The sequence below is a fragment of the Lolium perenne genome, chromosome 3 (genome assembly GCF_019359855.2).
Source record: "Lolium perenne isolate Kyuss_39 chromosome 3, Kyuss_2.0, whole genome shotgun sequence".
Lineage (NCBI taxonomy): Eukaryota > Viridiplantae > Streptophyta > Magnoliopsida > Poales > Poaceae > Lolium > Lolium perenne.
Window position 1 is genome coordinate 287817291 of NC_067246.2, and position 72089 is coordinate 287889379.

Sequence of the window (72089 nt, forward strand, 5' to 3'; positions counted from 1 at the left end):
CTTTGAAACGTTGACGACGCTGCTGGCTCATGGGTCCCTGATGTCAGCCTCCCCGTACAAGAAACATGTGATATCTTGATTATTTTGCAGACAATAAACAGTGTATTTCGCTCTGAGCTATTGCAAACGGATAAATTAAATCTTTATTTTTACAACTTATATCTTGAATCTCCTTGTTTTTTGTTTTGGCGAAGCATAGGACTTTCCTGTTTTTTTTTGAGAAAAATCCGAACTTTCATGTTCTGGAGTGGGCTGAAATTGTACGAGTCAAAAGGCCCAGAAGGATAGTTCGAAGGCCCAGATGTCCAGATGCAGCCCAATTGAAATCTTTCTTTTCTTGGATTTTTTTCACCCCCTGATTTCTGGCTACTTCATTTTTCTTTTGGTCCTGTGCCGCCTTGGAAACGTTGAGACCGCTGCTGCAAAATGGGACCCGCATATCATCCTCTATGTACAATAAAGTTTCTTTTCTTCGATTATTTTTGGCTCCTGATATTTGGTCACTTGCCTTTTTCTTTCGATCTCATGCCACGTTTGAAACGTTGAGGAATCTGCTGACTCATGGGACCCGCATGTCATCCTCTATGTACAATAAAAGTTTGATTTCTTGGATTTTTTCACCCTCTGATTTTTGGCTATTTCCTTTTTCTTTTGATCCCCTGCCGCCTTTGAAACGTTTAGTAAGCTGCTGGCTCATATGTCCCACATGTCAGCCTGTATGAACGATAAAGCTTTCCTTTCTTGGAGTTTTTTTTGACCCCCTAATTTCTGGCTACTTTCATTTTCTTTTGATCTCAAGCCGCATTTGAAATGTTGGGACCACTGCCGCACAATGGGACCCGCATGTCATCCTCTATGTACAATCAAGTTTCTTTTCTTGGATTATTTTTGGCTCCTGATATTTGGTCACTTGCCTTTTTCTTTCGATCTCATGCCTCCATTGAAACTTTTAGGAACCTGATGGCTCATGGGACCCGCATGTCATCCTCTATGTACTACAAAAGTTTATTTTCTAGGGTTTTTTTGTCTCTCTGTTTTTTGGCTATTTCCTTTTTCTTTTGATCCCCTGCCGCCTTGGAAACGTTGAGTAAGCTGCTAACTCGTGGGACCCGCATGTCATCCTCTATGTACAATCAATTTTCTTTTCTTGGAGTTTTTTTTACCCCCTAATTTCTGGCTACTTTCTTTTTCTTTTGATCTCAAGCCGCATTTGAAACGTTGGGACAGCATGTCATCCTCTATGTACAATAAAAGTTTCTTTTCTTGGATTATTTTTCACCCTCTGATTTTTGGTCACTTGCCTTTTTCTTTCGATCTCATGCCGCCCTTGAAAACGTTGAGGAACCTTCTGGCCCATGGGACCCGCATCTCATCCTCTATGTACTACAAAAGTTTCTTTTCTTGGATTTTTTTCACCCTTTGATCTTTGGCTATTTCCATTTTCTTTTGATCCCCTGCCGCCTTGGAAACGTTGAGTAAGCTGCTGACTGATGGGACCCGCATGTCATCCTCTATGTACAATAAAGTTTCTTTTCTTAGATTTTTTTACCCCCTGATTTTTGCTAACTTGCCTTTTTCTTTCGATCTCATGCAGCCTCTGAAACGTTGAGGAAGCTGCTGGCTCATGGGACCCACATGTCATCCTCTATACTATAAAAGTTTCTTTTCTTGGATTTTTTTTCACCCTCTTATTTTTGGCTATTTCCTTTTTCTTTTGATCCCCTGCCGCCTTGGAAACGTTGATTAAGCTGCTGACACAAGGGCCCCGCATTTCATCCTCTATGTACAATCAACTTGCAAGATCTTGGAGCGAAAGAGCTTGTATAAGTGGGACCCATATGTCATCCTCTATGTACAATAAAAGTTTCTTTTCTTGGATTATTTTTTGCTCCTGATATTTGGTCAGTTTCCTTTTTCTTTTGATCTCATGCCGCCTCTGAAACGTTGAGTAAGGTGCTGGCTCATGGGACCCGCATGTCATCCTGTATGTACAATAAAGTTTCTTTTCTTAGATTTTTTTTTACCCCCTGATTTTTGCTAACTTGCCTTTTTCTTTTCGATCATATGCCGCCTTTGAAATTGAGGTCGCCGCTGGCTCATGGGTCCCACATGTCAGCCTCTATGAACAACAAACCTTTCCTTTGTTGGATTTATTTTTTACCCCTAATTTCTGGCTATTTGCCTTTTTTTCTTTTGATCCCCTGCGGCCTTTGACCCACATGTCATCCTCTATGTACAATAAAAATTACTTTTCTTGGATTATTATTTGTGGCTCCTGATATTTGGTCACTTGCCTTTTTCTTTCGATCTCATGCCACCTTTGATACGTGGAGCAACCTGCTGGCTCATGGGACCCGCATGTCATCCTCTATGTACTATAAAACTTTCTTTTCTTGGATTTTTTTCACCCTCTGATTTTCTTTTGATCCCCTGCTGCCTTGGAAACGTTGAGTAAGCTGCTGACTCATGGGCACTGACAAGGTGTAATATAAGATATATGCCACAAAAATAATACGTAGGATTGATAATGAAAATAAGTTTCCAATGGTCCGTGTCCAACAAGGGACGAGTAGTTTCTCTCCACTTCATCCTGACGTGTGTGGTGAGCAAGCCCTCCCATCAGTATCAGAGGAATTTAATTTGACAAGGGCTACAGGAAGACATCACCAAGAAAGGGTGATGCATGTCTCCTTCAACAAACACAGCAGTACATGTCTGAAGCAAGTACATGAACACAAGTACACCACCATAATAATACTACATGAACACAAGTGATGCCGTCGGTTGGGGAGGACAAAATAAAACTTAAACTTAATCCTAATCTAATGGACGTCGGTTGGGGCGCGCGACGGGTCTGCCTCGTCCTCGTTCTTCGCCTATGCCGCCTACGTCCGTGCCCTCTTCTGGTCCCATGCTTCGCGATAGGGGCGGCCCCAGGGGTATTCTTGCGTATGCAGCTGAATACCCAAGATTTTGACAAAACCTTAGAATTTCCTCATAAATCAGGAAAAAATTTGGCAAATACATGAGGATTTTGGCAAAATGAATACACAGGTTGAAAATGAATACCCAGCACTTCAACACTGGCGCTGCCACTGTTCGCGCTTCAGGCGGTCGAGCATGGCGGACGCCGTCAAAAGACCTTGCCGGCGGCGTTGTCCCAGCGGTTCAGTCCTTAGCCGAGAAATCTCCTTCCGGAAGAAGAGTATCGCTTGCTGGCGGGCGAACGCCTCATAGTGGCGATGAGCCCTATCCTCGCAGAACTTCCGTTGGGAAGCCTCCAAGATCCGGAGGTCGTGCTCGCTGTACTCCTCCTTCAACCGTGGGTCCTCGTCGTTATCGGAGCTGTACTCCGCGTCGGACTGCGGCTCCGGCTCCGGCTCCGGCTCCGGCTCCGGCTCCGGCTGCGATGGTGGTGGAGGCTGCGCGCGGACTTTGAGGCCAAGCCTACAGAACCTCGTTTTCCGATGGCGCGGCATTTTTGAGGTGGAGAGGAGAGAATGGAGCGTAAGCGGTGGTGGAAATGAGAGGATAGCACCGCGGGGGTGGACGGCGTAGTAGGTACTTTATGCTGGTGGTAGGCAACTACCCTCATTTACGGCGGGGTAGGTGACTGGACGCCGCGTGTCCGGCCGCTGCCCTCATGGCCGCCTAGGTTTAGGCGCGGGAGACCATTAAACGCCGGGGACTACCAACCTTCCCGCGTCGCCTTTGATGCGAACAGTCGCGTCCTCCCGCTGACAAGGCGGCCCCACACGCGAAAACCGTCGTGCCGCGAGGCGCTGACGCGCCCGATTCGCGCCCTTCGCCGGTGTGAGCCCAAAAAATGCAACTACTACTACTGTACTAGCGTATAGGGTGAGCAGGCCCTCCCATCAGTATCAGAGGAACTTGACAAGGGCTACAGGACGACTAGTTACATCACCAAAAAAGGTGATGCATGTCTCCTTCACATGGTCTTCTTATGTCATATAGTAAGGCACTAGCAATGATCGGCGCGGCGTGTCTAACTAATATACTCCCTCTATCTCAGAGCTTAAGGCGTAAAAATAAATTCGATTTTTGATCAAAGCATAAGGCGTAGGGCGAACTCTATCCTATTTCTACCGAAGATGCCCCTCTCAGCCGTTTCTCGTTTGCTAAAAACAGGGAGACCATTGACCCAGCTATGGCATGCACACGGTATTCACGCTGAATTAACTGCTCCTCACAATCTCCTCTAAAACCGGTGCCTCATTGGTTGTATACGGTGCATGCATGAGATGGTAGTTAACGAGGAGTCTGATGCGGCTACTTTAGGGAAGAGAGAGAAATACGGAGTAGTAGTAAAAGGAGTGAGTTATTAGAGATTTATGAGGGGCAAGTATGGAAGCTAATTTCCACGCCAACCCTACTTAATCCTACTGTAGCGCCAATTTATTTACACCTTAAGCTGTGAGATGGAGTAAATGTTTAGCAGTTGTAAATATTTATGGGCTTTTCATCAGCAATGATGATGGCACAACATGAAGTGAAGTTTAGCAGTTGTAGCATGATTTTTTTTTGAATAAATGATGCTCAAACTCACCGATTCTCAAACTGCCCTTACAACGTTAAGGGAGCTGATATTAGGCACATACCCACTTTCCCTAAGCCCTGAGACAACGCAATCAAACATCATGCTATCCGGAAGTCTGAAACAATCTCAACTGTGAAGAGATCAACATTTAATTTAACAAAATTGTCTAATCCTGATGTGTAGAGAACGAATCCGTTGCACATATTGTTGCAACTCATAAATAGATCACAACACAACTTCAGGATTATTTTTTACAGAACACAATTTTGTGATGCCATTTGTTATCACTCCTTGGTGTGTATCTTGTGCAGTATCGGTTAAATTGCTAGGCCATCTACTAATACTGATGGTTCATGTCTCCAGTTGTGAAAGTCAGAGTTGATATCCGTCGCCAAATGCTCTGCTCGCGACCCCATGTCGGAAACGGACCGTGGGAAGGTAATTGCATCCTTCTCAGAATTTGATCTATTAAAAGACATCTGAAAACAAAAGACGGCTACCCTGAAGTAATTGAGTGTAAGATGAAATACTAAAATTGCTACACCAGCAAAAGTGGACAATTGCCTCATCCACTACTAGGAAAAGGCCTAGCCGTAAGACTGCCATCAGTGGCGCACCATGGCTGCCGTGCGCCACTACTACTTAGCAGTGGCGCACCACAAAACGGTGGGCCACTGTTACAAAAGTAGTAGTGGCGCACCTTGATTCCGGTGCGCCATAAGTAAGTGGTGACAGGAGGCCAGGTCCTCCCCCAACCTAGTAGTGGCGCACGTCTCCGGGGTGCGCCACTGCTACATTCCTTACCTATGGCGCACGTTGTAGAGGTGCGCCACTGCTAGGAGGTGTCCAGAGCCCGTTTAGAGATGATAGGCTTAGCAATGGCGCACTGCTGTGGTGCGCCACTGCTATGGTAGGTTACCTATGGCGCATGTCATTAGGTGCGCCACTGCTACGTAGGTTACCTATGGCGCATGTCATTAGGTGCGCCACTGCTAGGGGGTGGCCAGAGCCCCTTTAGAGATGAGAGGCGTAGCAGTGGCGCACCACTTAGCAGTGCAGTGGCGCGCCACTTTGTTGGTTTTATGCTTTGTGTGTGACCGGTTCCGATCGTCTTGCACACACACGTGTGTGTGCACATATGTTATGCGATTATTCTACACCGAGGAAAAGGACATGAAGAGCGATTATCAGAACTCCGGGGTAATTAACGATGGAGTCCTACACCGGTGACGTCAAGCAGAGATACTACGGAAAGATCGAGGAGATCTGGGAGCTGAGCTACGCCGGAGAGAATGTGCCGATGTTCCGTGTCAGGTAGGCCAAGAACGTCATAAAAGAAGACCGGCATTTCACCACCATGGTGCCGCCAACGAGCTAGACTTTGACCAGTACGGCGATCCGAAGATGGAAGATGACGACGACGATGATGAAGAACCATACACAACAAGAAGAAGCGCGCAGGACCACCCTACCTAAAGGCCGTCCATTCAAGAGAAGAAGTCTAGGAGTTCCGGGGCTAAATTATTCAACCGCGAGAAAGAAGGGCAAGAAGATTGTGAAAAGATAATTATGTATCATTTTCTTGTATGAATAATGGATGTCATATTGTTAATCTACACATTGTACCGATCAAAATAGACATATAATTTATATTTTTGGATATTTTCTAGATTCTATAGTATTTTAAATATTCTACATAATTATAATTATTTATGCCTTTTATTTTGGTGTACTGTGCTATTTTGGATGTTTATGATAGTGTTAAATCAATTTAAAAAGAAAAGGAAAAAAATGGGGCCGCCAGGGTTCGAACCTGGGCGGCAGGGTTTAGAACAAACCAACCAGGGACAGAGCCAGTGCGTTACGGTTCGGGATATGTCAAATCCCCACGCGCTTGCCTTTTGACCTAAACCTAAAGACGCAGTGGCGCACCCCGAGAGGTGCGCTATTGCTAAGCCACATAGTGGCGCACCCCTAGAGGTGCGCTATTGCTAAGGGGAGTCGGGGACTTAGAAATTTCCCCTGCTTCTTCCCCCGTCCCGACCAGATCCCACCTTCTTCCCCTGAGCGACGCCGCCGTCCCTCGATCTGCCTCGCGCTGCCACCCCTCCCCTTCTTCCTCTCCGCCGGCGACGCCCTGCGCCCATTCACCACTGCGCCCTCCCACCTTCTCCTGGATCTCCGAAGCCACCTGCTCGCCCTCCACTCCCCACTGTGGCCAGATCGAGATTTCCCCACCTCCTCGCCGTACTCGCCGCAACACGTCGTGGAGCACCGGCAGGAGAAGCGCGCCTTCGACCGCTGACGCCGCCACGCCTTCGACCGCTGACGCCGCCGCAGAGGACCGCTGACGCCTTCGACCGCTGACGCCACCGCGCATCCTTCCCAGGTAGCCGCCGTGCTCCTCCCCTCCTTCTCCTCTGCTAGGTTACTTGCTACTTCTGCTCGGTGCTCCCCCTCGAGCCGCCGCTACTCCTGCTGCTCGGTGTTTCCCCTCGAGAAGCAATTATGTGTGTTATCTGCTATCTTGTTCATGTGCTGGTGAGAAGCAAGTGTTGATTCACCTAAGTGTTGATGGAGTAGTACAGCAGCCACAAGCTTTTAATTCATCATGATTTGTTTAGTTGATCATGTCCTGACGCAATGTGCTTATATTTTGTTTGGGTTAATGTTGTTTTCTTGATTTAACATGTTTAAATAGCTAATCAACGTGCTAGTAATTTTTTTAACAAGAAATAAATTGAGAATCAGACCATTTGTAGCTCTAGCTTTGAATTATGGTTGAGATTTTATTGAACCTGTTGTTTAGTTGACTTGATGAATGTGAAGCTTAAACTTGATTTTTATTAAATATGGGCAGAACCTGGAGATCACTGGAGCTGGTCTGGACCAGTAGTTCACCAAAGTAGCTTAAACTTGATTTTTATTAAATCTGCCTGACTTGATGAATGAGAAATCTGCATCTAAGTTGTTTATGACCTGGAAGTCGTTTCTTTTTTCAACAGCGTGTTAGGCCTAGATGCTGAGAAGTGGGTTGGCGTGCATGCTAAAACTTAATTTGAGGATATAATTTTCCTTAGAGGAGCAATACTGCTAGCATTACATTAGGATAAGGTGAATATATGACTCTGTTTAAGGAATGCAGCTAGTTCTTTGTAGTTTAGTTTTACCATTTATTTTGTTGCAGATGTAGCAAGCAAGGAAGGGGGAAAAGATGTTTTAGTTCATAAAAAGAACAAGTTCATTCTCTGGTTTAGTTCATTCTTTGTTGCTGCTTGTCATATTCTTGTGCAGGGATCGACAGAGTTGCCCATTATCGCCGAAATGTTGATTCATTTCCGTTTCGGCGAAAATGGGGCACTCATATGTCCATAAATTAGCATAGGTCATGCCCAATTTTTCCGTGAAATCTTGCGCTAATTTTATGCATTTTTTCCTACTTAGTTCGAACATGGCCAACAACGAAGAGGCCGGCGGCAGCGGCAGCAAGCCGTTCTGGATGCTAACCGATGAAATTGAGGTGATGGAGTCACAACCTCGCCGCGACGACGGCGAGGATGATGGCCCCGATCCAGAGTACCGAGCGGACGATGCCGCCGAGGATGACACCAGTGATGGTGCCGCCGAGGATGACACCACGGATGGTGCCGCCGAGGATGACACCGGCGCACCGAAGAAGCTACGGAGGGAGCGTCGCCCGAATGTGCTCAGCACCGTGAAGCAAGCATTCACCGAAGTGAACGCCACTGGGCATCCAACGGCGCCCCCTGATTTAGTCAAAGGGTACTCTGCCCAACTCGGGTGCATCCTCCGGAGCACGGTCTCGATCAACACCGAGAACCTCAGGCATCCTGACCGAGCGAATTTGCGCACCCTCCTCTTCAAGAAGCTACACGAACGATACGAGTTCCCGGTGGACTGCTCAGAAAAGCGTCTCATGCGGAACAAAGTGCACAATGCCGCCCTCACGAAGATGAGCACCACCTTCGCTAGTTGGAGGACCCGAGTGAAGAAAATGATTAATAATGGTGAGAGTTACGAGAAGATCAAGGAGTCAAATCCCTCGATCACCGAGCAAGACTACGCTGATTTCAAGATCAAGTGCGAGAGCGAGTCAACGTCGGATTCTAGTCAGTGGGGGAAGGACATGCGAAAACTGAACTTAGGCACCCACAAACTTGGTCCTGGTGGTTTTAGGGTGGCGCAACCGAAATGGGACGCCGCGGATGAGGAGCGTGTGAAGAACGGCCTCAAGCCCCTCCTCCCGCAATACACAAACAAGCAAACCAGGAACTTTCTCCTGGCCCGGTACCGTATTGACCCGAAAACAAAGGAGCTCACCACCACTCCGGATGTGAAGGAGTTTGAGGCTCTTCTGGTAAGGAATGCACCCGCTTAATTAGCTCCTTTATGGTTGCATTCTTATTGATGAATCCAAATTTCTAAATGGTTCATGCATGTTCCTCCCGTAGGCTAAGGAGATCGCTACGGAAAGTGAAAAGGAAGCTAGTAGCGGCGCGGGGTCCACGAGCTCCTCGCAGTGTGCCCCTTGGGACAACCCTTTAAATAGGGCGTTGAATGCCCACAAGAAGAGGGATCCATTGAGTAAGCCGACGTCGGCTGGTCGTGTGGTCGGCGAAGGATGCTCTATGAAATGGTCAGAATACTATAAGTCGGGGAAAAAGGAGAGAAAGGCCACCATCGATGAGAAGGAGGTCGCACAGCTCAAGGCACAAGTTGCGCAGATCCCGACATTGGTCGAGGAGCAAGTGCGGCAACAAGTGCAACAAATCGTGGAGACCCAACAGAGGACGCAAAGACAGCAAGTGGAGGACCAAGTGGGCACGACGCTTAGCTCCCTCATCCCTACCTTGGTTGCCGGTGCGGACGCGTGGTATGAGGGAGGAAAAAGGGGCCTCCCCGGTTCCCGTTTCACGGGCAGCAACTCCCACAGCGTGGAGCCATCGGTGAGTCCGCGAGCGGCAACAATGGTGTCTCCGGCGGCGCCAAATTGGGGGGCGCCGGCGGCGCCAACCTTGGTGGCTCCGGGGGCGCAAACGGTGGTGGCGCCCGGGGCGCCAACATTGGTGTCTCCGCGGCGCCATTACTTCAGCTCAATGCACCCGTCGCTGCGGATAATACGCCGCCCGGCACCGCGCCAACAAGCGGCCACTCCATCAGTTGCACGCCCGCCGCCGGCGGTGCCTCGACCTTAGCCGAGCTGGACGCCATCACGGTAACCAACCCTTGGCCAATGACTTCCATATATATCCTTGCCTTTGACTAGCTAGCCATCCCTAACGCCCTACATGTTTTCCCGCGAGCTCCGCCGTCGACGTCCCATGCACTCTCCTGCGGTTTGTGAACGGCGAGTTGATCGATGTTGCCAAGGCCAAAATCGTTCAACCGAGCAACCGTCAGTTACACGGTACACCCATGCAACCCGACGTGTATAGGATTCAACTGGTTCGGGTGCTTAGCGGCTACGACGACGTGCTACCTCCCTTTCAACCCCATGGTGCCGACGAAGATGAGGTCCTTACCCTCCAAAGATTGCTTCAATTGGTCCATGGTTTGGCCAAAGAGCCAGATTCGTTTGGGGGCGAGGGACACCACCCCACGCACAGCACCCCAGCCGTGCCGGTGCCAAGCCATGGCAAGACCACCCCAACGGTGCCGCAATCAGGCGATGTGGACATGCGGATGGCACGGGATCCGAACGATGGTCCGGACGAGGACGATACGTTCGCCAACCTGGACCGCAACCGATTTTGGGGTGATGGACTACGATCTCAGTAGCCAACCCTCTCAAGCTGCCGCCGAGAGGGAAAACCTATTGCAACAAGCGGCGCCTATTCTGTTCTCGGGAGACGCCTCCAGTGCCGATTTCACCGAGACTCAGCCGATAGCCGAGGTGAGAAGTGTTATCGGTCCTAACACACTGAAGAAGGCTTGCGAAGAGGAGAATGCAGTCCCAGTAAAAATGAAGCCGAAGGGACGGAAAAGAAAGAAGAAGGATGACAAGTACGCAGCCAGCCGTTACCTATCCGTGCTCAGGACGGGCCACCAGTGCCCAAGAATATAGAGGCGAGGGTGCATGTGTCGGGTGAGCGGATGCTAATTCAAAGATTGTACGATGCTGCACCCGGTCCTATGCGATCTCTGGTTGACGGTGTTATGTTTATGGAGGAGCGGCGTCTCAGGGAGAAAGATAATGCATACCCAGTGTATGTTGCCAAGGTGCCCTCGGGCCATGGCTTTGTCGATAGTGGCTTCGCGGAGAATATCTTCCTGCGGTATGATGACATCTTCGCCATGCTGAACAGTTATCCGCTGCACTACACCTTCATTCGCCTATACTCGCTCAGCAAGGCGATGCGGATCATTAGAAACAAGATCCCGGACATCGCGATAGCCGACCCCTTCTACATGCGTGCCGTCCACTTGGCCACCGCCGAGACCGGCGATCGCGAGTGGATACCTCAAAGACTTCTTTCTAGCGAACCGGAAGAAGTGTAACATCCTCTGCCTGTATTTCCCGAGTAAGTCACCCCCTCACCGTACCGGTCTTAACTCGTGATTTTTTTAGATTTCAATCGTCATGTTCTTAAACATTATGTGTTCTACGCAGAGACAAAACCTGCACACTCATCTCCATAACCCCGAAGCATTCCGTGGCCACATACCTCGATGCGGACGGTAAGTCAACCACGGACTACACGAATGTCAAGGTCGTACTTGATGATGCTCTCAATGGCTACGTCAAAGCGAAAGGCAACATGCAGAGGCCAAATGTTAGGTACGGAAGCATGTGTTCAAGCACCAAACAAAGTTTCCCTGCGTCAAGAAGCCGCCTTCTAGTAACAAGGATGCCTACTACGCCCTCTATCACATGGATAAGTTCATACGGGACCAGCAGCAGCTTACGCTACTGAGCATCTCGTAGACTGGGCCAACAAATTGGCGCGGGTCCACTGACAGCGGCATCAAGCAAGACTTCTTCCGCATCCAAGTAGAGTTTTGTGAAATCATCCATCAAGATGTCGTTAGAAGCGTGGGGAGTTCTTCGCCGGCTATCGGCCGTCAAACGATGACATAGACACAAAGCTCCAAATGCGGGGTGACGACTACCGCTCATGGATGTGCTTGAAGAAAGGCGGCGGTTTTATCCACGCTCCGAGAAAGTCTTGATGTGCGAGCCTAGTTATGTAGTTGTGAACTAAAGACGAGCTTCGTTGTAATAAACTTTATCCAGCACTTTACTTGCTATTAATTACTAGTTCGGCTATGTTTGTGAACTTATATATATGGCTCTGTCGTTTTCCGCACTTGATTTGGTCGTTAATTTTGTTTGCATATGCCGATGATTAGAAGGGTTGGTCACTTGTACACTCGGGGTGGAGCGGCGAGCCTGGTGTGATGGCACAAATATCCATGTCTTGTGCATCCTACCCGGCCTCGCTCACTCCATCCCTGAATGTTAAAATTTGTTTTGACCAACAATGTATGAGGCATTCCATTTAGTTCATAGTAGCTACTTATCTCTTGTTTGAGTTGGCACTTCTTATTTGCATTTGGCCGATGATTAGAATGGTTGGTCACTTGTACACTCCGTGGTGACGTAAGCGAGCCTGGTGTGATGGCACAAATATCCATGTCTTGTGCATCCTACAGCCTCGCTGACGCCATCACGGAATGTTAATATTTGTTTTGACCGACAAAGTATGAGGCCCTTGTCATTCTTCCATTTGCTTTCGTATTTTAAAATGCCGATGATTAGAATGTTCGGTCAATTGTACACTCCGGGGTGTCGCTAGTGAGCCTGGTGTGATGGCACAAATATCAATCTCTTGTGCATCCTACCTGGCCTCACTAACGCCATCCCGGGATGTTCATATTTGTTTCGACCGACAAAGTATGAGGCCCTTGTCATTCTTCCATTTGCTTTCGTATTTTAAAATGCCGATGATTAGAATGTTTGGTCACTTGTACACACAGGGGAGGGGCTAGTGAACCTGGTGCGATGACACAAGTATCAATCTCTTGTGCATCCTACTTGGTTTCGCTAACCCCTTCCCTAAATGTTGATATTTGTTCCGACCAACAATGTATGAGGCATGCCTTTTAGTTCATACTACTTGGATCGTTTTTGAGTTTGCTCTTATTCGTTGCAAACATCTATGAGCGTGCACTAATGTTTCTTTGGCTTGTTCATATATGTGCAGATATGACGTGGTATGTCGTGTACAAGGGCAAGGTTCCCGGAGTCTACAACGACTGGGAGGAGTGTCGGAGATAGGTTCACCGTTTTAGCGGTAACAGCTACAAAGGGTACACCACTAGAGCGGAGGCCGAAGATAGATACGCACGCTATTTGGCGGGAGAGAGGAGGGAGCGGAGGAGGAACCGGATGAACACCACTATCATCGGGATGGTGCTAGTAGTGACTCTAGCTCTCTTCTATGTGATTGTACTTTAGATGATCGATCTTGTGTAACCACTAGCTCATTTGCGACTTTGTAACCCCATAACTTGCATTGTAACCTCGTAACTTCTCTAATGTGAAATCTTGTGAATCATGTGGGGCTAATGTGAAGAACTATGTATGGATAAGCTGTGCTGTTGTTTATATGTGTTATATATCCTGTATTGTGCTTGTGATATACAACCTGTATAAATACCTGCCAGGATACAAAAAAAAATTCGAAATTCGTAGCAGTGGCGCACTAGTGGCCCATCAGTGGCGCACGTCCACTAAGTAGTAGTGGCGCACTGCGCGGGATCCAGTGGCGCACTGCCCTGTGATCCCCTCCGAGACTAGCAGTGGCGCACCAGGAATCTCATCTGTGGCGCACGTCCTGGAGACAGCGAGTGGCGCACGTCCACACGCACGATGGCGCACCACCTCGCTGAAACATTGGCGCACGCAAAACGGTAGCGATGGCGCACCTCGTCTAGACAAGGTGGCGCATCGCCAGCGACCAACAGTGGCGCACCACTTTGGAGTAATAGTGGCGCACTGCTGGACATGTCAATGGCGCACCACGCAGTGCGCCACTGTTATCCAGGCTAGTAGTGGCGCACCCCTAGTGCGCCACTACTAGGAGTTAGCAGTGGCGTGATAGCAGTGGCGCACCACTAGTGCGCCACTGAAGGCTATATGTGGTGCGCCACTGATTGCCTTTTGCCTAGTAGTGATCTAAGCTGGTCTAGTGTACATCCATGTTTAACATGTGAAGATGTGAGCGTATGAATTAGTAGCCAAAAACAACAGACTATTTTCAGGGAAAGCACGGCAAAGTAAATGCAGATAATTCTACTTTAGCAATCGTCTCACCTTGACACATGTAATATGAACTATAGTTTCATGAACAGTAATTAGTAAGAACAGAGAAAAGTAACAGCTGCCTTAGTTGATATAATCTAAAAATAGTAGCTGCCCATTTCAGCTAATGATTTGTCCAGATGAAAAGCCCAACAGGAAACTAAGCATCAGAAATGTCTCAATAATATATAGAAAATAACTCTACATCAGGATAAGAATGAATTCAGTAGCTAACTCTATTTGAGTCTTTCTGTTACTTCGACTGATGTTTACATACTAAAGTGGTACTGCAATAATGTTTCTGTGACTGACATCGAGCATTCTTGCAGTTTTAGCATTTGTGTCATCTAGGTTATTATTGATGCCAAAACTAGACACTAGTTAGTGTATACACAGTTATATACTACCTCTGTCCCACCGAAAGTGTCTGAGATTTGTCCAAATTCAGATGTATCTAGACAGTGAAAGCATATAGATAGATTCAAATTTTGACAAATATATATCATCTTAAGTTTAAGTCTGTCTTGTAGTTAATTCCCTTTGTCTTAAGTGATCTATTAGAGAGCTTCCTGTGACCACCGAAGGGTAAGAAATGTTTAATCTGTATAAGTGGATTGCCTAGACCTTTCCATCAGTTCGGACTTTTGGTTGCGTTGGCTAGTCGATGAAGCTTGACATGGTGTCGAGCCGGGGTCTCGAGTTCGAGTCTGGCTTTCGCAATTTATCCTAAAATTGCCGCCCTTGCGATCGATTCGGACTTTTGGTTGTGTTGGTAGTGCATTAAGCTTGACAAGAAAGAAATGCCTTTTTATAGCTAACCCCAAGTCTGGTAACATTTGCAAAATAGGTATCAGATGCAGCTATCCATTCAGTAGAAGAATTTGCATTTTAGAGTTCAAGGTTCATAATCTCTTCTCTACTATTGATAGTTAAGGGTACACAGGGTATTTCTTTACCTCATTTTCACGTTCTAAAAAAGGTACGCCATATGGTTGTGCTAAGTTAAACTGATTTAAGTCTGTTCAAGTTTATCGAAAGTTATACTACCAACATCTAAAACATCAATATAGGCTCATATATTACAAAAGATATTTAGATTTTCTTTTCTCGAACACATGCCTAGTCGTGCATCATTATATATTAGAGCATACAGGGTTGTAGCAAGGCTACGAAAAACTGAGAAAGCAAAAAGAAAGAACTATACAGGGGACTACAGGCAGCTAACTTTGCTAGGCCTGCAGGTGCTAAATCTTATATATATATGAGGTTGTAGATATTAGTCGTAAACTTACTCAAACTTAAATAACACTTGATTAGGAAAAAGATAACCTGAGTTATTTTGAATGAGGGGACGTCACAATCACTAATCAAAGATAATTGTGGGAAACTGAAATCTATTCAAGAAAATGGGAGAAATAATGTATCAAACACAAAATTACTTATACCATTTTGCAGATTGTTCACCGATATAAACAAAGAACTGTTTGATCTGCATGTAGGTACATCCAATCAACGCTTTTTCCCCGATCTCTAGAAAATATAAGCTACGCATGTAATTACAAACGATTTTCTTCTATTTTTCTGTTTCTACGTTAACATTTGAGATACTTGTTAATTACATCCATATTCTGCAGTTGCATAGAGTTACTAATTCAGGAATGCATTCACATACGGAGTATACTATGTTTGCTGATGACTGACTAGTACTAATTCATTGCAAGCAACGGTTCATTCATATTCAGATAAAGGATGTGATCGTTAAGTCATATACTTATGAAAGCCCTTATGCATCTCTCTGATGCGAGATGGCGAGGTCTCTCGTCCTCCTTTTGGAGGCAAAATATTTTAGTTATATATGAAAAAATTGGTCTAAAAGGTTATCAAAAAGGGTGCCTTCATAGTGCTGCGTTATCTTTTGAGATCGGTTAATTACATCCATATTCGCATTGGCGTAGAGTTACTAATTCAGGAATGCAATCACATACTGAGCATACTATGTTTGTTGGTGGCTAATTAGTACTACTAATTCATTGCAAGCAACGGTTCATTCATATTCAGCAAAAGGGGGTGTGATCATTAAGTCATTTAAGAAAGGTAAAATATAAACAAGGTAGTTCATTAATAACTTCATTGGTTAAGGCAGTGTATCATGCAATGCAAAAGGACTGAAAAAATACCATTTGCGGTGTCCCAGAAGTATGTGGAGCCATCGGTTTCGTCCACCGCAAAAACGTGGCCACCGAGTTCAATGGCATCACGGTAATTTGGATAATCAGTGCAGGTGTAAGGGCCTCCAGCATGGGCATTCTCCAGTCGCCACCCCCTTCAAGGTAGAAAATCGTTTTGTCGAACAAGGCGATGAGCTTGTAATCTGCGTACCTCCCACCTTTTGTGGGCACTTGGCAGATTACAATCTTCAACAAATCAATTGCTGGACCCCTGTTAAAAGAGTATGCTGGGTGATATGAAAAACTACTATGATCGATCTTCGAAGCGGTAGGGATGGAAGGGGGATATGTCGCGCGGTGTAGACGTTCACGAGGCACCAGTACCCATGATGATGATCGGCGGCGGCGATCAAGTCGCCGTTCGCGCCAAGCCATTTTCTCGTCGTGCATGAATGGCGGGCGACGAACGGCGAGGATGGTCGAGGGGCACCAGGTCGTACACGGTATCATGCGAGACGAGATGCTTTGTCGCCCAATCCCAGTGTTCATCGAACCAATAAGCAGGCGGAGGCATCAGCAGGCAGGGTTCACCCCAATGGTGCATCTTACCTTCATCCTTGCTGATCCGGTCGTAGAGCTCCCTGGAACATGCGGCAAGTCTGACGGTGTAGGTAACGTCCAGATGCGCAGCGATGAGGTCGATGTTGTCGCCGGTGAGAGCCTCCAAGTGGCCGTCCCCGCCGCCCCGGCAAAGCCTAGAATATTCCATCACGTGAAGATGGATTTAGGTGGATGGCGGATGCAACTGCGCTTGGGGTTTTCGGAGGAGAGGGCGAGCGCTATGGAAGGAACGATGCGGCGTGGTGGGGATCGAGATCCTGCGCGTGCGCGTGATTCTGGGAGGGTGAAGAAAAAGATGATAGACATCCAAGGGGCAAAACCTAGGCAGTACTCTAGGGCTGCTGCTGTCACTGCGACAGGGCGCCGATTGTGATTGGTAGATGGTAGACTAGCACGCCACCCATCTATAAATTTGCGACGACGTTTGGTGCATTGATGTCTCGTCACATCAGCTTGAGCAGAGAGGGTTTTTTTTTTACAGTTTCCATTACGATATATTTTTCACCGATAATCGTAGTACTCTATGCCAGAGACACGTACCTTAACACGTGGGCAGCATGCAACCGCGCGAGCACCAAAATGAAATGAGAGATGTTTTAGAGCAGAACTTCATTTTCAATGCCTTTCCTAGCTTGGTTTGGAAACCGGACGGAGCTTCAGTGACTTGATGCTTCCAAGTCTCATTGTGACTAGGTGCCACCATCTACCATCATTCGAGATCCAACGTTCCAAACTATCTGTTATTTCGAAGCTAAAAAAAAAACTATTCAGAAAATTTTGAAAAAAATCGAGTAATATGTAGATGCCTTGTTTTAAAATCTATGAATATTTCATCCCATTCGGATGACTAGCTTGTGATTAAATAGCTTCTTACGTATTCGAGCACTAGTTTAAACTAAATATATATTTTCTCACAAACCTATGATTCAAATCGAATGAAACTCCACCAAAATATAAATCGAAATATGCATGATTTACTGCAATGTGAGCGGATAATTCAATCCCACGAAAAGACAATATGCTCCAAGACCAGTAATCTCTTCCCTAGCTTATCTGAACATAACTGACAGTGTCCTTAGAGAACATCTTGCAGCCTCAGTAAAGCCTCAGGTATGAACAAGAAGCATATTGCCATCTACAGATCACGCTAAGAACCACAACCCAGGATCATCCTCATAGCCTATATCATCAAGGTTTCCCTCCAAAATGCTTATGTTTTTGGAAAGTTTTCTTGACGATAGGGAAGATTCTGAAGGGCTTAGATTCGCTACAATAGCAACAAATGGAAAATTTTCACCGCTAAAAAGAGTATCCCGCCATTTTAATATACACTTACTAGTAGTTGATCAATTGTGCATTGCAAAACACAAAGTTCAGATCAAATGTGCAACATACCAACAGAAAGTTAACTAGCAGTTTTACGAGCACATGGCGATATTAAGGTGATGAAGCAGTTAACTAGCAGAACAAGATCTCCTACTCAGGGATGCTCTTGGTGGACGCCGAGATATAGGTCGCTAGCTGTGCACGGAGATCCTCCTTCTCCTTGATAATCGCCTTAAGGACGGCGGTTTGTCCACGCATTAGCACCCTCGAGATCTGCCTCTTGAGCTTTAATTTCAACTTCTGTTCCATGAGATACTTGATGAGGTTGCTTCCAGTATCCATCCATGTGACGCTCTTGTTGTTCAGTTCCACCCAGTAGGCGTTCTGCTGCTTAAGCATGTCGACGCATTGCGCAAGATGAAAGGAGATCTCCTTCTTAGACGCCAAAACTCTGTGAAGACGATCACACTCCAGGGCGAGGGAGTGTTCATTCTCCAGCTGGCTGCCTATGTGGGCCTTGTTCTCCTCCTTTTGCTACAACAATCATTTTATGAAAAAAAAAGAAATCAACCCATTCATATATGAGTATTAATTACCCGCAAACAATAGGACTACTAATTTCTAGCATGGATATTGATAAAGGAATGGACAACACTCGGACGCTCCACAAATACCACAGGGTTCATCAACACATAATAATCGGAAAGCAGTGATTACATAAACTATAAAAAAACAAGTGGACAGAGGCATACAGCCTACCTGGCTTGGCCGGGAAACGGGGCCGAACTTAGCTTCGGACGGCCGGACTTGGGGCGCCACCGTCGTTGTGGTTACCGGGGAGACATTTGAACCGCCGGCCCTGTGAGATGTAAATAAATGTAAAAACGGTTAGAAAATAAGAATCAACTGAAGGACACCCCGCTAGAAACTTACCCGGACGAACCCTCGCCCTTGATGGTGGTGTTTGCATCATCATCATTCATCAATGTGACGCTCTGGTTATGCAGTTCCACACAAACGCGGTTCTGCTCATTAAGCCTGTCGAGCTCGGTAGTAAAGGTATTGATGCCTTGCTGAAGATTATGGCAGATCTTGTTCTCGGACGCCAAATCTACGTGAACAGGCTCAAACTCTGGGGTGAGGGAGAGTTCATTCCCCAGCTGGCTGCCTATGTGGGCCATGTTCACCTCCATTTGCTGGCACGATCATTGTATGGAACAAAAAAGAATCCAACCAATTCATATATGAGTAATTACATGCAAAAAATAGGAGTACTACTAATTTCTAGCACAGATCTTGATACAGGAATGGACATCACTTGGACGCTCCACAAATATCACAGTGTTCATCAACACATAATTAAAAGGAAAGCCGTGGTTACATAAAGTACTCCATCCTATCCCTTTTAGTAGTAGTAGTAAAACGGATTTAGTAAAGTTGTATTCTCCCTATGATCCCTTTTAGTTGACTCGGATTTAGTACAAAGTTGTACTAAATTTGAGTCAAATAAAATGGATCGGAGGGAGTACTAAATCTGAGTCTATTAAAATGGATTGGAGGGAGTATAAAAAAAAGTGGATAGAGGCATACAGCCTACCTGGCTTGGCCGTGAAACGGGGCCGAACTCAGCTTCCGACGACCGGACTTGGGGCGCCACCATCGTGGGGGTTACCGGGTAGACGTTTGAACCGCCGGCCCTGTGAGATGTAAATAAATGGAAAAAACAGTTATTAGAAAATAAGAATGAACTGGAGGACACGCCACTAGAAACCTACCCGGACGAACCCTCGCCCACTGGCTCTCTCTCCATCGAATAGAGGATAGATCGCTTTCTGCGAGAATGCTCGGGCGATCATAAGTGGCCATACAACGACGCGCTAGCTGGCTAGATGAGTTTTTCTCGGCGGTCCTAGTCCTCATCGTCTTCCCTAGGATATCCTGCCGCCGGGCCGCCGGCTCAATGGAGCCATGGCTTGCGAGGTACGTAGTACTTTACTACTCGGTAGTTAGGGTGGAGGGCTGGTGAAGGCTAGTTACTAGCTACCAAAGCAGAGAAAGAGAAGAAGGGCGGAGGGCTGGTCAAGGCTAAAATCTTACATACACCCAGAAAAGACCATCGTGCCCTCGCGGGGCTTCTGAGCAATTATAGGGACGTGTGTTCTCAAATGGGCAAGATAGGGTACCTTCCCGAGGAAGCATCTAGCACCCAAGCCGATGGACCGCGCGTTGAACAATGGTTACGGTATGTGTAAAAAGAAAAGATAACAAGGGAAATGCCTGCAGGGTCCAGAGGTGCATTTAATCGGACATGGGATTCCATAGTATTTTACACCATAGAGTATGTGAACATAAACACAGAATACAATCAAGCGCTTAGTGTTTACATAAAGGGCCCTAACTGAAGATAGGAAACGCAAGCAAGTCCCTCTCCGCCAAATAAGATCATATATCGTCGTTAGGGCCGCCCTGGTGAATCCTCTGAATGAAAAAAGCCCATAGTTGGCAACCTAAACCCGCCGCTCCGAATAGGAACTTCCGTCCGACGAGAACTTTCTGACAACAAAAATTAATTAATTCAGTACTGCATAAACCGCAATTTCAATTAGATAAACACGAAGATTAAGATAGGCGCATGTATCACCTGTCGATGCGAACCCAGATAGTCAGCTCCGTGCACGGTTGATACCATTGCAACGACCGCTCTAGTTCCGACCATTTGGCGGCGCCCGGCGTGGTCGTGCTGTTCGCCAGAATAGTGGCCGTATAGTTGGGGAGCATTAAACCAATCTCAGAGCGATTAAGTAATGGCTTGCCGTGCGACGACATACTCACCTTGTACTCCGGCCACACGCACGCCGCCGACCTAACGCACTCAACGGATAGGCTGGCCAGCACGCATCCATTTTTCGGCTGGACTTGCGTATATGTGTGCCAGACGAACACGGTACCATCGTTCCCGTAGAAGATGACCGGACGTCTTGGCTCTGGCGGTGCCAGCACCGTGATGAACGCCATCGCGGTGCCGTACGGGATCATGTCCACACAAATCGAATGGATTTTTCTGAGGTGGGCGATGAGCGGTGCTGGCGAGGCGGAGAAGTCGCAGCCGGCCTCTGTGCAGTCGCACGGGCCGTGCGGGCACGCGAGCTCGTGGTCGTGGAGCTCATTGTAGGCGACCACGCTCCCGCACCCATCGTGGGGGCACTCCATCCTCTTTAATCTGCTTTGAAGAGGATATTGATGGGGAGGGGAGGGGAGGGGCGAGTGGAGAAGAAGGATGGTGGTGGCTTTATTAATTCGGGCCTCACCGTCCCACCAGCTTGGCTAAGGGCCCTTTTGTTGTGGCTTTTTTTGGCTTGTTGGCTTTGGCAAAAGCTAGGTGCTTTTTTGGCTTTTGGATTTTGGAAGCCAAAAAAATAAGATCTTTGTTTTTGGCTTCCAAAATCCAAAATCCAAAAAAGCACCTATTTAGGTGCTTTTTTTGGGTGCTTTTTTTGGCTTTTGCCAAAGCCAAAAAGCCAAAAAAAAACCACAACAAAAGGGCCCTAAAAAAGGTGACGCTGAAAGTTTCACTGTCTATGTTTTCACACGCAGTACACCTTATATGATGGCCAAAATGGGATATGAAGATTTTCTCGAAATATCAAAAAAAAATAGATTGATGTTTGACATATGTGTGATGTTACTCAAAATTGAACTACATGTTACGAATGGACGGTCGGCAATTTTGAGGGAAGAAAATGAATTTTAAAATATTGAAATACTTTGAGTGTCTCTGTGTGAAGCCTTGCACTAAGATCATAGAAATTTCCATTACCCTTGTACGGATGGTGGGTCCTAAAAGTTGAAGTAATTTGAGTGCAACAAAAAGAACTTCAATGAAATTAAAAATGTGGACTAGCTTGTGTCGTCATATGAGATATAGATGGTATACAAATAACAAACTACAATCCTAAGAGTGATTTATATAAATCAAGTTTGATTTCTTGCTTTCATGTATGAGTTAATTTATTAACATGGCTTTCTACCCCACCCCCTCCCCCCCCCCAAACACACACACTCTCTCTCTCTCAAATGGGGGTGAGAGGAGAAGAAGGATGTTCGTAACTCATGCCTCACCATCCTACCAGACTTTGGTCGATGCCCAAGACATTCATGACCTAAAAAGGTGGCGTTGACTATTTCATAGTCTACATTTTCACAAGCATTATACAATGTATATTGGCCAAAATGTGATGTGTAGATTTTCTCGAATTGTACCTTATTTGGATTCATGTTTGATGTATGAGCGGTTTTACTCAAAATTCAACTACATGTTCAAATTGCCAGGTCGGAAAATTTGAATGAAGAAAATATAGTTTAAATATTGAAATAAGTGAGCATATGTGTGCGCGTGTGTGTGCGTGTGTGTGTGTGTGTGTGTGTGTGTGTGTGTCTTTTGTGCACTACGATACGTAAAATTGGCACTACCATTTTACGAATGTGGTGGGTCCTAGAATATTGAAGCAAATTCAAAAAAAAATGTGCTAGCTTGAGTCATCGTATGAGATAAAATTGCTATACAAATAACAAACTTACAACCTTAAGGTAATTTAAGAAAGATTTATTTTCTTGCTTACACATGTGTGGTCATGTTGATTGCATTGTATATTAGTATGAACTTACTAATAATTATCCCAAATATTGGCAGCAATGTGCATCTTACCGTTCACATATATTTTATTCAACTTCATTTCACACAAAAATACATTCTACTTTATTAGTGTAAAATAAGAGCTTTATGTGAGCTTTATTGTGAAGTGGCTGCCTGAGAGAAGGGCCAAATTTTCAAGGTAACAATTTCGAAACATGGCATACTTCATAAGATGACCATTTAGGTGATATATATGTTGATTATTTCTCGAGTTTGTAATATATGTGGACTTATGTTGGGTTTTAACCAATTTTAGTCAATTTAAAATTGCATGTTCTTTAAAGTTCGGCACGAGTTTTGGTAGAAAATATGCAGATTTTACCATGGTAAGGTGTTATGCTTCATGCATGAAAAAATACAAAGAAAAGATGAACAATTTGTACGAATGGTGAAGCCGGTGAATTTGAAGCAAATTGAATGCAACCAAAGGAAATTCATTAAAACCAAAAAAAGATGAAGAGTTCACGAGGAAATGGTATGGCGATTTGAAAAGAAAATGAATCACTACATATGTGAATCTGGTCATAGTAAACGAAAATGCCAAGTAGAGTTTCCAATTTTGTTCATAAAAATAGATCAAATTTGAACTAGATTTGTGATGTAGATTGGTCATAGAAATCGCTATAAGCCATCGCAATGTACGGGAGTGAATAATTCTAGGCATCCATATTTTAATTACTTCATGTAATGTAATTGAACAAGCTAGATTGGGTATTGCCCCATGAAATTGTACCACACATGCCAACAATAGTAAACCTGATTGCTTACAAGTACGCCAACATTATGTGGCTTGATTAAATGTGCATTAAACTTAAAATGCCTATTTATTTATTTTGTTTTAGTAGTCGTATGACAGTGAAGGATCCAGAGTTGCATTAATCGGCGAATTGGGTTACATATTACATAGACTAATTCATGGTAAACATAAAATACATCCAATCCCTCAACATTTTTAGATAAAGGTCTAAGTAGTCCTTCCCCACCGAAGTAGATGACCACCTCCAACACTACGGCCGTCCTGACAAGAACCATCAGCAAAACGTCTCTTTTAGTCCTTGTACTGAGTACTTTGAAGCAGGAAGCCCCAGACACACCCTTCCTTTTACGGTGATGAAGCAATATAAACATCAAAAGAAGAGGCAGAACAAGATCTCCTACTCAGGGACACTTGGTGGACGCCGAGATATAGGTCGCTAGCTGTGCACGGAGATCCTCTTCTCCTTGCTAATCGCCCTATCACAAGAAAAACAAATTAATTCAGCATTACTTAAATCCGCATTAGCATCGTCCCAATAAGATTGAGGGTAGTGTTATGTTCACTCACTCCTTATCGATGCGCAAATAGATAGTCAGCTGCTTCGATGATTCATTGCCGCACAGGTACCGCGGCGGCACCGAGAGGAAGGAAGTGACATCTCCCAAAGAAACTGTGCCCGGAGTCGGGCTGCTCGTCCGCTCTAATACCGCCTTCACCACGTCAAACAAGTGTTCCCCGGTAAGCTTACGCGGCCCCGGCATCGGCGGGCCGTTCGCCCACATTGTCACCCTATACCGGGGCAAGTTGCACGCCGCCGGCCTGACGCACACGAAGGATACCGCGGTGTCCATGCCGCAAGGGTGGATGTGCAAGGCGAACACTGCGCCATCCGTCCCGTAGCCGATGAGCTGTCGTTTTGGCGAGCCCGGTGCCGGCACCTTCAGATGAACAAATCCGAAGTCCTCGTCGTACGGGAACCTATCCACAGCGGTCAAGTGGGCTTCTCTGAGGTGTAGGATGAACGGTACCTTCGAATCGGCGGGTCGCAGCCGGGGTGCGTGCAGAAGCAATAGCCGTGCGGGCACGCCATCATGTGCTTGTCTTCCTCGTTGTAAGGGATCTCCCTCCCGCACCAGTCGTCGATACACTGGATCGTCGGCTTCAGAGGCTGCTTCTTCGGCACAGGAAACTCCATAGTCTAAGGTCTGATGAGGGATCGGAAAGGGGCACGGGGGGTTGTGGCGGCGGCGGCGCGAGCGAGGGGGGAGCAGTGAGAAGCTGAGAACTGAGAAGGGAGATTGATGTTTATGGAGATTGATGTTTCTTTATACGAGTAATAATATAGAGGGCTCTTCTTTTAACGGGAGCCTCTAGACTGGTGGACACATGACCTGTGCTCACTGAAGTGTGGGACCTCACGCATGGGAACCACACGTAAGTGACAGACCAGTTGGTGTACTCGGGTGATTATTATAATGTATTAGTACTCCATAGTTTCCTATAGATCCAAGGGTAGGAAAGCCAAGTTATCTCATTTACAAGACATTATTTTTTCCATGAAGCCAAGTTAACTCATCAATCAATTGGTATATTTTGGTTATATTCAAACTTTTACGTGAAACTAGTTGGTCATGCCATTCTACTACTCGCCTAAAACTTTTACTAGGGGGTGGGGGGTGGGGGGTGATGCTACCCTGAATTTGTGGGACCCAAAAAAACTCGGAAATACGAGCTAGCGATGCATCAAAAAGAAACACATTCATCCCCCTCCCCCAGTGATTTGACCTAGATTTGAAATCAAGGCACACGTGATTCAAAAAAGGCAATCTAAAAACATGGAGTATTCATCATTTTGTAGTACATATATCTAGGGAAAATACCAAACATGCCATACCAGTGTTTTAGAGAAGAACCCTCAAGTAGATTGGCACCATGTTGGAGTCCGTCCAGCTAAATTTCCTCCCACATGCATGTGAGCTTGGTACCACTACACAAGAACCATGCCAAACTTTTGAATCATGGCCCAATTTTATGTATATATTTGCAACTTTTCATCATGCACGCATGAATACTTTGCAAAATATGTGCATTTTGGGTTGTCGCCCATAAATGTGTTTTTGCTTGTCTGCCACCAAGCAAGATTTCATTCGCGGGGAAACATGCATGACAGGATGACCATTTCCAAGGTTTCATGAATTATCTCAATGTGCATCCATATATATACAATTTCTTGGGCTAAATCCGATAAAATGCAAATTTGACACAGTGTGTAGATGAAGTACAGATCAAACAAATAATTTAAAAAATACATGGGTGTGTGGCCTGAATGTGTGGATCGAGCCAAGTACATTTTATATAATAATGGCCAAACACATGCACCGCACCCTCCTACTAGAACAAATTAAAACAAGCAGGGTGAGAGCATCGTGAGATTGCTCGACCTAGCTAAATTTTAAAACAAGCCGAATTAATAAGTTATTGTGGGGATTGATAGAAAAGATCGAAACAAAGCATGCATAGTCATATCATTTGTGGTTTACATAATACCTCTATGAACAGTACCAAATAAACATGGCATATATACACTTCTATGTTTAGACAAGAACCCTGCATATTTTTTTGCACCATGTGTTTGAGGCCTCGCTTCCCCAGAAGTGTGTGTGAGAGCATTTTGCATGCTACAAGAAAACAATGCCAAACATTTGAATCGCATGACTCATTTTTTGGTAGTGATATATAGGTTTATGGTTTATATATATACAAGGTTTAGTGTTAGGGTCTAGGGGTTTAATATAATTAGGGTTTAGGGTTTATAGAGATTCACATCATCTGTTTCATTTCACATTTGTGATGTACAATACTACATACCTAAGTAAAATCGATCCTTCTTAGTCACTCCAAAATGGAGCTCGTGGCGGGAGGTTTTGGAATTTCCATGTTTGAAACCCAATACCACTTCTCTTCATGCTTGACTTCATAATTAAGGCAGAATTTAGGGTTAGGGGTAGATACATGATTTTACTTGTTTGAATATGTCTAGATCGAGCTTTGTACGTTTATTATCAACTTTTGAATGCTTCTTGTATAACATAAGAAGACAATGTGCTTTAGTTTTTCATTTTTCATTTTTTTGAATTTTTATGCCCATATGAATTTTGGTCAAATCCTAGGTTAATTTGACCAAGAGTTAACCAAGTTTAAAAACATGAATATGAAAAAGTAAGCTTGTATCCTTCTTAATCACTCCAAAATGAAGCTCTTGTGAGGTTTTTAAAATTTCTATGTTTGAAACCAAAAACCACTTCTCTTCATGCATGATTGACTTCATAAGATAGAGTTTGGGGTTAATTAGGGGTAGATGCATGATTTTTCTGGTTCGAATATGTCTAGATCTTGTTTATCAACTTGAATGCTTACTATAGGACATAAGATCGAAGACTATGTGCTTTGATTTTTTATGCCCATTTGAATCTTGGTCAAATCCTAGGTTTGACCAAGAGTTAAACAAGTTTAAAACATGAATATGAAAAGGTAAGCCCGTATCCTTCTTAATCACTTCAAAATGAAGCTCTTGGTATTTTTAAAATTTCTATGTTTGAACCCAAAAACCACTTCTCTTCATGCTTGACTTCATAAGAGAGAGTTTAGGGTTAGGGGTAGATACATGATTTTCCTTGTTTGAATATGTCTAGATCGTGTTTATCAACTTGAATGCTTACTCTGTGACATAAGAAGACTATGTGATTTGGTTTTTTATTTTTTTATTCGTTTTTTTGTTTCAAACATGTAAATTTCAAAAACCCTCCCAAGAGCTACATTTTGGGGTGACTAAGAAGGATAGATGGGGAGTGATGTTTTGGCACATGGGAGCATATGCTCCCTTTATTTTGAAATACATGTTAGACACATTTTAAAATGTCAAAAAAAAATTGAAACAAAAATTTCGCACGTACATCTTCATGTGCTACGCGCTCACAAAGTCGTTTCATGAAAAATCGGCATGTCATGTGGCGTGTGTAAAAAAGACAAAATTCAGTGCTGAAACAAAGACTTGTCACAAGATAAATTTTCTCTTTTCCGCTTAGACTACAAAATATATCATTTTTTCGTGAAACTTGACGAATACACATATATTATGGAGATGTACATGTAAATTTTTTTGTAAAATTTTTTTAACACTTGGAAATATATTTTTATGGTAGAGGGATTATACGCACCCGGGAGCCGAATTGAGTTTCTGGGATAGATGCTTTATTTTTTCATATTCATGATTTAAACTTGTTTAAACCATGGTCAAACCTAGGATTTTACCAAGATTCAAATGGGCATAATTTTTTTAAAAAAATCAGAAAATGAAAAACCAAGGCACATAGTCTTCTTATGTCATATAGTAAGCATTCAATTAAGTTGATAAACAAGGTCTAGACATATATTCAAACCAGGAAAATCATGTATCTACCCCCGAACCCTAGCTAAACTCTGTCTTATGAAGTCAAGCATGCATGAAGAGAAGTGGTTTTGGTTTCAAACGTTTAAGCCAAAAGCCCCTTTTCAAATATTTCAAACTTAATCAAATTTGGTTCAAATTTGAAAGACATACAATTTATAGCACACATAGTGCATACATTTTCACACATACTGCACTAGATACTAACCCTATAGTTTGAGGCCATTTGGATGAGGTCGAAAAAATTCTTGGATTAGAATCGTGTTGTTCGAACCCCGTAGTTGGAATTTTTTTGAACCCTTGATCTGTAGAACTGGGCAAAACCCGAGTTTAACCTATTTAATTATAGATTCGTATATCGATTTTTCTACTACATTTTTATTATTACTATGCAGCACATGGGTGTTTGCCCGTCGAGTGAAACTCGGAGGAAGAGGGATCACTCGGAAGGAGAGAAGAAGGGAGAGCATTATGGTGTCTCCCCTTTTTCGGGTGATGATGTTGACTTTTGTGCAGGGTTTGTCAGTGAGCAGGAGGTGCGAGCGAGCGAGCGAGCGAGTCGAGCGAGGCCGAGAATGAGGGAGATTTGTTTTTTTTGTGAGAGGGACAACCGAAGGATCCAGAAGGACCCACAGACTTCCAATACGCATCCTGATGCGTCTTCTCTTGACAAAGAAGATGGCTGGGAGTTTGCGTACCTATTGCACGTGACTTGTGCTCACTGAAGTGTGGGACCTCAAGCGTGGGCACCACACGTAAGTGACAGATCTGTTGGTGTAAAAACTCGATTGATTATTATAGTGCATTAGAACAAAGTTTCCTATGGATTCAAGCGTAGGAAATCCAAGTTAACTTATTTACGTGTTAAACTTGTCTAAATCTTGGTGAAACCTAGGATTTGACCAAGATTCAAATGGGCAGAAAAATAAAAACACAGAAAAATGAAAAACCAAAGCAAATAGTTTTCTTATGTTATATAGTAAGCATTAAAGTTGATAAACAAGGTCTAGACATATTCAAACCAGACGAATCATGAATCTATACCCCCTAACCCCTAAACTCCGTCTTATGAAGTCAAGCATGAAGAGAAGTGGTTTTGGGTTTCAAACATGGAAATTTCAAAAACCTCCCAAAAGCCCCTTTTCAAATATTTCAAACTTATTCAAATTTGGTTCAAATTTGAAAGACATACAAGTTATAGCACACATATTGCATACATTTTCACACAAACTGCACTAGATGCTAACCCTATAATTTGAGGCCATTTGGATGAGGTCGAAAAAATTCTTGGATTAGAATCGTGTTGTTCGAACCCCGTAGTTGGAATTTTTTTGAACCCTTGATCTGTAGAACTGGGCAAAACCCGAGTTTAACCTATTTAATTATAGATTCGTATATCGATTTTTCTACTACATTTTTATTATTACTATGCAGCACATGGGTGTTTGCCCGTCGAGTGAAACTCGGAGGAAGAGGGATCACTCGGAAGGAGAGAAGAAGGGAGAGCATTATGGTGTCTCCCCTTTTTCGGGTGATGATGTTGACTTTTGTGCAGGGTTTGTCAGTGAGCAGGAGGTGCGAGCGAGCGAGCGAGCGAGTCGAGCGAGGCCGAGAATGAGGGAGATTTGTTTTTTGTGAGAGGGACAACCGAAGGATCAGGAAGGACCCACAGACTTCCAATACGCATCCTGATGCGTCTTCTCTTGACAAAGAAGATGGCTGGGAGTCTGCGTACCTATTGCACGTGACTTGTGCTCACTGAAGTGTGGGACCTCAAGCGTGGGCACCACACGTAAGTGACAGACCTGTTGGTGTAAAAACTCGATTGATTATTATAGTGCATTAGAACAAAGTTTCCTATGGATTCAAGGGTAGGAAATCCAAGTTAACTCATTTACGTGTTAAACTTGTCTAAATCTTGGTGAAACCTAGGATTTGACCAAGATTCAAATGGGCAGAAAAATAAAAACACAGAAAAATGAAAAACCAAATCACATAGTCTTCTTATGTCATATAGTAAGCATTAAAGTTGATAAACAAGGTCTAGACATATCAAACCATACAAATCATGTATCTACCCCCTAACCCCTAAACTCCGTCTTATGAAGTCAAGCATGAAGATAAGTGGCTTTGGGTTTCAAACATGGAAATTTCAAAATCCTCCCAAAAGCCCCTTTTCAAATATTTCAAACTTATTCAAATTTGGTTCAAATTTGAAAGACATACAAGTTATAGCACACATAGTGCATACATTTTCACACAAACTGCACTACATGCTAACCCTATAGCTTGAGGCCATTTGGATAAGGTCGAAAAAATTCTTGGATTAGAATCGTGTTGTTCGAACCCCGTAGTTGGATTTTTTTGAACCCTTGATCTGTAGAACTGGGCAAAACCCGAGTTTAGAGTGACTAAGAAGGATACATGCTTCCCTTTTCATTTCCATGTTTTAAACTTGTTTAAATTATCTTGATCAAACCTAGGATTAGACAAGATTCAAATGGGCATCAAAATTGAAAAATTGATCAGCAAAAAGAAAAACCAAAGCAAATAGTTTTCTTATGTCATATAGTAAGCATTAAAGTTGATAAACAAGGTCTAGACATATTCAAACCAGACAAATCATGTAGCTATACCCCCTAACCCCTAAACTCTGTCTTATGAAGTCAAGCATGTGAAGAGAAGTGGTTTTGGGTTTCAAACATGGAAATTTCAAAAACCTCCCAAAAGCTTCATTTTAGAGTGACTAAGAAGGATCCATGCTTCCCTTTTCATTTTCATGTTTTAAACTTGTTTAAATTATCTTGGTCGTCAAACCTAGGATTTGACAAGATTCAAATGGGCATCAAAATTGAAAAAAATCGAAAAAAAGAAAAAACCAAAAAAGCAAATAGTTTTCTTATGTCATATAGTAAGCATTGAAGTTGATAAACAAGGTCCATACATATTCAAACCACACAAATCATGTATCTATACCCCCTAACCCCTAAATTAATTAACTATGTCTTAATTAAGTCAAGCATGTGAAGAGAAGTGGTTTTGGGTTTCAAACATGGAAATTTCAAAAACCTCCCAAAAGCTTCATTTTAGAGTGACTAAGAAGGATCCATGCTTACATTTGCATTTTCATATTTTAAACTTGTTTAAATCATTATCAAACCTAGGATTTGACCAAGATAGAAATGGGTGGGCACAAAATTCAAAAAAATCAGAAAAATGAAAAACAAAAGCACATAGTCTTCTTATATATGTCATATCGTAAGCATTCGAGTTGATAAACGAGGTCTAGGTATATCCAAACCAGACAAATCATGTATCTACCCCCCGTCGATCTTATGAAGTCTAGCATGAAGAGAAGTCGTTTTGGGTTTCAAACATGGAAATTTCAAGAACATCCCAAAAGCTTCATTTTAGAGTGACTAAGAAGGATACATGCTTAACTTTTAATTTCCATGTTTTAAACTTGTTTAAATCTTGGTTGAACCTAGGATTTGACCAAGATTCAAATATATGGGCATAAAATTCAAAAAAAAAACAGAAAAATGAAAAACCAAAGCACATAGTCTTCTTATGTCTATAGTTAGCATTAAAGTTGATAAACAGGTCTAGACATATTCAAACTAGAAAATCATGTATATATCTACACCCCTAACCCTAAACTCTGTCTTATGAAGTCAAGCATGCATGAAGAGAAGTGATTTTTTTGTTTCAAACATGGAAATTTCAAAAACCCTCCCAAGAGCTACATTTCGGGGTGACTAAGAAGGATAGATGCTTATTTTTTCATATCCATGATTTAAACTTGTTTAAACCATGGTCAAACCTAGGACTTTACCAAGATTCAAATGGGCATAATTTTTTTAAAAAAATCAGAAAATGAAAAACTAAGGCACATAGTCTTCTTATGTCATATAGTAAGCATTCAATTAAGTTGATAAACAAGGTCTAGACATATATTCAAACCAGGAAAATCATGTATCTACCCCCGAACCCTAGCTAAACTCTGTCTTATGAAGTCAAGCATGGATGAAGATAAGTGGTTTTGGTTTCAAACGTTTAAGCCAAAAGCCCTTTTCAAATATTTCAAACTTAATCAAATTTGGTTCAAATTTGAAAGACATACAATTTATAGCACACATAGTGCATACATTTTCACACATACTGCACTAGATACTAACCCTATAGTTTGAGGCCATTTGGATGAGGTCGAAAAAATTCTTGGATTAGAATCGTGTTGTTCGAACCCCGTAGTTGGATTTTTTGAACCCTTGATCTCGTAGAACTGGGCAAAACCCGAGTTTAACCTATTTAATTATAGATTCGTATATCGATTTTTCTACTACCTTTTTATTATTACTATGCAGCACATGGGTGTTTGCCCGTCGAGTGAAACTCGGAGGAAGAGGGATCACTCGGAAGGAGAGAAGAAGGGAGAGCATTATGGTGTCTCCCCTTTTTCGGGTGATGATGTTGACTTTTGTGCAGGGTTTGTCAGTGAGCAGGAGGTGCGAGCGAGCGAGCGAGTCGAGCGAGGCCGAGAATGAGGGAGATTTGTTTTTTTGGTGAGAGGGACAACCGAAGGATCCAGAAGGACCCACAGACTTCCAATACGCATCCTGATGCGTCTTCTCTTGACAAAGAAGATGGCTGGGAGTCTGCGTACCTATTGCACGTGACTTGTGCTCACTGAAGTGTGGGACCTCAAGCGTGGGCACCACACGTAAGTGACAGAGCTGTTGGTGTAAAAACTCGATTGATTATTATAGTGCATTAGAACAAAGTTTCCTATGGATTCAAGGGTAGGAAATCCAAGTTAACTCATTTACGTGTTAAACTTGTCTAAATCTTGGTGAAACCTAGGATTTGACCAAGATTCAACTGGGCAGAAAAATAAAAACACAGAAAAATGAAAAACCAAATCACATAGTCTTCTTATGTCATATAGTAAGCATTAAAGTTGACAAACAAGGTCTAGACATATCAAACCATACAAATCATGTATCTACCCCCTAACCCCTAAACTCTGTCTTATGAAGTCAAGCATGAAGAGAATTGGTTTTGGGTTTCAAACATGAAAATTTCAAAATCCTCCCAAAAGCCCCTTTTCAAATATTTCAAACTTATTCAAATTTGGTTCAAATTTGAAAGACATACAAGTTATAGCACACACATAGTGCATACATTTTCACACAAACTGCACTACATGCTAACCCTATAGCTTGAGGCCATTTGGATGAGGTCGAAAAAATTCTTGGATTAGAATCGTGTTGTTCGAACCCCGTAGTTGGATTTTTTTGAACCCTTGATCTGTAGAACTGGGCAAAACCCGAGTTTAGAGTGACTAAGAAGGATACATGCTTCCCTTTTCATTTTCATGTTTTAAACTTGTTTAAATTATCTTGGTCAAACCTAGGATTAGACAAGATTCAAATGGGCATCAAAATTGAAAAAAAAATCAGCAAAAAGAAAAACCAAAGCAAATAGTTTTCTTATGTCATATAGTAAGCATTAAAGTTGATAAACAAGGTCTAGACATATTCAAACCAGACAAATCATGTAGCTATACCCCCTAACCCCTAAACTCTGTCTGATGAAGTCAAGCATGTGAAGAGAAGTGGTTTTGGGTTTCAAACATGGAAATTTCAAAAACCTCCCAAAAGCTTCATTTTAGAGTGACTAAGAAGGATCCATGCTTCCCTTTTCATTTTCATGTTTTAAACTTGTTTAAATTATCTTGGTCAAACCTAGGATTTGACAAGATTCAAATGGGCATCAAAATTGAAAAAAAAATCAGAAAAAAGAAAAACCAAAGCAAATAGTTTTCTTATGTCATATAGTAAGCATTGAAGTTGATAAACAAGGTCCATACATATTCAAACCACACAAATCATGTATCTATACCCCCTAACCCCTAAATTAATTAACTATGTCTTAATTATGAAGTCAAGCACGTGAAGAGAAGTGGTTTTGGGTTTCAAACATGGAAATTTCAAAAACCTCCCAAAAGCTTCATTTTAGAGTGACTAATTAAGAAGGATCCATGCTTACATTTGCATTTTCATATTTTAAACTTGTTTAAATCATTATCAAACTTAGGATTTGACCAAGATACAAATGGGTGGCACAAAATTCAAAAAAATCAGAAAAATGAAAAACAAAAGCACATAGTCTTCTTATATATGTCATATCGTAAGCATTCGAGTTGATAAATGAGGTCTAGGTATATCCAAACCAGACAAATCATGTATCTACCCCCGTCGATCTTATGAAGTCTAGCATGAAGAGAAGTCGTTTTGGGTTTCAAACATGGAAATTTCAAGAACATCCCAAAAGCTTCATTTTATAGTGACTAAGAAGGATACATGCTTAACTTTTAATTTCCATGTTTTAAACTTGTTTAAATCTGGGTTGAACCTAGGATTTGACCAAGATTCAAATATATGGGCATAAAATTCAAAAAAAAAACAGAAAAATGAAAAACCAAAGCACATAGTCTTCTTATGTCTATAGTTAGCATTAAAGTTGATAAACAGGTCTAGACATATTAAAACTAGAAAATCATGTATATATCTACACCCCTAACCCTAAACTCTGTCTTATGAAGTCAAGCATGCATGAAGAGAAGTGGTTTTTTTGTTTCAAACATGGAAATTTCAAAAACCCTCCAAAGAGCTACATTTTGGGGTGACTAAGAAGGATAGATGCTTATTTTTTCATATTCATGATTTAAACTTGTTTAAACCATGGTCAAACCTAGGATTTGACCAAGATTCAAATGGGCATCAAAATTGAAAAAAAAATCAGCAAAAAGAAAAACCAAAGCAAATAGTTTTCTTATGTCATATCGTAAGCATTCGAGTTGATAAACGAGGTCTAGGTATATCCAAACCAGGACAAATCATGTATCTACCCCGTCGATCTTATGAAGTCTAGCATGAAGAGATCGAAGTCGTTTTGGGTTTCAAACATGGAAATTTCAAGAACATCCCAAAAGCTTCATTTTAGAGTGACTAAGAAGGATACAGGCTTACCTTTTAATTTTCATGTTTTAAACTTGTTTAAATCTTGGTTAAACCTAGGATTTGACCAAGATTCAAATATATGGGCATAAAATTAAAAAAAAACAGAAAAATGAAAACCAAAGCACATGGTCTTCTTATGTCTATAGTTAGCATTAAGTTGATAAACAGGGTCTAGACATATTCAAACTAGAAAATCATGTATATATCTACACCCCTAACCCTAAACTCTGTCTTATGAAGTCAAGCATGCATGAAGAGAAGTGATTTTTTTGTTTCAAACATGGAAATTTCAAAAACCCTCCCAAGAGCTACATTTCGGGGTGACTAAGAAGGATAGATGCTTATTTTTTCATATCCATGATTTAAACTTGTTTAAACCATGGTCAAACCTAGGATTTTTCCAAGATTCAAATGGGCATAATTTTTTAAAAAAAATCAGAAAATGAAAAACCAAGGCACATAGTCTTCTTATGTCATATAGTAAGCATTCAATTAAGTTGATAAACAAGGTCTAGACATATATTCAAACCAGGAAAATCATGTATCTACCCCCGAACCCTAGCTAAACTCTGTCTTATGAAGTCAAGCATGCATGAAGAGAAGTGGTTTTGGTTTCAAACGTTTAAGCCAAAAGCCCCTTTTCAAATATTTCAAACTTATTGAAATTTGGTTCAAATTTGAAAGACATACAATTTATAGCACACATAGTGCATACATTTTCACACATACTGCACTAGATACTAACCCTATAGTTTGAGGCCATTTGGATGAGGTCGAAAAAATTCTTGGATTAGAATCGTGTTGTTCGAACCCCGTAGTTGGATTTTTTTTGAACCCTTGATCTGTAGAACTAGGCAAAACCCGAGTTTAACCTATTTAATTATAGAGTCATATATTGATTTTTCTACTACCTTTTTATTATTACTATGCAGCACATGGGTGTTTGCCCGTCGAGTGAAACTCGGAGGAAGAGGGATCACTCGGAAGGAGAGAAGAAGGGAGAGCATTATGGTGTCTCCCCTTTTTCGGGTGATGATGTTGACTTTTGTGCAGGGTTTGTCGGTGAGCGGGAGGTGCGAGCGAGCGAGCGAGCGAGTCGAGCGAGGCCGAGAATGAGGGAGATTTGTTTTTTTGTGAGAGGGACAACCGAAGGATCCAGAAGGACCCACAGACTTCCAATACGCATCCTGATGCGTCTTCTCTTGACAAAGAAGATGGCTGGGAGTCTGCGTACCTATTGCACGTGACTTGTGCTCACTGAAGTGTGGGACCTCAAGCGTGGGCACCACACGTAAGTGACAGACCTGTTGGTGTAAAAACTCGATTGATTATTATAGTGCATTAGAACAAAGTTTCCTATGGATTCAAGGGTAGGAAATCCAAGTTAACTCATTTACGTGTTAAACTTGTCTAAATCTTGGTGAAACCTAGGATTTGACCAAGATTCAAATGGGCAGAAAAATAAAAACACAGAAAAATGAAAAACCAAATCACATAGTCTTCTTATGTCGTATAGTAAGCATTAAAGTTGATAAACAAGGTCTAGACATATCAAACCATACAAATCATGTATCTACCCCCTAACCCCTAAACTCCGTCTTATGAAGTCAAGCATGAAGATAAGTGGCTTTGGGTTTCAAACATGGAAATTTCAAAATCCTCCCAAAAGCCCCTTTTCAAATATTTCAAATTTGGTTCAAATTTGAAAGACATACAAGTTATAGCACACATAGTGCATACATTTTCACACAAACTGCACTACATGCTAACCCTATAGCTTGAGGCCATTTGGATGAGGTCGAAAAAATTCTTGGATTAGAATCGTGTTGTTCGAACCCCGTAGTTGGATTTTTTTGAACCCTTGATCTGTAGAACTGGGCAAAACCCGAGTTTAGAGTGACTAAGAAGGATACATGCTTCCCTTTTCATTTTCATATTTTAAACTTGTTTAAATCATTATCAAACCTAGGATTTGACCAAGATACAAATGGGTGGGCACAAAATTCAAAAAAATCAGAAAAATGAAAAACAAAAGCACATAGTCTTCTTATATATGTCATATCGTAAGCATTCGAGTTGATAAACGAGGTCTAGGTATATCCAAACCAGACAAATCAAGTATCTACCCCCCGTCGATCTTATGAAGTCTAGCATGAAGAGAAGTCGTTTTGGGTTTCAAACATGGAAATTTCAAGAACATCCCAAAAGCTTCATTTTAGAGTGACTAAGAAGGGATACATGCTTAACTTTTAATTTCCATGTTTTAAACTTGTTTAAATCTTGGTTGAACCTAGGATTTGACCAAGATTCAAATATATGGGCATAAAATTCAAAAAAAAATAGAAAAATGAAAAACCAAACCACATAGTCTTCTTATGTCTATAGTTAGCATTAAAGTTGATAAACAGGTCTAGACATATTCAAACTAGAAAATCATGTATATATCTACACCCCTAACCCTAAACTCTGTCTTATGAAGTCAAGCATGCATGAAGAGAAGTGATTTTTTTGTTTCAAACATGGAAATTTCAAAAACCCTCCCAAGAGCTACATTTCGGGGTGACTAAGAAGGATAGATGCTTATTTTTTCATATCCATGATTTAAACTTGTTTAAACCATGGTCAAACCTAGGATTTTACCAAGATTCAAATGGGCATAATTTTTTAAAAAAAAATCAGAAAATGAAAAACCAAGGCACATAGTCTTCTTATGTCATATAGTAAGCATTCAATTAAGTTGATAAACAAGGTCTAGACATATATTCAAACCAGGAAAATCATGTATCTACCCCCGAACCCTAGCTAAACTCTGTCTTATGAAGTCAAGCATGCATGAAGAGAAGTGGTTTTTGTTTCAAACGTTTAAGCCAAAAGCCCCTTTTCAAATATTTCAAACTTAATCAAATTTGGTTCAAATTTGAAAGACATACAATTTATAGCACACATAGTGCATACATTTTCACACATACTGCACTAGATACTAACCCTATAGTTTGAGGCCATTTGGATGAGGTCGAAAAAATTCTTGGATTAGAATCGTGTTGTTCGAACCCCATAGTTGGAATTTTTTTGAACCCTTGATCTGTAGAACTGGGCAAAACCCGAGTTTAACCTATTTAATTATAGATTCGTATATCGATTTTTCTACTACATTTTTATTATTACTATGCAGCACATGGGTGTTTGCCCGTCGAGTGAAACTCAGAGGAAGAGGGATCACTCGGAAGGAGAGAAGAAGGGAGAGCATTATGGTGTCTCCCCTTTTTCGGGTGATGATGTTGACTTTTGTGCAGGGTTTGTCAGTGAGCAGGAGGTGCGAGCGAGCGAGCGAGTGAGTCGAGCGAGGCCGAGAATGAGGGAGATTTGTTTTTTTTGTGAGAGGGACAACCGAAGGATCCAGAAGGACCCACAGACTTCCAATACGCATTCTGATGCATCTTTTCTTGACAAAGAAGATGGCTGGGAGTTTGCGTACCTATTGCACGTGACTTGTGCTCACTGAAGTGTGGGACCTCAAGCGTGGGCACCACATGTAAGTGACAGATCTGTTGGTGTAAAAACTCTATTAATTATTATAGTGCATTACAACAAAGTTTCCTATGGATTCAAGCGTAAGAAATCCAAGTTAACTTATTTACGTGTTAAACTTGTCTAAATCTTGGTGAAACCTAGGATTTGACCAAGATTCAAATGGGCAGAAAAATAAAAACACAGAAAAATGAAAAACCAAATCACATAGTCTTCTTATGTCATATAGTAAGCATTAAAGTTGATAAACAAGGTCTAGACATATCAAACCATACAAATCATGTATCTACCCCCTAACCCCTAAACTCCGTCTTATGAAGTCAAGCATGAAGATAAGTGGCTTTGGGTTTCAAACATGGAAATTTCAAAATCCTCCCAAAAGCCCCTTTTCAAATATTTCAAACTTATTCAAATTTGGTTCAAATTTGAAAGACATACAAGTTATAGCACACACATAGTGCATACATTTTCACACAAACTGCACTACATGCTAACCCTATAGCTTGAGGCCATTTGGATGAGGTCGAAAAAATTCTTGGATTAGAATCGTGTTGTTCGAACCCCGTAGTTGGATTTTTTTGAACCCTTGATCTGTAGAACTGGGCAAAACCCGAGTTTAGAGTGACTAAGAAGGATACATGCTTCCCTTTTTATTTTCATGTTTTAAACTTGTTTAAATTATCTTGGTCAAACCTAGGATTAGACAAGATTCAAATGGGCATCAAAATTGAAAAAAAAAATCAGCAAAAAGAAAAACCAAAGCAAATAGTTTTCTTATGTCATATAGTAAGCATTAAAGTTGATAAACAAGGTCTAGACATATTCAAACCAAACAAATCATGTAGCTATACCCCCTAACCCCTAAACTCTGTCTTATGAAGTCAAGCATGTGAAGAGAAGTGGTTTTGGGTTTCAAACATGGAAATTTCAAAATCCTCCCAAAAGCTTCATTTTAGAGTGACTAAGAAGGATCCATGCTTCCCTTTTCATTTTCATGTTTTAAACTTGTTTAAATTATCTTGGTCGTCAAACCTAGGATTTGACAAGATTCAAATGGGCATCAAAATTGAAAAAAAAATCAGAAAAAAGAAAAAACCAAAAAAGCAAATAGTTTTCTTATGTCATATAGTAAGCATTGAAGTTGATAAACAAGGTCCATACATATTCAAACCACACAAATCATGTATCTATACCCCCTAACCCCTAAATTAATTAACTATGTCTTAATTATGAAGTCAAGCATGTGAAGAGAAGTGGTTTTGGGTTTCAAACATGGAAATTTCAAAAACCTCCCAAAAGCTTCATTTTAGAGTGACTAAGAAGGATCCATGCTTACATTTGCATTTTCATATTTTAAACTTGTTTAAATCATTATCAAACCTAGGATTTGACCAAGATACAAATGGGTGGGCACAAAATTCAAAAAAATCAGAAAAATGAAAAACAAAAGCACATAGTCTTCTTATATATGTCATATCATAAGCATTCAAGTTGATAAACGAGGTCTAGGTATATCCAAACCCAGACAAATCATGTATCTACCCCCTGTCGATCTTATGAAGTCTAGCATGAAAAGATCGAAGTCGTTTTGGGTTTCAAACATGGAAATTTCAAGAACATTCCAAAAGCTTCATTTTAGAGTGACTAAGAAGGATCCATGCTTCCCTTTTCATTTTCATGTTTTAAACTTGTTTAAATTATCTTGGTCGTCAAACCTAGGATTTGACAAGATTCAAATGGGCATCAAAATTGAAAAAAAAAACAGAAAAAAGAAAAACCAAAGCAAATAGTTTTCGTATGTCATATAGTAAGCATTAAAGTTGATAAACAAGGTCCATACATATTCAAACCACAAAAATCATGTATCTATACCCCCTAACCCCTAAAATAATTAACTCTCTCTTATGAAGTCAAGCATGTGAAGAGAAGTGGTTTTGGGTTTCAAACATGGAAATTTCAAAAACCTCCCGGCCAAAAGCTTCATTTTAGAGTGACTAAGAAGGATCCATGCTTACATTTGCATTTTCATATTTTAAACATGTTTAAATCATTATCAAACCTAGGATTTCACCAAGATACAAATGGGTGGGCACAAAATTCAAAAAAATCAGAAAAATGAAAAACAAAAGCACATAGTCTTCTTATATATATATGTCATATCGTAAGCATTCAAGTTGATAAACGAGGTCTAGGTATATCCAAACTAGACAAATCATGTATCTACCCCCTGTCGATCTTATGAAGTCTACATGAAGAGAAGTCGTTTTGGGTTTCAAACATGGAAATTTCAAGAACATCCCAAAAGCATCATTTTAGAGTGACTAAGAAGGATACATGCTTACATTTTAATTTTCATGTTTTAAACTTGTTTAAATCTTGGTTAAACCTAGGATTTGACCAAGATTCAAATATATGGGCATAAAATTCAAAAAAAAACAGAAAAATGAAAACCAAAGCACATGGTCTTCTTATGTCTATAGTTAGCATTAAAGTTGATAAACAGGGTCTAGACATATTCAAACTAGAAAATCATGTATATATCTACACCCCTAACCCTAAACTCTGTCTTATGAAGTCAAGCATGCATGAAGAGAAGTGATTTTTTTGTTTCAAACATGGAAATTTCAAAAACCCTCCCAAGAGCTACATTTCGGGGTGACTAAGAAGGATAGATGCTTATTTTTTCATATCCATGATTTAAACTTGTTTAAACCATGGTCAAACCTAGGATTTTACCAAGATTCAAATGGGCATAATTTTTTTAAAAAAATCAGAAAATGAAAAACCAAGGCACATAGTCTTCTTATGTCATATAGTAAGCATTCAATTAAGTTGATAAACAAGGTCTAGACATATATTCAAACCAGGAAAATCATGTATCTACCCCCGAACCCTAGCTAAACTCTGTCTTATGAAGTCAAGCATGCATGAAGAGAAGTGGTTTTGGTTTCAAACGTTTAAGCTAAAAGCCCCTTTTCAAATATTTCAAACTTAATCAAATTTGGTTCAAATTTGAAAGACATACAATTTATAGCACACATAGTGCATACATTTTCACACATACTGCACTAGATACTAACCCTATAGTTTGAGGCCATTTGGATGAGGTCGAAAAAATTCTTGGATTAGAATCGTGTTGTTCGAACCCCGTAGTTGGATTTTTTGAACCCTTGATCTGTAGAATCGGGCAAAACCCGAGTTTAACCTATTTAATTATAGATTCGTATATCGATTTTTCTACTACCTTTTTATTATTACTATGCAGCACATGGGTGTTTGCCCGTCGAGTGAAACTCGGAGGAAGAGGGATCACTCGGAAGGAGAGAAGAAGGGAGAGCATTATGGTGTCTCCCCTTTTTCGGGTGATGATGTTGACTTTTGTGCAGGGTTTGTTAGTGAGCAGGAGGTGCGAGCAAGCGAGCGAGTCGAGCGAGGCCGAGAATGAGGGAGATTTGTTTTTTTTGTGAGAGGGACAACCGAAGGATCCAGAAGGACCCACAGACTTCCAATACGCATCCTGATGCGTCTTCTCTTGACAAAGAAGATGGTTGGGAGTCTGCGTACCTGGCTGCACGTGACTTGTGCTCACTGAAGTGTGGGACCTCAAGCGTGGGCACCACACGTAAGTGACAGACCTGTTGGTGTAAAAACTCGATTGATTATTATAGTGCATTAGAACAAAGTTTCCTATGGATTCAAGGGTAGGAAATCCAAGTTAACTCATTTACGTGTTAAACTTGTCTAAATCTTGGTGAAACCTAGGATTTGACCAAGATTCAACTGGGCAGAAAAATAAAAACACAGAAAAATGAAAAACCAAATCACATAGTCTTCTTATGTCATATAGTAAGCATTAAAGTTGATAAACAAGGTCTAGACATATCAAACCATACAAATCATGTATCTACCCCCTAACCCCTAAACTCCGTCTTATGAAGTCAAGCATGAAGATAAGTGGCTTTGGGTTTCAAACATGGAAATTTCAAAATCCTCCCAAAAGCCCCTTTTCAAATATTTCAAACTTATTCAAATTTGGTTCAAATTTGAAAGACATACAAGTTATAGCACACACATAGTGCATACATTTTCACACAAACTGCACTACATGCTAACCCTATAGCTTGAGGCCATTTGGATGAGGTCGAAAAAATTCTTGGATTAGAATCGTGTTGTTCGAACCCCGTAGTTGGATTTTTTTGAACCCTTGATCTCGTAGAACTGGGCAAAACCCGAGTTTAGAGTGACTAAGAAGGATACATGCTTCCCTTTTCATTTTCATGTTTTAAACTTGTTTAAATTATCTTGGTCAAACCTAGGATTAGACAAGATTCAAATGGGCATCAAAATTGAAAAAAAATCAGCAAAAAGAAAAACCAAAGCAAATAGTTTTCTTATGTCATATAGTAAGCATTAAAGTTGATAAACAAGGTCTAGACATATTCAAACCAGACAAATCATGTAGCTATACCCCCTAACCCCTAAACTCTGTCTTATGAAGTCAAGCATGTGAAGAGAAGTGGTTTTGGGTTTCAAACATGGAAATTTCAAAAACCTCTCAAAAGCTTCATTTTAGAGTGACTAAGAAGGATCCATGCTTCCCTTTTCATTTTCATGTTTTAAACTTGTTTAAATTATCTTGGTCGTCAAACCTAGGATTTGACAAGATTCAAATGGGCATCAAAATTGAAAAAAAAATCAGAAAAAAGAAAAAACCAAAAAAGCAAATAGTTTTCTTATGTCATATAGTAAGCATTGAAGTTGATAAACAAGGTCCATACATATTCAAACCACACAAATCATGTATCTATACCCCCTAACCCCTAAATTAATTAACTATGTCTTAATTATGAAGTCAAGCATGTGAAGAGAAGTGGTTTTGGGTTTCAAACATGGAAATTTCAAAAACCTCCCAAAAGCTTCATTTTAGAGTGACTAAGAAGGATCCATGCTTACATTTGCATTTTCATATTTTAAACTTGTTTAAATCATTATCAAACCTAGGATTTGACCAAGATACAAATGGGTGGGCACAAAATTCAAAAAAATCAGAAAAATGAAAAACAAAAGCACATAGTCTTCTTATATATGTCATATCGTAAGCATTCGAGTTGATAAACGAGGTCTAGGTATATCCAAACCAGACAAATCATGTATCTACCCCCCGTCGATCTTATGAAGTCTAGCATGAAGAGAAGTCGTTTTGGGTTTCAAACATGGAAATTTCAAGAACATCCCAAAAGCTTCATTTTAGAGTGACTAAGAAGGGGTACATGCTTAACTTTTAATTTCCATGTTTTAAACTTGTTTAAATCTTGGTTGAACCTAGGATTTGACCAAGATTCAAATATATGGGCATAAAATTCAAAAAAAAACAGAAAAATGAAAAACCAAACCACGTAGTCTTCTTATGTCTATAGTTAGCATTAAAGTTGATAAACAGGTCTAGACATATTCAAACTAGAAAATCATGTATATATCTACACCCCTAACCCTAAACTCTGTCTTATGAAGTCAAGCATGCATGAAGAGAAGTGATTTTTTTGTTTCAAACATGGAAATTTCAAAAACCCTCCCAAGAGCTACATTTCGGGGTGACTAAGAAGGATAGATGCTTATTTTTTCATATCCATGATTTAAACTTGTTTAAACCATGGTCAAACCTAGGATTTTACCAAGATTCAAATGGGCATAATTTTTTTAAAAAAATCAGAAAATGAAAAACCAAGGCACATAGTCTTCTTATGTCATATAGTAAGCATTCAATTAAGTTGATAAACAAGGTCTAGACATATATTCAAACCAGGAAAATCATGTATCTACCCCCGAACCCTAGCTAAACTCTGTCTTATGAAGTCAAGCATGCATGAAGAGAAGTGGTTTTGGTTTCAAACGTTTAAGCCAAAAGACCCTTTTCAAATATTTCAAACTTATTCAAATTTGGTTCAAATTTGAAAGACATACAATTTATAGCACACATAGTGCATACATTTCCACACATACTGCACTAGATACTAACCCTATAGTTTGAGGCCATTTGGATGAGGTCGAAAAAGTTCTTGGATTAGAATCGTGTTGTTCGAACCCCGTAGTTGGATTTTTTTTGAACCCTTGATCTGTAGAACTGGGCAAAACCCGAGTTTAACCTATTTAATTATAGATTCGTATATCGATTTTTCTACTACCTTTCTATTATTACTATGCAGCACATGGGTGTTTGCCCGTCGAGTGAAACTCGGAGGAAGAGGGATCACTCGGAAGGAGAGAAGAAGGGAGAGCATTATGGTGTCTCCCCTTTTTCGGGTGATGATGTTGACTTTTGTGCAGGGTTTGTCAGTGAGCAGGAGGTGCGAGCGAGCGAGCGAGCGAGTCGAGCGAGGCCGAGAATGAGGGAGATTTTTTTTTTGTGAGAGGGACAACCGAAGGATCCAGAAGGACCCACAGACTTCCAATACGCATCCTGATGCGTCTTCTCTTGACAAAGAAGATGGCTGGGAGTATGCGTACCTATTGCACGTGACTTGTGCTCACTGAAGTGTGGGACCTCAAGCGTGGGCACCACACGTAAGTGACGGACCTGTTGGTGTAAAAACTCGATTGATTATTATAGTGCATTAGAACAAAGTTTCCTATGGATTCAAGCGTAGGAAATCCAAGTTAACTCATTTACGTGTTAAACTTGTCTAAATCTTGGTGAAACCTAGGATTTGACCAAGATTCAAATGGGCAGAAAAATAAAAACACAGAAAAATGAAAAACCAAATCACATAGTCTTCTTATGTCATATAGTAAGCATTAAAGTTGATAAACAAGGTCTAGACATATCAAACCATACAAATCATGTATCTACCCCCTAACCCCTAAACTCCGTCTTATGAAGTCAAGCATGAAGATAAGTGGCTTTGGGTTTCAAACATGGAAATTTCAAAATCCTCCCAAAAGCCCCTTTTCAAATATTTCAAACTTATTCAAATTTGGTTCAAATTTGAAAGACATACAAGTTATAGCACACATAGTGCATACATTTTCACACAAACTGCACTACATGCTAACCCTATAGCTTGAGGCCATTTGGATGAGGTCGAAAAAATTCTTGGATTAGAATCGTGTTGTTCGAACCCTTGATCTATAGAACTGGGCAAAACCCGAGTTTAGAGTGACTAAGAAGGATACATGCTTCCCTTTTCATTTTCATGTTTTAAACTTGTTTAAATTATCTTGGTCAAACCTAGGATTAGACAAGATTCAAACGGGCATCAAAATTGAAAAAAAAAATCAGCAAAAAGAAAAACCAAAGCAAATAGTTTTCTTATGTCATATATATAGTAAGCATTAAAGTTGATACACAAGGTCTAGACATATTCAAACCAGACAAATCATGTAGCTATACCCCCTAACCCTAAACTCTGTCTTATGAAGTCAAGCATGTGAAGAGAAGTGGTTTTGGGTTTCAAACATGGAAATTTGAAAAACCTCCCAAAAGCTTCATTTTAGAGTGACTAAGAAGGATCCATGCTTCCCTTTTCATTTTCATGTTCTAAACTTGTTTAAATTATCTTGGTCAAACCTAGGATTTGACAAGATTCAAATGGGCATCAAAATTGAAAAAAAAATCTGAAAAAAGAAAAACCAAAGCAAATAGTTTTCTTATGTCATATAGTAAGCATTAAAGTTGATAAACAAGGTCCATACATATTCAAACCACAAAAATCATGTATCTATACCCCCTAACCCCTAAAATAATTAACTCTCTCTTATGAAGTCAAGCATGTGAAGAGAAGTGGTTTTGGGTTTCAAACATGGAAATTTCAAAAACCTCCTACCAAAAGCTTCATTTTAGAGTGACTAAGAAGGATCCATGCTTACATTTGCATTTTCATATTTTAAACATGTTTAAATCATTATCAAACCTAGGATTTCACCAAGATACAAATGGGTGGGCACAAAATTCAAAAAAATCAGAAAAATGAAAAACAAAAGCACATAGTCTTCTTATATATATATGTCATATCGTAAGCATTCAAGTTGATAAACGAGGTCTAGGTATATCCAAACTAGACAAATCATGTATCTACCCCCTGTCGATCTTATGAAGTCTACATGAAGAGAAGTCGTTTTGGGTTTCAAACATGGAAATTTCAAGAACATCCCAAAAGCATCATTTTAGAGTGACTAAGAAGGATACATGCTTACATTTTAATTTTCATGTTTTAAACTTGTTTAAATCTTGGTTAAACCTAGGATTTGACCAAGATTCAAATATATGGGCATAAAATTCAAAAAAAACAGAAAAATGAAAACCAAAGCACATGGTCTTCTTATGTCTATAGTTAGCATTAAAGTTGATAAACAGGGTCTAGACATATTCAAACTAGAAAATCATGTATATATCTACACCCCTAACCCTAAACTCTGTCTTATGAAGTCAAGCATGCATGAAGAGAAGTGATTTTTTTTGTTTCAAACATGGAAATTTGAAAAACCCTCCCAAGAGCTACATTTCGGGGTGACTAAGAAGGATAGATGCTTATTTTTTCATATCCATGATTTAAACCTGTTTAAACCATGGTCAAACCTAGGATTTTACCAAGATTCAAATGGGCATAATTTTTTAAAAAAATCAGAAAATGAAAAACCAAGGCACATAGCTAGTCTTCTTATGTCATATAGTAAGCATTCAATTAAGTTGATAAACAAGGTCTAGACATATATTCAAACCAGGAAAATCATGTATCTACCCCCGAACCCTAGCTAAACTCTATCTTATGAAGTCAAGCATGCATGAAGAGAAGTGGTTTTGGTTTCAAACGTTTAAGCCAAAAGCCCCTTTTCAAATATTTCAAACTTATTCAAATTTGGTTCAAATTTGAAAGACATACAATTTATAGCACACATAGTGCATACATTTTCACACATACTGCACTAGATACTAACCCTATAGTTTGAGGCCATTTGGATGAGGTCGAAAAAATTCTTGGATTAGAATCGTGTTGTTCGAACCCCGTAGTTGGATTTTTTTGAACCCTTGATTTGTAGAACTGGGCAAAACCCTAGTTTAAAATATTTAATTATGGATTCCTATATCAATTTTTCTACTACCTGTTTATTATTACTATGCAGCACATGGGTATTTGCCCGTCGAGTGAAACTCGGAGGAAGAGGGATCACTCGGAAGGAGAGAAGAAGGGAGAGCATTATGGTGTCTCCACTTTTTCGGGTAATGATAATGACTTTTGTGCAGGGTTTGTCAGTGAGCAGGAGGTGCGAGCGAGCGATTCGAGCGAGGCCGAGAATGAGAGAGATTTGTTTTTTTTTGTGAGAGGGACAACCGAAGGATCCAGAAGGACCCACATACTTCCAATACGCATGCTGATGCGTCTACTATTGACAAAGAAGATGGCTGGGAGTTTGCTTACCTATTGCACGTGACTTGTAATCACTGAAGTGTGGGACCTCAAGCGTGGGCACCACACGTAAGTGACAGATCTGTTGGTGTAAAAACTCGATTGATTATTATAGTGCATACAGAAAAATGAAAAACAAAATCACATAGTCTTCTTATGTCATATAGTAAGCATTAAAATTGATAAACAAGGTCTAGACATATCAAACCATACAAATCATGTATCTACCCCCTAACCCCTAAACTCCGTCTTATGAAGTCAAGCATGAAGAGAAGTGGTTTTGGGTTTCAAACATGGAAATTTCAAAAACCTCCCAAAAACTTCATTTTAGAGTGACTAAGAAGGATACATGCTTCCCTTTTCATTTTCATGTTTTAAACTTGTTTAAATTATCTTGGTCAAACCTAGGATTTGACAAGATTCAAAGATACATGCTTCCCTTTTCATTTGACATGAATCCTTGTGGCACGACCATGTTGGGGTCACTCCTGGCTGTCTACCCAGCCGAGCATGCGGGCTCTATTTCCTTGTACGAATCCTCGTTTTAAACCAAGAAGAAGTGAACAAACTCTCTCCCCCCCCCCCCGCCACGGACACACACACACACTCTCTCTCTCTCTCTCTCTCTCTCTCTCTCTCTCTCTAACCGGCCTTAGATATCGCATCATTTGTCTGTCAGACTCCATTGATTAATATTGATCGGAGTTGCAGCGTGGTATGAGGCCTGCCGCCTGCCACCGTCGGCGAGGTTCCAAGTAAACGGCGCCAGAAGAAGAGTAGCGCGGCTCCGGATTCAACCAACTGGCGGCGATGGACGGCACTATGGAAATAAACGCTACGAATTTGGAGGCCATCACGTACAACATCGCTGGAACGGCGCAGGTCATGTGCTCCCACGACGGCTGCGGGGTCATCGTCAGCTACCACGAGTCCCTAAGCCACCAGATCGCGTGCCCGCACGGCCGGTGCAACTGCACGGAGCAGGGCTACGACTTCGCCGCCCCACCGTCAGCGCTCCTCGTTCACCTCGCAGAGGCCCACTCGATTCAGGTGCACAGGTTAGAGTATGGCAAGTCCATAGAGTTCCGGGTGACCATGACGCACCCGTGCTCGCCGTGCAGGCTGCTCGTCGTCGAAGGGGATGACGGCTCCGTGTTCGTCCTACATCGACGCGCTCAGCCCAGCCATTGTCTTGTCTTTGGTATGCGTCAGTTCGGCCACATCCGTGTGGCCGCTCTATAGGGTGAAGATCTGGGCGCTGCCGGGGCCATACCTCGTTGGTGCTGGATCGTCCAAGGAGCTGCGTTTCTACATTCGCATATGCAAGCAGATGTATCTACTGCTACTTTGCGTAGTTGAAAAAACTGTCAATTTGTCCTGAGGAATGATAAATTTCGCTGAAAAGTACTTGATTGTTCGTACGGCTGCTATTTTTTATGGATTCCTCGTTTCATATTTGTGCTGAACTGTTTGTAGTAGTACTTATACTTAATAATAATGCAGCGTGGAAGTGAATACTCCTTTTTTTTGTGAATCGGAAGTGAATACTCCAACTATATGTAATTGTAACCCCTCCATCTGATTTATATAAAACTATGTGCACTTCCAGATCATTTCTCCTGTTTTTTAGATGTCCTTTCACTTACTATAAAAAACAAAGAAGCACTGCTGCTTTGATTCAAAGGAATGTGGAGAGTGTAGAAATAGGAAAGGTGTAGGATTGAAATTTTCCCATAGGAATCAAATCCAACATAATTCCTATGTCAATCCTATGAATCAAAGAAGCCCTAAGTGGTTACCGGTGCTTAATGCACAGTTCCAAAAAGTTCATCCCGCAGTCCAAATAACTAATAATCAGATGATGTCAATTTTTGTGTATGTAGTTGTGCCTATTACCATCACAAATATAGTCTCAAATAGTATGATGGTGGAGATACACATTTTTTAACTACCATGATTTTATTAAATGCTTAGTCAATTTTGACATAATTTGACTTTCTAAAAATAATACTCCGTATAAGCCTTAAGCTTTGAGATGGAGGTACTATATTGGGTTTTCCTCGTCTTAAGCAAAATCCCTTCCCATCCCCTTAAATAGAGTACTCCAGCCTCGAGGCTAGGAGATAAGAGAGGCCATCGATAGGCCATACTCCTCGCGCTCGCAATGTTGGAAAGCTGTCACCGTTACCACGAAGATGGACTCCACCGTGCTTCACTGCATTTTCTGCTCCCAGCCCCTCCAGCCCCCTGTCTTCAAGGTCGATCCCTTTCCCTCCCACACTCCATTGATGTTTCTTTTGTGGGTTCACTACTGCAAAAATGGGAATCCACGAACTTTGATTTGTGCAGTGCAAGGGTAATCATTTGGCCTGCGGCCGCTGCCTCAGCGAGCTTCCCGGGAACCGGTGCCATAGGTGCGTGGAACCCCGCGGCGGATTCGAGCAGGACCCGGCAATGGATGCCGTCGTATCAGCGGCGACGGTTGAGTGCCCCCACAGCAGCTGCGGGAGCTTGGTGGCCTACCACCAGGTCCACGACCACAAGATTGCATGCCCGCACGCCCCTTGCGCTTGCACGGAGCCCGGCTGCGACTTCGCCGCCCCGCCAACAGCGCTCGTCGCCCACTTTGCAGCGGCCCACTCGATCCAAGTGCACAAGCTCCCGCCGTACAACACGACCAAAGTGTTCCAGGTGCCGGTGCTGGTGCCGGGTTCGCCGTGCCTGCGGATCATCGCCGAAGGGGAGGACGGCGCCGTGTTCGTCCTGATCATCGGCGTGCTCGGTTCGACTTCGACCACCATCGTGTCTACCGTGTGCGTTAGGGCGGCCGCGTGCGTGTGGCCTCTGTACACGGCAAAGATGTGGGCGAATGGGCCGGCGTCGTGCTCGTTGGCGCACGCGAGGAGCCCGTGAGTGTGTCTTTGGAGGCGTCGAGCTGCGCCTTGCCGGGCGACGTCGCATTTGATGAACTCACGTCGTTCCTCTCGGTGCCGCCGCTGTACCTAGTGCTTGGTGGACCTTCCAAGCTGCTGCGTTTCTACATTCGCATCGAGAAGGAGAACAATTAATCCTCAAAATAAGTACTCCTACTCCATATGATGATACGTACTAGTATAGTGCTAATGCGGATGTAACCTCTAGTAAAGTACTAGTACTAACACTGTCTGAGTTGTACTATTATTTCAGTTTCGCTTCTATTGTTGGGTAACATCATCAGGAACATAACTTGAACTTATTGGTTTCAAATATGTGACAACAAAAGGAAAAGAACAAGAAAGGGAGTAACTGTTTTTCGTCCTGCTAATGCAACCTTGAGGTGACCGGGACAACTTTGTTCAAAGCATCGTGCTCATATAAATATACGTACTCTACAAAATCATCAGCAGTGGAGTACCTCGATAGGTGCCATGTCCATGGATCGACAAGACAAGACACACACATAGGCGGGTCACCTTTGGGAGATGGATATTACTATCGGATAGCTGTCTGACGTGATAGGATGCCTACATACACCCTACTCGGCGGTGACGATACCTTCCCAACAAAGGTATCCAGGTCCCATCCATTGATTATTTTATTATGGACGGAGAGCATTCTACTAGAAGAGATGTCATGTCTTGGGGCAGAGGTTCGGCTTAATCATGGTTTAGATATGGTCATGACTTTTGTCATTTAAGGAACCACCTATGGGAACCACAAGATTACTGAAACAGCAACTACATTACTTGACTCTAATGTAGATGTATCTAGACATATTGTAGCTATAGATACTTCCATTTTAGCATCAAGTAATGTGGATCGGAGGGAGTAATACTATACAATATACTCAGTATAAGGTTAAGTTTGGCACACGCTGGGACGCACATATTTGTTAGAAGTACACACATGCAAGACAGAGCACGTAGTAAAATAATTACTATTTACTTATGGGCAACCAAAAGCTTGTACGTGTCCACTATATATATGGGCATGGACTACACTTATTGCTTGTGGACGAGGATAGCTGTTGTGGACAACACAGTGGATGCTGTTAGAGTGAAACGGCACACTTATTATGGATCGTAGGGAGTATGCAAGATAAAAAAAGATCTACCATACATATTAGTATTATTATCATCAGTTATGTACTCATGACCTTTGGGAGCATACACACACGATCGTACATACTACAGTAGTATTGTACTACTTTTAAAACTACTTGCAAGATAAAATATAGCTGGATGTACAGAACTACTTATCACTGGGTGCATACACACACGATCGTATACATACTAGTGCTGTACTACTTTTAACACTAGGATAAAATATAGCTGGATGTACAGAACTACTTATCAGTGGTCTTCCTCTTCAGCTTCCACAGCCTGTACCATGTTGCTCTTCTTCTTCTTCTTCTTCTTCTTACTCCCGCTGTCCTGGAATTCCGCAAATTTTTGTTGACCCTTCTCAAAGTTCACTATTCGCTGTATACCTCATATGTCGCGTATGCGTCGATGCTTGCATACGGGATATGCTTCATGGACAAGGGCACACAGCTTCCACAGCTTGTGTTCCTCTTTCGTAAGTTTTTTCATGATAGATTTGTACTGGCTGTCTATAATGGCCGCAGCATAGTCAGCCAACGAATCCTTATTGTTACTAGTGGAATCGGCAGGCTTCCACCTTTTCTGGATGTCCACGAAGTTCGCCACTGAGAGGTTGCAACGCCCAAGCCTGGTAATGTCGTTGCCGATGTCAACACCTGCAAATGTTACGTCAGCCTTGCCAAGAAAGTCAGCGAGTTTGGGGCATGGAGTTTGGTCGGCGAGGAAATCTGCATGTGAGGCGATGCGTGCCCATGCACAACTGTATGAGGGCAGCCTTCTGTTCAGGCCCATAGGTGTACTCTACGTCTAGGCCAACAATTTTGTACGAGTCTTCTTTCTCCAGTATCAACTCGATTTTGTTGATGTGTTCCTCCACCTTAGACGCCATATTGGTATAGTTCGCCGTAATGGTGGTTGTTCCATGAGCGAGGAAAGTGTGTCCTTGGTAGAACGCTTCCATGGAGGGTAGCGAGAGAGGAGCACAGGCGAGTGTCGGGAGAAGACGAAATGAGGAAGACGAATGTTAACCGCCACGCCAGGGCTCGCAAACCGCCCGTCGCTAGATGCATGCATTTGGACGGTTTTGAAGATGACGGGCCATAGGGCACGAATGCAGTTTCCCTGTTAAAATAATAATAACCGCCCACGTACTTAATTAATTGTATGCTTATTTGTTTCTCGAGAGGAGCCTAGTTTTTTTCTACGAAACTCTGAAGATCTATTAAAAATCATCAACATTAGTACAAAGAGATTCAAAATTAATATTACCTTCGTCTAAAAGGAGGTGTCTTAGTTTTGTCTAATACGGATGTATATAGACATATCTTAGTTGTAGAAATTACAAATATGTCTTCTTTGCACCACTTAGCTACCACTACAAAGTACAAACACTAACGCAAGGTAGATCAGCATCATGCAATGTAGACATTCTGATATTTTTGTACTCTGTGTACTTGTCTTCCCTGGTCTATGATTCAATATCTAGTATACTGTACTGCTTATACACCAGGGAGATTCAAAATACGAGTTGAGCGCCAAAACTCCCGCCTCCATACACATATTTCGAATTCCCTTTCGACCCCTATTACCAATGACGCAAAGGCAGACAAGTGAAGCCGGCGTTGGTTGGGGTCTCGTTCGTAATTTACACATCCCCTCTGATATATATAGTCTACCGCCTTCCATTCGTCTTCCCCATTTCCGCAAAAAATCTGTCGCAATACTCCAGGCCCATCATCTCTCACCTGCCGAACCACCGCACCGGAATATCCCAGCCGTACTTAGCCGGCATACCACCTCACCTACCTGAGGCCACCGACTCCCTCGTCCGCATGACACCGGATCCGCTTCACCAACGCCGCCATGTCTTGCATCGGATCTGCTTCACCGGCCCGCTTCATCCAGCGCACCCAGGATCCGCTTCACCAACGCCGCGTGCAGACCTGCACTATCTGAGTTCACCAACTCCCTCGTCTGCCGTACCTGATCCGCTTCACCAACGACGCCGTGCACTGCACCGGATCTGCTTCACCGACTCCCTCATTTCAGATCTGCTTCCCCGAACCCATCATCGACCGCCCCAGATCTGCTTCCTCGACGCCGACGCCCACCGCAACCGCAGCACCCCCGCCGTCATCAACGTGACCCGCAAGGATGCCGAGTATGACTACACGAAGCCGCCGTCGAGGTAACCAGACCCCTCCCCCTACACGTTTTGGTCTGTTACCATAGAAGGTTCAAGCATGTCTTGGTCAACTAGAATGTGTCTATATACTGATTCGTCCGTCTAAAAAAGCATCGACAGAGAAGTCCCATAGATCCAGCTCCGCCCCGCTCTCAATGCGCGTGGCAGATGGCAGGATCCTGCGCATTTGCCCATGCCACTCCTTGAGCTCTTTGTCTTGATGTGCTTCACACACAGGGCTTATAATACTAGGAAGCTTGTGCCTCACATACACTTACACACAGGGCTACTACTACTAGGAAGCTTTATTGGATATCTCAGTGGTACAAAGCTTACTTACATGGGACGGGTGATACTCTATTTAAACTTTTGTACATGACCCTTTAGATTGTTGCCATGTGCCAGAATCCAAACCCTATACCATACTTCTAGAATACTCTACAAACTCTAGATATTTCATACTACTCGTAAATATCTTACTCTAGAACATTCCCCATTCTACAATTCTCTCTACATACCTTGGATACTTCATGACTAAGCTAGCTCCTTTACTAGCCAACCACATTGATAAGATTACTACTAACAATCCCCCCCATAATCTTGTCATATAAACTATCTTTACTATTAAATTTAAAATAGGCCGCGGTGGTTGGTGATGGTACGTCAAACGTGTATACAACTCACCCCGAACATAAAAAGTAAGGTCAGCGTGACCGGCTCCATGAGGAGTTCTTATCAGGATTAGTTAGGTCACGACCAAAATCCAATCCGTAGCACTAGGTAGCAAAATCAGCATCCCTTTCCTAATTCTAATCGGTAAGACAAGCATAGATCGGTTCAGCCACACATCTTTTTCGTTCGCTCCCCTTTTTATTCTCTAAGGAACCCTCTCCTTAACGAGCGTAGATTGATGGAGATGGTTTTTGTACCGGTCAATCTTTATATCCTTTCTGGAATAGTTCTGTAAAAGATCGGCAGGTGATCCGTCCTTTCTCCTCTGCCGTAGTTCATCAACGCGTGTCCGGCAATCCCGGTTAGATCGACACAATCGGCAAAAAAGAAAAAGGCCAAAAGAGACCCATTGATTAGGCTCCTCTTGCCGTGCTACTTTAAATTTTCTAACTTTTCTTTCATTCGCAAACATACAGTGACAACCTATATGACTCTAGGTTTCTTTTCCTAATTTTTGCACGTGCATGCATTTTCCCTTTAAAATTCGTAGGACATACAAATCTCAACACTTATGCAACTAAAAATCCTTAAAAAAAACAAAGCTTTCATACCACTATGACTTTTAAGAGGTTAGTGACAAGAATCAACCACATGTTTTGGAGCGCAGTGACATTCTCCCTAAAAAAACCATGTTTCATGTGTGGGTGTTTCATTAATAAAGAGAAATATCTGTTCAGTTGGGGCCACGTTTCGACGTGTGTTCTCGACAAATCAGTTTCTCAGACAAAGTATCTCGAAGGTGTTCATAGAGATTGCATGTGCATTTGTGCGTTCGTAGGAGCGAGTATGCATTTAGTGAGCATTTATATTGTACCGTGTTTTGTTAAAAAAGATGGTGTAAAATGGGCACCTTTTACGATATACTCCCTCAGATCCCAAAATGTAAGGCGATCTAAGGATTGGTCAAAAGTCAAACCTTACAAACTTTGACCAAATATTTTAAAAAATATTTACATCTACAATATCAAATTGACATATTAAGAAATTATACTTTAGGGTGACTCTATTGATAATGATTTAGTATTGTAAATATTTATATTTTTGTGTGTAAACTTGGTCAAACTTTAAAAACATTGACTTTTAACTAATCCTTAGACGCCTTATTTTTGGCACGGAGGGAGTATCATTCAATAAATACTATGAATTATTCGATCGTTTGTTCAAACATGTTAATTAGATCGGTCGATTGATCAACTCGGATCGGTCGATCGAGCATCGAAGTTGTCTCGATGATGACAAAAAATAGTGCACATTGTATGATAATCTTGACATCACATGATTCTAAAGAAAATGAGGACCATGTGGTCACACATCCTGGACATAGACATTGCGATTATATTCCATTTATTCTATATTTGGAGGGAGCCATCTTTCGTTATTAACCCGTTGCAACACACGGGTATTATGCTAGTATCCCCTAATCCAGATCACATGGACCATGCACTTCATCTTGTGATGGCATCACACCGACTCCGATCAAGCAACGACACACCACCTCGCTTGTTAGCACGACACCGACTTCATTTTAGATATCATGTAGTACATGTCAAGTACCAAATCACTGAGAACCAACCTGTGTTTGGATGGTTAGGAGAGTGGCAGCTTTTGATTTAACACTTTGGTGTCTCAAAAATGGAGGAATATTCTTACATGGGATGCGGCGTTCCCGATGACATTGTGGTGCTAGTGGTGACTTCGTCAATCTCAATACCCGTCGGAACAGTTTCTTGGATGCAGTTTCCTGAAGGTGCTCGAAGGGGTAGTGTGTGTGCTTGAGTGATGAGTGTATGTATGTATGTGTGAGCGTCTATGATTGTAATGTGTGTTGCAAAAAATAGTATTAATTTTGTCTTGTTCATACTAAGACTAGCAAAGCGTTCCACTCGCATTATAAACTCTCAAGAAACACCCCTATAATATCTATCTAGTTCGTCCTAATGTTAGAACGGTAATTGCATGCTATGTAATTCATCTATTTTTGTTAGGAAACCTACATGTTTGTTTGCTTTTCTTATTCTCGAGGTGACAGGTTGTGTCTTTGGGACCATAGCCACCGTCTGCTGTTTTGTTAGTTGCAAAATGTTGTTTTATATTCCGCCATTACTGTGCTCTTCTGTGTTCACAAGGTTTTACATTATAATTTCCATCTTTGTTTTGTTGTAAACAATGACGGTAAATGCCAATTACTATTTCCTTTCGCTATCCTTTTGCCATCTTTGTAGTACATGTGTGAACTCATTGCTCTGGTACATTTAAATTCTTCATTGTTTTTGTTCTTCAAGAGCTGCAACCCTAACTCTTTCTTTGTAATGTCATGTTGCACTATCACATGGAACACGACAAATCGTGGGAGTGAATCACCCCTATAATCCAGTAAGTACCTTTCATTTTTGTATTGATATGCTTATCGTGCTGGAACCAGTTTGTGTTTAACACATTTACTCTCCATATAGATAGGATAAGCTGGTTTGAAATAAATCATGCTATTTGTATAACAATTGCACGTCTTCGTTCATTTTCCTGCTAGCTTCTCAAACTTGTTCTATTGCCTGTCTAATCTTTTTTTGTTTGATCGTGATTAAACCAATTTAATTGTTCTCGCTTAACTTAAATGCTCGGCATTTTATTCCAGCCACATAATGTTTGATTGCTCATGCACTTCCTCATACCGTTATCTCTTCCGGATTTCTTCCATAATGATAAGAATGTTTTGCTTGGTGAATATGAGTCAGATGATGATTCAATTGGTTATTAGTCCTTGATTCATTGAGTTGGTGATGATTAAAACATATAAACCTTGCGACTATCCGGCATGCTTGTTGTGGGATATAATGAGCATATTTGTTTTTTGTAAGACTTTTTCGGATTTCACCGTTGATTAATCCAATGCCACCTTCTGTAGTAGGAAATCCACCTTCGGTAGGGTATCATAAATAAGATTTGTTGTTACTTTTTGGCTGACCCATCTTTTATTTTTAGGCACAAAATGGTTCATTTGTTTGTTTCTCCTTCCCTTATATTGCGCTCATGGGTTAAACATTGAAATAATATGTCAGTTTATATGAATCCCAGAATGGTTCTTTGTCTAATCTTGTCTTAATTGGTCCCGCTTGTTTATATTTGGCACCAAATGGATATATTTCTCTTTTATCTCGAGGCATTCCCATGGCTGGCCGATGATTAAAATAATGAAATTTAGGGGGTTGGAGATTCTCCAACCGCACAATGTCTGGCTAGTTTTGTCCACATGACCACTTTTGTGGAACTTAAGGGTTCAAGCACCCCTTCCAAGTGTCAATTTTAATAGACAAATGTAATGCAGTTTCCTGGCTTATTTTATTAGGCAAATCGTCTAGTTACTTGATTTATTTTGTTCATATTTGCCATCCGGTTGCTCTGCTGTTGCATTGGGGTTGATAGCTTGCTTTGTTATATTATGCCTTGTGCTTTGTGAAAATCTGCCATCTGTTTTGATGCTTTGCAAAAATCTGTGACAACTAATAATATGGTTGTTTTCTCAAATTGTATGGTTCGTAACTTGCCTTTGTCTTGTTTTCAGCCCCTGAATAGAGCAAGGAAGGCAGATGGCAGGGCATGTACATCAAGTGTCCAGGTCTTTCCACAGCACAGCCGTGACAATGCCAATTCATCTGATTGTCAGATGATAGCTACTGTCCCAGCCATTCCAGCGCAAACAATCGCTGCCTTTGCACACGAATCAATTGATATAATTCAGCAGCAAAGAGATGAAAGAGATTCAAATATCATCATAACAGTCAATGAGATACATGAATTGAAAAATAGGCAAGCTTGGATTGAGCAGATCCTTAATAATCTACTCTGCAGATCTAATGGAAAGCCAGCTGTTACTTGCACTCCGATGAATTCTACCTAACAGAAATGCAGTTTTCCCGATGATGCCATTTGTATGGCTTGTATCATTTGAGTTATTTCGACTTGTTGTATTTGAGAATTTTTGCTGTTATTGTAATCCTTGAGCATTTTTTCCTGTTATTGCTATAGTTTGCAATCATTGTAACAAATTTTCAATGTAATGATTATTTTATCTTGCACTCGGCCTTAAACAGAACTACTAGTATGGTCTCACAATTTTTTATCATTATACTATGCAAGATTTAGCGGTCGCCCCAAATTCAGAGCACCCATAGCGATTTGGGGGCCGGCGTCGTTTTAGGGCTCGCAAGTCGCACCGGTGCGCTCCAAACGGCGCCGGCTATTTGTCGAGCCGAGTAGAATCGCCGGCATCCCCGAGCCGGCCCCTTCGCCAGGTGCGCGAATCAGGCGCTCCGGGTGCCTCGCGGAACGACGGTTTTCGCTGGTGGAGGCGCCTTGTCATTGAGAGGACGCGACGGTTCGCATCGACTGGCCACGACGCGGGAAGGTTGGTCGTCGGCCTTTAAATGGACTCCCGCGCGGAAACCGAGGCAGCGACTGGCCACGAGGGCAGCGACTGGCCACGCGGCGTCCAGTCGCCGTAAATGTGGGTAGTTGCCACCGCTAGATATATAGGATGTACGCCGTCCACCACCGCCGCTCCATTCTCTACTCTCCACATCAAGATGCCGCGCCGTCTGAAGACCACCTACTCGATGCTTGGCCTCAACGGCCGCGCGCTGCCTCCACCACCACGGCAGCCGCAGCCGGAGCCGGAGCCGGAGCTGCAGGCCGACGACGAGCACAGCTCCGACGAGGACGAGGACCCACGGTTCGAGTCCTGGCACGATGTCTACGTAGCAGAAGCGGAAGCAGAGGCGGCGGATCGAGGAGTCAGCGCAGTCGGGCGAGCCGCCGCAGGCCCCCGCCGACCCGGAGCAGGCGGCGATCCTCGCGTCGCTGAACGCACAACGATACCAGCGGTTGAGGGAGGAGGAGCGCGAGTTCGTCAACGACGCGAACCTCGAGCACGTCCTCGAGATATCGCGCCGCCAGACGGTCACGAAGGAGGCGGGACGCCGCCTCAAGGAGGCGGAGCGACGTGGCTCGCGAGCTCAACGCTCATCGCCACCGGGACGCGTTCGCTCGCCAGCAGGCGAGGCGCGCCGAGATCGAAGCTTCTCGGGAAAGGCTGGAAGCGTGGGGACAGCGCCGCCGGCAAGCCCATGCGACGCCGGCCGCCATGCTCCACCGCCAGATGCGCGAAGCAACGGAGGAGAAGCGGGCACGGAAGCAGGCGGCAATGGCGAAGAACAACGACGAGGCAGGGCCGTCGACGCCCCTACCGACGGCCAGTAGACCAGGATTAAGTTTATGTTTAGTTATGTTTAAATTCGAGCTACTTTGGTATAAATTTCGTATGAATTTGGGTTTTTAGATGTCAATTTAAATTTTAAAATCTATCGGGGCTGCCATTTTGGGGCCGCCGGTGTGGGAGCAGCGTCCCCAAATAGAGGATCTTTGTGGTGGAGATGCTCTTATAGATAGATAATGATCATGGTAACAGAAAAAATCGTCAACGTGATGATGATTTGATGTTGCACTCGACCTTGAACATAAGTACTAGTACGGTCTCACAATTTTTTTAATCATTATACTTTGCAACATTTAGCAGATGCGCCAAATTCAGACAAAGATCATGATCATGGTAACAAATTTTCAGCATGATGATGATTTGATGTTGCACTCGGGCTTGAACAGAAGTACTAGTACGGTCACTCAAAATTTTAGCATTATACTTTGCAATGGATGCACCAATTTCAGATATAGATCATGATCAGGGTAACAAATTTTCAACGTGATGATGTTTTGATGTTGCACTCGGCCTTGAACTGAAATACTAGTACGGTCTCACAATTTTTTATCACTATAATTTGCAAGATCTAGGGGATGAGCCAATTTCAGAGATAGATGATGATCATGGTAGTAACCAGTATTTAATGTGATGATGATTTGATTTTGCACTCGGCCTTGAACAGAGGTACTAGTACGGTCTCACATTTTTTAATCATTATAGTTGGACCTTAGCCAAATTCAAAATTTCATAGCGGCAAAACTTCCCGCCCACAAAATACAAAAATTTGACACGCTTCCAAATTCCCATTCTACCTCACTGCGGAGATGACAGAAAGGTCGGTTGGTGGGGGGTGGGGGGTATGCCCGTCATTTTTTGGATCACCGCCTCCCTAGCCCGGAAACCCTCCCACCAAAAATACATTTCCCTCAGACCACCCACCGGAACTTCCCAAGTCCCTCTCTCCCACCTCCACGACCACCGCACCGGAACATCCCCGGGACTTCCCCGGCCTACCCGAGCCCTCGCGATCTCGTCATCCGGCTGCTGCCGGAGCCGCTTCATCGACCCCGTCATCAACCGGACCGGATCATCCCCGCCGTACCTCGAAACCATATGCTCATCCGACAGTCTACCGCGATCGCTTCAGCTTAGCCGCTTCGCCGGATCCGTCTTCCACCGCATCGGATCTTGCTCACCGACACCGCCGTGCATGAACCGGATGCTGCTTCACCGGCGCCGTGCATGATCTAAACTCTTCATCTGTCGCTTTTCTATTGCTTGCTGCAAGTTCTTGTTTAATCTTGGGGAACCTGTTTGTGCTAACGACGCGTCATTACTTTTTTGCCGATGAGATGAGTAACCATGAAGTGTAATGGCCGTCTCTCCAACCCCAAGTAGCACATGTAGCGTACTTCCTCACCGGATCGATCAACCCCAGGAAGATCTGTTGTGACTCCTACAGAGTGCTTCTCCTAATGTAAGTCCCTTGTTTTAGCGCCATGTTCTGGGTTCAGATGCTTGTTTGTCTGAAGCTCTTTTAGTTCATTCCTAGCTATGACCGTAACACGTTGCTATTTTCTACTTCATTGCTAACTTTAAGCGATTGAACATTTTGGTTTGCATTCCCTGCTTCGTAGATGTAGCCATCATAACTTCTATCTTTAACATGATCGTTGTTACAAAAATTATAGGTATTATAGTAACATCCTGCTATTATTTAGTTCATGGCCAATTTTAAGTAATTGCACATGTTGGTTCGCATTCCCGCTCTATAGCTTTTGGCATCGTAACTTCTATATTTGGTTTACATTCCCTGTTACGTAGATCTAGCCATCATAACTTTATCTTGCTCGATCGTTGTTACAAAAATTATGGCCTGCTACTATGTTGTTTGTGCCAATTTTTTACTCCATGAACATGTTGGCTTGCATTCCACTGTACCTCACGGTGATGCCATTGTTTTGTATCTAGTTCATTGTAAGCTAACAATGTAAGGACTTAGTTTGGCATGCTATCACTCGCTATCTAGCCCGTAGTACAAATAAACTTGTCATACTACTAGATAATAATTTTGCGTGCCATCTTGTTCTTCAAAAGCTGCATTATTGACTTGTTTCTACGACTTGGCATGACGCTCACATATGGAAATCTGAACATATTGGTTTGCATTCCCTCTTATACAAGTTCACAGTGATCCCACTATATTCTCGTATCTGTTCCATCCTAAGCTCCAGCATTAACTATCCTCTATGTGTTTGCTCATTACAAGTTTATATCCCGAAACATCTTGATTTGCATCCCCTTCACTATAAGTTCAGGAGTATTATTTAGTTCACGGCCAAAATGAAGTAATTGCACTTGGCACATGTTGGTTCACATTCCCTCCTCTTTAGCTTTTGCCATCGTAACTTCTATTTTTGGTTTACATTCCTGCTCTGTAGATGTAGCCATCATAACTTCATCTTGCTCAGATCGTTGTTACAAAATTTATAGCTTTGCTACTATGTTGTTCATGCCAATTTTGTACTCCCCGAACATGTTGGTTTGCATGGGACTCGGCAGTAGTAAGTCTCATTGCTTCATTCTAACATGCTCATTATATTGGCTGTTGGTATGTGGCATGCACTCTTTGTTTGCTTATTGTGCGCATTACAATGATCTTGTTATAACGACGAAATGATGAGTTCCAAATTCTTTGGCAAACAATATTGTAGTGTCTTTGCCTTTCCATTGTTGCTGTCTTAACTTGTAATGTCTTTGTTTCGGATATAGGTGCTGCATGGACAACTTAAAAGATTGCCGGATCCCTTCATTGTATTGCTAGGTTTAATTACCATTCAATTTCTCTGGGTTCTGTAATATTTTTTCAATGCCTTGCAGCTGATGTAATATTTAGTTAGTTTTTATAGTTCTTTCGCGCATTTTTTCTTTGGTGCTTGTGGTAAGTGAGGCTATCCTACGTAAATCAATGCTGCGTAAATATTCTCAGTATCTAAATCACGAATTCCCATCCCTTAAACGGCCCAATTAAGCGAAATCACATTTGTGCCGGCCCGCAAAATCCTAAAGCGCCTATTACGCCGGCATATAAACAGCAACTAAACGGGCTGGCCCACTTACTTATTGGGCCAGCCCACTTGATTTACTGTGGACCGCACACATTTATTGGGCCGGCCCACTTGCTTTAAGGTGGACCCCACCCACTACTGGGCCGGCCCACTAACTAGTTGGGCCAGCCCAATTGCTTTTGTGGTGGACCCCACATACTAAATGGGCCGGCCCTTTAAGAAGAAAGTGGGACCCACCTGTGTTTTGGCCCGGCCCACTAGCGTGTTGGGCCGGCCCACTTGCTTTATGGTGGACCCCACATACTAAATGGGCTGGCCCTTTAACAGGAAAGTGGGACCCATCTGTGTTTTTGGCCCGGCCCACTAGCATGTTGGGCCGGCCCACTAGCTATATGGTGGACCCCACATACTAAATGGGCCGGCCCTTTAACAGGATAGTGGGACCCACAAGTGTTTTGGCCCGGCCCACTATCTTGTTGGGCCGGCCCACTTGCTATAAGGTGGACCCCACATACTAAATGGGCCAGCCCTTTAACTGGAAAGTGGGACCCACCTGTGTTTTTGGCCCGGCCCACTATCTTGTTGGGCCGGTCCACTTGCTATATGGTGGACCCCACATAATAAATGGGCTGGCCCTTTAACAGGAAAGTGGGACCCACCGGTGCTTTTGGCCCGGCCCACTGGCTTGTTGGGCCAGCCCATTTGATCAAATGTGGACCCCACGTACTAAATGGGCCGCCCGATAAGCAGAAAGTGGGACCCACATGCTAATTGGGCCGGCCCAATAACTTCTTGGGCCGGCCCAGTTGCTTTAATGTGGACCCCACTTTGTAAATGGGCCGGCCCGATACCAGGAAAGTGGGTCCCACCTGTCTTGTGGGCCGGCCTTTTTGCCTGTTGACCGGTCAAACGAGTGCATTCGGCCCGGCCCACATACTTAGTGGGCCGGCCCATTAAAGTTTTGACCAGTCAACCTTAGAGGTTAGGCCCGGCCCACGTAACTAATGGACCAGCCCAGCCATATAGTTGACCGGTCAATCTAAGTCAGCTGGCCCGGCCCGCAAACTTAATGGGCCGGCCCGTTTAAGACGTGGCAGGCCTCGTGTGGGCCTACCATCTACCACGGGGTTTCAGCCGGTTAACGCCGTTAACCGCGCTAACGGCGCTACGCCACGTGTCGGTTGCATGACGTCAGCAGTCAACGGGCTCCCGGAAACACTTGGGCAACGGTCCGATTTTCCGTGGCGGAAGGGCGCCCAAGCGCGACGGACCGAAAAAATCGTCGTAGGACTTTGCCTGACGCAGTTTCCACAACAGAACCCATATCGTCGGGTTAGGCCCATAGGCGACGAAAAATACCCCTTAGCGGACGATTTTGAGACGTTGTCTATCAGAACTTTTCTTGTAGTGAACATTCCTCCTCCAACAAATATTACTAACATGTTTGGTAATTGGTTAAATGGGGTGAATAAGCGAGATAAAGAACATATCCGTATTGGCATTTCTGCACTTTGTTGGTCGATATGGACTAGTAGAAATGATATTGTGTTTAATAAACAGAAGGGAACCAATTTTTTGCAGGTTATTCTTCGTGCGGCGCATTGGATACAGCTATGGGCATACCTTCTCCCAGAGGACCAGCGGGATATTATGGATATTGGTTGCAACAGACTATTGGCGGTCGCACGGGACTGCTATTTCCAGGCTACTGGATGGCGGCACATTAAAAGAATCGAAGTTTGAAGATGGATAGATTTTGTTTTCTTTTCATCTTTGGTTGACTGGTTACTTTTACAGCTTTAGATGTCGCTGGGTTGTAATAAGGATATTTGTTGAACCTTCGTCTTAATAAAAACATGGCTGTGTGCATCTATTGATGCGGAGGCCGGAGCAATGCTCCCATATCGAAAAAAAAAACACTAATCTGAAAGAAAAAAATTCCGCTCTTCTTATGTGTCCAAGCCCATGTATCCTCTGCATTCCTACCAAGTGGTATACTGCAGATTGCCCGAGCATCAGTTGTTATGAAATTATCATGCACCTTATCCTCAATCTAGTCCCCGCTACATCTTCAATTAGTTCGTCTACCACTGTGATTGTAGTTTCATTCCATCTAGCTAGAGGTCTGCGGCTGAAATTAGCTGGAATCCATGGATCCTTTAATGCTCTGATCGTAGATCCACCCCCTACACGTTTTATCAGGCCTTCCTTTAGTGCTTCTCTTCCATGTAAAAGAGCTCTCCACACATGAGATGAATTCCTTTTCGTTCTGGCTTCTAGGAAGTTTGTATCATGATAATACTTCCCTTTCAAAACCTTTGCGCATAATGAATTCGGATTAGAAAGCAACCTCCAGCCTTGCTTTGCTAACATAGCTTGATTAGACAATTGAAAGTCTCTAAATCCCATGCCCCCCATAGCTTTAGGCACAGAAATGTCAGACCATTTTTCCCAGTGCAATTTCCTTTTAATGTCATCTCCACCCCACCAAAACCTCGCAATCACACTTGTGATCTTCTTACACATCTTCTTTGATAGCTTAAAACAACTCATGGAGTAAGTTGGAATAGCCTGACAAATGGCTTTTATCAAAACCTCCCGAGCTGCACCACTCATGTGCTTGTTCGCATACCAATTCACTAACTTTTTTTCTCTTCGACACGATATGCTCAAATTATTCATCCGTGGATCTGCCCAATGATGTGGGTAATCCCAGATATTTCTCCACTAATGCCTCGGTACTAATCCCTGCTAATTCATGAACCTCTGCTTTCATCTCATCTATACAATTGGCACTAAAGAATACTGCTGATTTATCTTTGTTAACCAATTGCCCAGAGCCTATCCGATATGTCTCCAAAATTTCTTGCAGCCTTGCAGCTCCCTCAGATGAAGCTTGAGAGAAAACCATGCAGTCGTTCGCAAAAAGCAAATGTGAGACCCAAGGGGCATGTATACCCACACGGATCCCCCTAGATAAGTGCATTGGACCCTTAAACTTCAGTAAAGAACTCAAACCCTCACCACAAAGTAGGAAGAGGTAGGGAGAGATCGGGTCCCCTTGTCTAATACCACGTGATGGCCTGAAAACCTCAGAGAAATTTCCATTCACCCGAAGTGAGAAAGAGACAGATTATACACATTTCATAATTGTATCGATCCACACTGTTGCAAATCCCAGCTTGTTCATAATCTCTCTCAGGTACTGCCATTCGACTCTATCATACACTTTAGCCATATCTAGTTTAATGGCACAAGACCCACTCTTACCTTTCTTCCTTTTTAAATAATGAATACTCTCATATGATGTTAGCACATTGTCCGTGATCAAACGCCCGGGAACAAAAGCACTATGTTCCTCTGATATTATCTCCACTAGAACTAGACGCAACCGAAGGGCGAGGACCTTTGATGCGATCTTATACAGAACATTACATAGAGAGATAGGACGATATTGTGACAATTCTTGTGGGTGTTTGGTTTTGGGTATTAAAACCAAAACTGTAGTATTCACCACTTCCGGCATCTCACCTCCCTCCAGAAAACTCCTTAGAGCATCTCCAGCCGTCTCCCCGACGAGGCCCCCAGGACGGCGTTTTGTCATCCGGATGGACGAAAACGGCCCAGTCGCGCCCCCGGTTCCTCGTTTTCGTCCGGATTAGGCCTTTCATCCGTCCGGAGAGCCCAGGCCATCCCCGGCCCCCCGGGGAGCGCTCGGGGACTCCGGATGAGAGAAAATCACGGGAACCGTTCGGTGGCCCCGACCTGTCGGCGACAATGGCTTGGATTTCTACGGCAATACCCTCGTCTTCCCGATCTACGGCACTACCCTCGTCTTCCCGATCTACGGTAATACCATCGTCGAACGAAAGCTTTGAACTCTCAAGTGGTGCAACATAGACAAATTATATATAATTCGAATAAACATAAAAATTACATATAAAAACTTTAAAACAAACTTTAACTATTTCTTCTTCCTAGATGGCCCCGCCTCATCGTCGTGGCGGCGGCGCTTCCGGCTCGTCACCTCCTCGTCGGAGGAAGTTGAGTCCTCCTCGTCTACGTCCTCATCAGCCTCTTCGTCCTCCTCCTCATCCTCCTGCTTCTCCTCCTCTTTCTCGGCGTCTTCCTCGGCCTGCTCCTCGGCCTGCTTCTCGGCCTCTTCGTCCTCCTCCTCGTCGTCATCCCATTCGTCCTTGCTGGCCGGCGGGGGGGGAATCGTCGCTGCTGGACGATGCAGCTGGATCCCACCAATGGCGCCATCCAGGCGCCTTCCCCTCGCTGTCCGTGTCCGATGGCCAAGAGCGATCGCTCATGGTTGACAGAAGATGGTGAGGAGAGAATAGATGAATGGCGTCGGCCGTTGGAAACTGTATATGTAGGTCTCTCGACGAAGAGAGCGGCGGTTGCTCTTCCGCGGAGTTCATGCTCCATTACGGCGGTTCTCGCGTCGAGGCTACTTCGACCGTTCCCGACGAGGCGTTTGGGCTCTCCAGACCACTTCGCGGACCATTATTACGGCGGTTCAAAGCGACGAGGGCACTCTGACGGTTGCCCTTCCCGACGACACCGTCGCTATGCACGCGGTGGGTGAAGACGACCATGGGCTCGCCACTGGGAAAATGGGCCTCCCAAGACCAAAAAATACATCCATCCGGCGCTAAATAGCGCCGGATTTCGGCCTGGGGAGCCCCAACGGCTGGAGATGCTCTTATAGCTGAACACACATCATTTTTCAGAATATCCCAGTGTTTAATATAGAATCCTGCAGTAAAACCATCCGAACCCACAAGCATCGAATCTAGTCAGAGCCAAAGCTTGCACGCGCGACAAAGCTCAAATCGAACGTACCTGACCGGCCAACATTTGGACTGATTTAAAACTCATGCGGTATATGGAAACGATGCAAGCATGTCAAGCAAACAGGCCGATTTTTCTCCACGTGTGCGGGAAACAACTTCACTTGTGACCAAACTCACCCTTAGTACCTGCAATCAACAAGTTCCATTTGATAGTGTTGCCTGGCGCTAGAAGGTTTGTGAGTTTTTTTTTTTTTTGAAACGGAGGCAAAAGTTTTGCCCCATCCATTAATTAAGCAGAAAGTGCATAGTTTTTAGGAGAAAACCATGCGAAAACCATACAAAGGCACCAACGGGGCCAAGCCCACACTCGCCACGCCACAAGGACAAACCCACTGCTGATACAAGCGGACGATAACACACTCGCCAAGACTAGCTTGCCATCCAACCAAACCGGAGAGAAGACGTCGTGCCTACTATGGGAGGAGCAGACACGGGACACTCCAACATAGCTGAAGACGAACCTCTGAGAGAACTGCGCCAAAACGACCTTGTCGCCCCCGCGACACAAAGTCGATGTCCTCAACACTGCCAAGATGACGAACATTCGGAGCCGCCGCTCCGACATACCGCTGCTCCGTCGTGCCCTGCACGTCCACCAAGACCACCACCACCTTCCGGGGCCGCCGCCCCGACGTACCACCGCTCGCTCTCGAGCTGCAACGCCGCACGAATCGTCCACCCGCAACCCAAGCTGCACAGGGCAAACGGCCGCAGACCACGGGCATCACACCAACTCATCCGGGGCCGCCGCCCCGATATAACGTCCGACCGTCCCCACCAGGACGCATCCGACCGAGCCGACTGCCCTACCGCCCACACGGCCAGGGTCGCCACCCAAGCCGTGGCAAGCCACATCCCCGCACCATAGAGATGTTGCCGCACCGCCTTCCGGGGCCGCCGCCCCGGCTCACAGCCACCTACCCGAGGCCGCCGCCTCGGCATCCTCCAACGCAGACGGGAATGCAACGCAGCCCGACAAACAATCCACCCTCGCCGAGTGAAGGTCATGCGCTCCAAAGACGACGCCTCCAAGAAGGGAAGCGACGAGATCGCCGCCGACGCCCGCTCCGGCCGAGGCAAGAGCTTGGGTTTTCACCCGGAGAGCATGAAGCCTTGAAGCTAGGAGAGGTAGGAGCTCCACAACGATGCCTTCAAGAAGGGGAACGGCGCCTCGGGCGTCGCCATCGCCGGCACCGACCTAGTCGGGCTGAGCTTTCACCCGGAGTAATCCCCCTCCCGTCGAGGCCTCCCACACCGGCAGGACAACCATGGCCAATCCGCATACCAATGACGTCGACCACCTCGCCCACCAACACACCGCCGCTGCCCGGGGCAGCCGCCCCGGCACCCCACCAGAACCCTTCCGCAACAGCCGGGGCGAGAAGCACTGCTTCGCGATTTAATCACATTGCGCAAAGCAGCTGCACGACGCCCGGGCCGCCTTCTCCCTAGCACCACCGTCATTTGTACAGCACGGGCCGCGTACACGCCGCCCGTCTGACCACCGGAGCAGCAGCGCGCCACCAGGGCCGCGCCCCGCCGGCAACATGAACTGCAACCGCGCCCACCCTCCGTCGCGCCACCTCCTTGCTCCCCGCTCGCCGGACAAACCCACCACGGCCCAGATCGAGCCGGGTCGGCCCGCCCGCCGCCACTGGCTGTCGCGCCACGGCCACGCCGCCGCGGCCCGCGAGCGCCCAGCCGCACCACCCGTCGCCGCAGCAGATGGGGCCCAGGGCCGCCGCCCCGGCTTCCTTCCTCCCAGCCGGCGACGCCCCACACGGGCCGGCCACCCCGACGGAGAAGAACTCGGACCCACCTCACCCCTTTGAAGATGAGGCCCCCGCCACCGCGGCAAGGACCGGCGGCAGCGGCGGCAGGGGGCGGCGTAGGCCGGCTGCTGGCGGCGCGGCGAGGGTGGGCTCCCGGCGTCGCGTGGGGTGCGACGCGAGGAGCCTGTTGTGTCCGTCCGTCACCGTCTAGATGTGGAATGGTTTGTGAGTTGTTGCTGCTTCTGCTGATGCACTTCAGTCAGTGAGTCACTGGAGATGACCGTATCAACAAGTGTCTGGCCTGAATAATTGCTTGTGCAGTGTGTCGACTTTGCAAAGGGGAGCCAAAATATTCAAATTTAAGAAATGTTCAAATTTGAAAAATGTTTAGATTAACAAAATCAGATGAAAATTATTTAGATTAAAAATGTTCAAAATTTAAAAATCTCTAATTTAATGATTGTTCAAATTTTAGAAAATCAAAACCAGCCAGCCAAACCATGGTAAAATCAGCCAAACCAAGGTAAAATCAGACAAACTAGACAAAACCGGTTACATAGACCTAACTAGAAGAACTAGCCGAAAAATAATAAAAAAAACCGCAAAAACGTGCAGCACCATGAGTTTATACCTGGCCATGAGCCTGGCCCAGCCCAAAATTTCGGCGATTCCTATTCTCCGCTCATAGCAGGAGCGATCCGGTGCTCCGCACAGGGCGGATTATTTCTGGCCCGGCCCACTAGCAATGACAGCGTGTGTTTTCCGGTTTTTCTTCAGTTTATTCACAGTTTTCTCATTTTTCTTCAGTTTATTCATGGTATTCTCGGTTTTCGAGTTTCGACGGGTTTTTTTTATTTTTGTCTGTCAGTTTTTTTGAACTTTTTCCAAAACTATTTTTTTTAGATTTGAAATTTTCAAGTTTTTCTGAATTTTTAAAATCGGAACAAATTTTAAACATTTCGAAATTTGAACATTTTTAGATTTAACAATTTTTTGAATTGAATTTTTTTAAAATTTAATCTTTTTCAGATTTGGACCTTTTTAAAATTGGAACATTTTTCACATCCAACAATTTTTAGATTTGTACATTTTCAAAAATTTAAACATTTTTTAGATAACGATTGTTTTCAAATTCGAACAATTTTCAGATTCAAACATTTTTAGATTTGAATATTTTTAAAATTTAAACATTTTTTGATTCAGATATTTTCCAAATTCAAACTTTTTTGAGATTCGAACAAATTTTAGATCTAAACATTTTTAATTCGAACATTTTTTTAGATTCAAATTTTTTTTATTCAATCCAATTTTTTATGACCATGAGTTCTAAAGCCTTATTTTACTGCTCGCGAGGAAACACTGTAACAAAATGAGCGTGAGCAAAACATGAAACGTATGTGCGAATGACTATACTCTACTCTATTGTGCGCTGAAATTACCATGAAGCGCACATGAACGAAGAAACGGGGAAAGATCTGCTCGGCCGAAATGGGCCGAACTCATAGTAGCCAGGGTTATGCGGAGCCAATCGTTAGGTGCTTCCCGAAATTTCCGATATGGAGTAGCCCGAGCATGGCTACTGGTTGAGCCTAGGCTAAAGATTTAGGTCCGATGGTCGGGCCAGGCCGGGCCAGGCCTAGGCCAAAGATTTAAGTCTGATGGTCGGAGTCGTGTTGGGTCTAGGCTTGAGAAATGTGTCAAATATGAAAGAGACCTGGTCCAAGGCATGTGTTGTGGCCAGGCTTGGGGCGAAATGTTAGGCCCGACGGCCAGGCCAGACCAGTCCTAGGATTGGTGTTTTTGCATCGAGCCTCGAAGTTCGGCCCAGCCCGAACAATGCCCAAGTAGAATAATTAATAAACATCTATTGTGTTGGAGATATGCCCAAGAGGCAATAATAAAAGTGGTTATTATATATCTTTATGTTTATGATAAATGTTTATATACCATGCTATAATTGTATTAACCGAAACATTGATACATGTGTGTTATGTAAACAACAATGAGTCCCTAGTAAGCCTCTTAACTAGCTTGTTGATTAATAGATGATTAGTTTCATAATCATGAACATTGGATGTTATTAATAACAAGGTTATATCATTATATGAATGATGTAATGGACACACCCAATTAAGCGTAGCATAAGATCACGTCATTAAGTTATTTGCTATAAGCTTTCGATACATAGTTACCTAGTCCTTATGACCATGAGATCATGTAAATCACTTATACCGGAAAGGTACTTTGATTACATCAAACGCCACTGCGTAAATGGGTGGTTATAAAGGTGG